The 72,089-nt window shown below is 41.8% G+C and overlaps 1 long non-coding RNA gene and 2 gene segments (V, D, J or C); all 3 read right to left on the bottom strand.

Moving 5' to 3' along the window:
• Positions 1-22,918: 22,918 nt before the first annotated feature.
• On the bottom strand, positions 22,919-24,176 carry LOC115204761 (uncharacterized). The gene is made up of 2 exons (XR_003880441.1): positions 23,405-24,176; positions 22,919-23,305 (listed from the first exon to the last, which is right to left on the bottom strand). It is a non-coding gene; the product is annotated as an uncharacterized LOC115204761 (long non-coding RNA).
• Positions 24,177-24,245: 69 nt separating this feature from the next.
• Positions 24,246-28,246, bottom strand: LOC115204658 (Ig heavy chain V region 186-1-like). The segment is given in 7 exon segments: positions 24,246-24,911; positions 25,041-25,192; positions 25,303-25,406; positions 26,204-26,348; positions 26,444-26,691; positions 26,893-27,640; positions 28,108-28,246. Coding segments are annotated over 5 exon segments (537 nt in total).
• Positions 28,247-52,133: 23,887 nt separating this feature from the next.
• On the bottom strand, positions 52,134-59,643 carry LOC115196614 (Ig mu chain C region membrane-bound form-like). The segment is given in 8 exon segments: positions 52,134-53,212; positions 53,543-53,697; positions 54,519-54,845; positions 55,184-55,501; positions 55,632-55,916; positions 56,116-56,415; positions 57,767-57,870; positions 59,636-59,643. Coding segments are annotated over 8 exon segments (1,509 nt in total).
• Positions 59,644-72,089: the final 12,446 nt, after the last annotated feature.

Raw genomic sequence — 72,089 nt, 5'->3', positions numbered from 1 at the left:
GCCAATGAACTGATGTCCTTCCCTAGGTCAACAACTTCCAACTTCCTTTGTTGGCTCTCTGTTCACCATAGAAGCCTCAAACAACTTTCTAAAGACTGTTGACATCTAGTGGAAGCCTTAGGAAGTGCAAAATTAACCCTAACTACAGGCACCAGATTTTCATTTCCTGGTTGTATTTTTCTCAGGTTTTTGCCTGCCATATGAGTTCTGTTATACTCACAGACACCATTCAAACCGTTTTAGAAACTTCAGAGTGTTTTCTATCCAAATCTACTAATAATATGCATATTCTAGTTTCTGAGCCAGAGTAGTAACCTGTTTAAATTGGGTACGTTTTTCATCCGGCCGTGAAAATACTGCCCCTAGCCCAGACTGGTTTAATGTAATGTTGAGCTCTCTATCTTTCTTGTGTTTTTGTGCATAGCCGTTAACAAGAGTTCTGTTTGTGGTGCAGAATTCATAGTGTACTTTTCCCTCCATGTAGTTCATTGCATGTTTAATAATGGAAATACCTACCAAAAGGAGAACATGGATGTGGTTAATTTCTGTGCATGTTAAAAAGTAAAATAAGTAGCATATCTGGACGTGATTTACAGTAGATATATCTGTCAACACAATCATACACATGATGTATAATCCAGTAATATGATTCTGGCCCGCGATGGCAAAAATATATTCTAATGTGGCCCTCCATGGAAAATAATTTGCCAGGCCTGAGTTACACCATGCTGCTAGAATGATCTCTGGTGACTTCTATCTGTCCTTCAACACTTTTTGCATATGCAGTTCCACTACTAGTCCATATAATTCATATCCATTCAAGTGATCTTCCTGCAGGTTGTTGTATCCAGCCCATATGGTAGCTACTAAATATAAAGCCAAATCCCTTACAGGAGAGGCTGAGAGGTTCTGCAGGCTTTTTCAGGACTGGACTGGAGGGAATGTCCTCCAGACTCTGACTATACACCCCTAATAGAGAAAAGAGAATGAAGACAATAGATCACTAATATGTTAACTCAATGAATATTAGAATGATCTCTATACGTAAAATACTTTGTTCCAATAAATTGCTAGATTATTGAGTACATACTACAGAGGCCCAGCAAGACCAGGAGGAAGTGTAGTTTGCCTCTCATGTTTTCAGGATGGAATCCAATTAACCCGTGGTAGGAAACATCATATAAGGTCACAGACTTGAGGGACAGAATTTGCATGACACCCATAGTTAGGTGGTAGCATGTCACATGCATATAAAATAGGTTTCAAGGCAATCAATTCCAAGACAAAGCCAGACATCAGTGATCACTGTCAATCAGCAAACATTTTCTGTATTGTTTAAACAGTAAAGTAAATGTTTTCGTTTGTCACGTCTCTCATTCAAACAGTGTTTCATGTATTAAGAAGAGTCATGAAATAGTTGATATTAAATCATATTACATTTTGATGTTTCTCACAACAATATCACAAACACATTCATACAAATGGGCCCTGTAAGAAATTGTGGAATGTTGTCTCATACGTTTTAGGCATAGTTTTGAATCTGGCCTTTTGCCCTTTGACACAACCTCCATCTTTCATTACAGTCATCCTCTCTCTCTATCTGTTCAATAAAGTCAGAAAATACCTTACAAATATAGATTTTTAAATCAACACATAAAACTTGATAACTAAAAAAGGAAAATGAATATTTCCATCCTGAAGTGCCCTGAAATGTGTTCCCATTGCTTCAGTGTCATATGGTCAGCAATTATCACCAAAGTACTTCACTTAGATGGCTGAACTTCATTCGATAACTTTTTCAATTCACAATTTGTCTTTTTAACCCAGATCTGCAATACATCACTGTTGTGTGTTGTTTTTAAACATGTTACTGCACTTTCACAATGAGATATTGGTCCTTTTTACGGTTAATCAAGGTACAATATCAGGGAAATGGCTTCATCAGAGTGCAGGTGAGTCCTGGGGTAGAAGTCATGCTTGGGTAGCTTTGAACTACTGCTCCCAACACAAATTTTGATAGACACACCTGATAAAAACACATTCTTAAACTCTCTCCCCTATAAACAATTATAATGAAGACATAGTAAAGTATTTAGGGGGAGTTTCCCAGAACAGCTATGAGAAACCACATAGAGCAATTTGTTATTTTAGTTAAGGACTCATTGTTCAATGCAATTCTTGAAAAGTGTGTTATATGTATTACCAACACAAACCATGAATATGGTCTGTCAATAACATTGTGTGTGATGAGTAGCAGTGAATGAACGAAAATATTAAATAATATAATTAATACAACTGTTGACATATCAATAATATAAATTAAATAAATGGTCTGGTTACTTTATCCATCTCACCATGTAATCAAATTCAAATTGTGTTCATGTGGTTGATGCAAAAAAGATTTTTATCCTCAGCTGAAACAAGGTAGTGAGAATTAGATCATGAAAGTGAGAATTAGATCATGAAAGTGTATAGGAACAGTCCCTGCAGTCCCCGGGCTACTTAACTGCTTTAACCGTCTATCTGAATCATGAGAGATGCTAAACTGGGACCCTGAAACACCCAGGTGACAGACTGGAGTTCACCAAGCGTGGTGCCACACTGTGAGGGTCACAGAGGGGAAGAGAGAGGGATGGTGTGTGTGAGAGAAACAGACACAACTGAGAAAAGCAGAGCAGGGCCGGTGTGCAATGGAATCGATTATCAAACATAAACCCTTAGACTATGGAATGGATGCATTAATAGTTACTTCTCATACAGTTTGACCAAATTTTGGCAAATATGCTGTTTCTGTGTGACCTGATATCTTTATTGAATAAAATTGTGGAAAGCTTTTCAATAGAGGGCAAATCCTTAAAGAAGGGATGATTAGTTAATCTGCACTCTCCATACATAAAGACAGAATACACCAAACAAATGAAGAGGGGAGCTTGATACTAATACTTTGAGCAGATTTGATGGATGGAGTATAAATGCTAAGAAATTGTAGTAATACAGTAATTGTGTATAAAGTATATGTGTTTTAATTGATTTACAAGTTTGTATTGTAGTGTCATGTTTTAGTGTTTGGATACCTTTATATTCATATGAGTGTGATGTAGTTTTTGTACAGGTCCTGTACTGGTTTGTATCACGGTGGGTAGCGAGCACAATAATACACAGCTGTCTCTTCAGTCAGCAGACTCTGTCCTGTTAAAGTTACTGTGCTGCTGGAAGTGTCTCTGGAGATACTGAACTTGTTTTTCAGTTTATCACTGTAGTATGTGCCACCATTGTAACAAATGTATCCAATCCACTCCAGTGCTTTTCCTGTAGGTTGGCGATTCACACCTGTACAGTAGCTGCTACTGGTTAAAGAATACCCAGAGACTTTACAGGAGAGGGTCAGAGGCTGTCCAGGCTGCAGGATCATAGAGCCTGGCTGTGTGAGTTCAGTCTGACAGAACACACCTGTAAAACAAAACAAACAAAACCAAACATTTTGTTAATTACATTTCCAAAAGTCTATTACTCTCTATTACACCAATGTTGATGTATCAGTCCCCCAAAACTCACAGGATACAGCTGCCAGCAGCAACAGCAGAGATGCAGGGAACATGGTTTGTGTTGAAGCTGAACTGATGGTAACTGCACTTCTGAACTGAGTGAAAGAGAGAGAGATATTCCTCTTTATACACAAGAGAGTAGAGTTGCTTTGCATAGAGTGAAAGAGTTATAAATGGAGGGAATAAACAACTTGAGTCATTGAGACATGTTAAACACAGAATGAGTATCAGAATGTAATGACTTGCTGATGATATTTTCAGTGAAGTAATGATGGTTAACTGTAGATAGCTAGTATGAACTCTGAATTTCTTTGAATTGGTACCTCTTATAGAGCAAATAAGATACAACACATCATGTAGAGTGAAATGTACAGAGGAATGATTTGAGAATTACTTTTGTGTATTTTCACAGTTTATTTACTATGTAGGCGTCTATGAATGGTACACTAGTATTTCTGGTCGGGGAAATACAATATGATTAAGTTTGTTTTCTACTCATGGCTGTTGGGATTTTTGTACAAGTTTTAGGCTTGTTTGTATCACTGTGGTAAAGCGAACAGTAATAGACAGCTGTGTCTTCAGTCTGCAGACTCTGTCCTATTAAAGCCACTGTGCCTCTCAAAGTGTCTCTGGTCAAGTTGAACTTGTGTTTCAGAGAATCTTTGTAAGCTGTGCCTGCATCGTGACACAGTAGATATTCCCAACCCACTCTGGTATAATGCCTTCAGGTTGCCAGATCCATGATACTCCAGAGGATGGTGCTATCAGTCAGAGAATACCCAGAGACCTTACAGGTGATTACCAAAGACTGTCCAGAATGTATAACCATTTAACTTGGCTGGGTGAGCTCCAGACCACAGTGCACACCTGTTAAGAAACATCATCATATCATATTGAACAATCTCAAATGTACAGCTATTTTAAAGCTATGTAAGCATTAATTACATAAAATATTCTTTAACGATGTTATAAGTCTGTTAAACAGCCAAATCCTGAGAGACAGGAGACCGCTGCCAACAGCAGCAGCAGAGAATCAGTGAACAAGGTTTGTGTTGAAGCTGAAATTGTATGAGTTGTCCTTCTTTACTCTCCAGGACTCAGAGTGAAAGAGATATGATTCACAAAGGGAGACTGTTTTGTATAAGGCATGGGGAGTGAGATGAAATAGTAATAAAGTTAGAAAGCTATGAGTAATTTACATAAGAAGGCAGATACAGTATGTCAGGGATGAGAATGTCAGAAAACCCTCTGTGAACAATATTTTACACTTATCAACAAAAAATGCTGTATTCATCAGTGTTAAATTAACTATGGGAGTGTTTAATTTATGACAATGGAGTGTGCCATATAGAGTCAAATAGTCAAATAGAAATCAACACTGCAGCTTTAAAACTGAAATAATCTACACCCAACTTCCTGTGTATTCGTTGAATATTGGATTTCACAGGCTGTGCTTTTGAACATTTAGCTCTTAAAGATGTCATCCTATCACACTCTGTTGTTCTTACAGTAGGCTGGATGTTAGCATGATGTTTTTGTACAGGTCTTCCATTGAGCTGTTGCACTGTGCCTCCAGTTTTTGCACAATAATACACAGCTGTGTCCTCAGACTGCAGACTGGTGATGTCTAAGTACAGTACATTACTACTGTCTCTGGAGATGGTGAATCTGCTCTTAAAAGAGGCTCCAGAGTTGATGGATCCACCAGCCCAGATGATCCCAATCCACTCCAGTGTTTTCCCTGGCTGCTGTCATATCCAAACTGTACCATAGTCTGTCAGGGCATAGCCAGAGATTTGGCAAGAGAGTTTCACTGAATCTCCAGGAGCTCTGAGTTGAGCAGGGGAGGAGGTCAAACTAATGCTGTATATATCTGAAGGAGATGGGAGTGTAGAGAAACAGTTGAGAGGAATTCACCAAAAAAGACAGTTTGTGACAATAGCGAAACAACTGACTAATACAATGGCAAAACAACTGACTAACACAGTGGTAAAACAACTGACTAACATAGTGGGAAAACAACTGACTAATACGATGGTAAAACAACTGACTAACACAGTGGTAAAACAACTGACTAACATAGTGGGAAAACAACTGACTAATACGATGGTAAAACAACTGACTAACACAGTGGGGAAACAACTGACTAGCACAGTGGTAAAACAACTGAGTAGCACAATGATAAATAACTGACTAACACAGTGGGAAAACAACTGACTAATACAGTGGGGAAACACCTGACTAACACAGTGGTAAAACAACTGACTAACACAGTGGGAAAACAACTGACTAGCACAGTGGGAAAACTGACATTGTTTGGTGTCCTGTATTCAAAGAGACTAAAATCCCCCCTACTTACATGGCAAGACTGCCAGGAGGAGTAGGGATGTAAGATACATGTTTCTCTGTTGGATCTTTGGCAGTGTCTGTCTGGGTACCAGCAGACAGGGTGGTTGCAGTGAGGAAGGTTGTGTCAGAACAGGTCATTTATATAGCATTGGAAGTGGGTAGATTTTGCATACTGTCTGTCCTACAAAGACAATTGTTTGATACATCACTGGATGCATTCTATATGCATAATGTACTCATAATATACACACGTACAATACAATACATTGCAATACATACATACATACATACATACATACATACATACATACATACATACATACATACATACATACATACATACATACATACATACATGCATTTTGTATCTGTAAATAATGACTTCCAGTCGTGGCAGTGATGAACTGTATTGCCATGGCACCATATTTTGGCCAGGGAAGATGAACGGCTGTGTCCTATAGTTTGTCATAATGTTGTATAAGTTCAGTAATTGTAGTATGTTACCCCATGTATTGTTACAGAACCTAGTGGTAAGGCTGATCAATATTTTGTATCATCATTTAACAAGTTGTCCTGTTATTTCATGTGCATTTGATATATTGACTGTAACTCCTCTGATTTATTAACAAAGGAGATGGGCTAGACATTCTTACTGAGTATTCTATGGATAAAACATTTATTTTTCAATACAATTAGTGGAAAAGAGGAGCATTACACCTGCTCTTCAGCTTCCATATTCTATACAGTGTCTCCCAAGAGGATGGTTTTTATACAGCTCTGGTGCTGGTTTATATCACTGTGAGGGTAGGCACAAGAATACACAGCTGTGTCTTCAGTCTGTAAGTTCCCTTTAAAAACACAGTATTACTGCTAGTCTACTGAGAGGCTGAACTTGTTCTTCAGTGAATCCTTGTATTCTGTGTTTCCAGAATATACATTTCTAATCCACTCCAGTGTTTTCCCTGCAGGATGTCAAATCCAAGTTGTATAAAAGCTAGTAACATAATATGAGACCTTACAGGAGATGGTCAGTGGTTGATCTGGCTGGACAGTCATAGAGGCTGGTTGAGTGAGTTCATAACACCTGTTGAAAGAAAATGATGAACAACATTAAATACACAAAATAGCAACATGTTAGTTACACTACATCAATTCTAGTAGTTGAATTGATGCTAGTTTTATACTACAGGCAATTTTCTTTGTTTTGTCTTTCCTCCAAACCCAGAGACTCACAGGAGGCAGCTGCCAGCAGCAGCAGAGATGCCTGGGACATGGTTTATGTTGAAGCTGAACTGGTGGGAGCTAGGACAGACAGATACGGTTTAGTAGGAAAATAACCACGTTTGCATTGACGTAAAGGGGGGGGGGAATATTTAAGAGATTAAGAGATAATGCAGGACCATTAACACTATTCCTGGACACAACATTTGCAATCTGAAAACTCAGAGACACTTGTTCTTTTTGAATGGGTGGGTGGGGTAAATATGAAACATTACATTTACAGTATTAGTTAATACTTGTGGTGGATGAAACATATTTAAGACACAACTTTCATTTTGACAAACTAAACCATTTTGAATCAACATCCAAATTATACTTTTTTCTTGTAATATATTTATATAGCAGAGCCTTCATTAGTACTGGTCTTTATTTTAATCATATCGAGAGTGCCCCCTGTTGGTGTATCAACAACACTAGCACCATGTATTTAACAGGTGTATCATTGTGTTATTATTTGATACATCATTAGAATTGTTCCTCATGTATCCCCTTGTCATGGTCTACTGGTAATATAGTAGAGAAATTAACTTTCAATTATCTCGCCACAGCTCTGGTAGATATTCCTGCAGTCAGCAAGGCCAATCGAATGCTCCCTCAAAATCGGTGGCATTGTGTTGTGTGATAAAACTGCACATTTTAGAGTGGCCTTTTACTGTCCCCAGCACAAGGTGCACCTGTGTAATGATCGTGCTTTTTAATCAGCTTCTTGATATGCCACATCTGTCAGGTGGATGGATTATCTTGGCAAAGGAGAAATGCTCACTAACAGGAATGTAACCATTTGTGCTCTAAATGTGTGAGAATTAAGCTTGTTGTGTTTATGGAACATTTTGGGGATCTTTTATTTCACCTCATGAAACATGGGACCAACACTTTACATGCTGTGTTTATATTTTTGTTCAATGTATTTGAGAACTGTGCATGCTATGAATAATCTGTGTTTTCCATGTCAAAGCAAGACTTATACTGGAAGACAATTTTATGCAGGACTGTGATACAATGACACTGTTACGTTCTGCCAATATTTTTTGTATCATAACCCAGGAGTGTTAACAGGAATGAACACAGCTATGTAGGCCTATATGTGATTCCTCTACTTTATATCCCTCTCCTCAGGGAAATACACCACATCAGATATTTCAGCACCACCCGTTGCTGACAGGTTGTAAGGCCCAACACAGGAGATGAGAAGCAGGTACAGGGAGTGAACCATTTAATATAGACGGACATGCAACGGAACAGGGACAGCGTCTGGACATTAACACGACATGACAAACAATGCTACTACAGGGAACAACACAGAGGAGCAGACATATATGCAGGGGAAATCAACAAAGTGAGGGAGTCCAGGTGAGTCCAATGAGCAGAGCTGCGTGTGACGACAAGCCGGCTGAAGCATGACGATGGATGGGAACTTGCCGAGCCAACCGGGACAAGGAAACCTCTCGAGTCAGCTAGGGCATGACAGCCTGATGAGCCAGCTTAGGCATCTCCTGTTCCATCGGCGGCGGCCCCCAGAACCGACGTCACCAAAAAAACGAAACCCTAAAAAAATCCCTGATGCTTCTTGAAATGGTAGTAGCATTCTGTAAGGCCCAATGCAGGAGATGAGAAGCAGGTACAGGGAGTGAACCATTTAATACAGACGGACATGCAACGGAACAGGGACAGCATCTGGACATAAACACGACACGACAAACAATGCTACTATAGGGAACAACACAGAGGAGCAGACTCCATAGACAAACATTGGCAGTAGAATGGCATTACTGAAGAGCTCAGTGACTTTCAACGTGGTACTGTCATAGGATGCCTCCTTTCCAACAAGTCAGTTCCTCAAATTTCTGCCATGCTAGAGCTGCCCACTGTCAACTGTAAGGGCTGTTATTGTACAGTTATGTGGAAACATCTAGGAGCAACAACGGCTCAGCCGTAAAGTGGTAGGACTCACAAGCTCAGAGAATGGGACCATCGATTGCTGAAACACTTAGCGCGTAAAAATCATCTTTCCTCGGTTACAACATTCACTACCTAGTTACAAACTACCTCTGGAAGCAATGTCAGTGCAATAACTGTTCGTCTGGAGCTTAAGATCAACATGCGCAATGCCAAGCGTCGTCTGGAGCGCCATTGAACTCTGGAGCAGTGGAGACATGTTCTCTGGATTGATGAATCACGCTTCACTATCTGGCAGTCCGAGGGCTGAATCTGGTCTTGGCGGAGACCAGGAGAATGCTACCTGCCCAAATGCATAGTGTCAACTGTAAAGTTTGGTGGAGGAAGAATAATGGTCTGGGGCTGTTTTTCATGGTTCGGGCTAGGCCCCTTAGTTCCATTGAAGGAAAATCTTAACTCTACAACATACAATGGCATTCTAGACAATTCTGTGCTGCTAACTTTGTGGCAAAAGTTTGTGGAAGGCCTTTTCCTGTTTCAGCATGACAATGCCCCCATACACAAAGCGAGATCGATACAGAAATGGTCTGTCGAGATCAGTGTGGAAGAAATTGACTGGCCTGCACAGAGCCCTGACCGCAGCCCCACCTTTGGGATGAATTGGAACGCCGACTGCGAGCCAGGCCTAAACAACCAACATCAGGGCCCAACAACACTAATGGTATTGTAGCTGAATGGAAGCATGTCTCTGCAGCAATGTTACAACATCAAGTGGAAAGACTTCCCAGAAGAGTATAGCAGCAAAGGGGGGACCGACTCCACATTAATGCCCATGATTTCGGAATGAGATGTTCGAAGAGCAGTTGTCCACATACTTTTGGTCATGTAGTGTATGTGCCTTGTGTTGATGTACAAGTCGTTCTGTTGTTTTAACTCTCAGGGGAATATTATACTTCAGTATAATTATACTTTGTACTGATGCTCTACTGCCCTCTGTTGACTCTGCTGCCAGTTAGATTCTCTGAGGGGTTTTTGTACAGATCCTCCACTCACACACACCACTGTGTCTGTCTTGCACAGTAATACACAGCAGCGTCCTCTGCTCTCAGACCAGACAGCTTCAGATAAACCATGCTGTTAGAATTATCTCTGGTGACTTCTATACGTCCTTCAATATTTTTTGAATAGATCGTTTTGCTGGCATCATAGTAGATTAATCCCATCCAGTCCAATGCTTTTCCTGCAGGTTGTCTTATCCAGTGCATGCCATGGCTACTAAATGTAAAGCCAGATCCCTTACAGGAGAGGCTGAGAGTATCTCCAGGCTTTTTCAGGACTGGACCAGAGGGAATGGACTCCATACTCTGACCATTTAAAGCTGATGGAAAGATAAAGATACAGTAGAAGAGGCGGGTAAAGAAATTTAGGTTATTACAAACTAACGTCAAAGTTCAGTCATTCCTCATTAAGAACAGATGATAAGGAGTATAACCAAGCAGAACTCACAGGGCAGACAGAGAGAGAGCAGCAGAAGGTAGGAGTTTTCCCATCATACTGAGGGTGGAGATATGAACTCCGCTGCTCCACACAAGACAACAAGACAACAAGTCAGCAGCAGAACATAAGTATATATGAACTCTGAGGGATCTGGATTTACATCATGATGTCATGGGGGAGGGACTGATGACTCTGAGGTCAGATGTCAATTTATGGCTCATAAGTAGGGCCAGGAGTTGTCCTTTATCACATGACCTGACCAGAAAAAAGTTGGTCAGTTCACTTTGTCAGAAAAACCTCCAGGCCCTACTCATCACACACATAACTGACTCAATGAATGGAGTAACTGTGGGGAACATGATGATTTTCAAAATGTTGATAAACGTCATGATTTAATTTAATTGTGGACTCGTATGGCATATACTGTATAGACATCCATTTGGCAAGGAAATAATTAATATGTATTGAAAAGTCTATATGTAAAGGGCATGGGTGACAAAAACAGTACAATATTAGGCCATTTTACATTTATACTTTCTGTCATGAATGAACACAGCTTAGTGAGATTCAACACCTCACATAGCCTGTACTTTGTTTTGTTTATGCATACATGTGTATAGATGATGTAATTAAGCAATAAGGCACAAGAGGGCGTGCTATGTGCTCAATACAGTGACAGGTATTTGGCGTTGTTTGAACCAAAGCGATAGCCCAGGCGTTGCTGATGCTTGTCAAATCTTACAACGCCTGGATAGGTATTTTACCTATCCGCTAACCACATTGTATTTTATAGAAATCTATATAGAATGAGGAATTAGTCATTTAATAGGATCTCTATGGAAATCTGTCAGTTGATGACACAGTCGGTGACGTGGCACGCAACCATTGGTTGACGCATGCAACTTCTGAGCAGGGGAATGTGAAAATTCTCTCTACAGGGGAATTTGCATTTTAAAAGTGAAACAAATCTTCTGAGGTCTGACAGGCAGACGGATAGGCTTATTTTAACCCCTGCTATACCAAACTAAATGCAAGGCTAAAAGCAAGGGGAAATATTGTGCGAGTTGAGATAAATACAAGAGATGATTCAGACAGCATGATATTCTTATGGAGGTGCAGTGATCATTTTCAGATGGAAATGTCAGCAGGCATTGGTATGTCTGTAACGGCCAATACAGCACGGCCTGGAACACTGCTTGTCCAATCAGCATCCAAGATCCAAACAACCCGTTTTATAATGTATTATAGCGTATACCAAATTACATAATGTACTGTTTACATATGATTGCCTACAATGTCTCAAAACTCTGAGTGGTCCACAATGGTGGTTCTGCATTTTGTATTGTCAATTAATGTACCAGTATGTATTGTGGAGTGACACTTTCATCAATGTTTCTAACTCTCTACTCTTGCCTATAGGACAATGCTCATGTTAACAGCAGTTCAATTTATGGTTTACTGGTTGATTTGGTTCTCAGTGGAATATGTGCAGTTTGTAGTCTGCTGTACTGATGCTCTAGTGCCCTCTGTTGACTCTGCTGTACTGATGCTCTACTGCCCTCTGTTGACTCTGTTGTACTGATGCTCTACTGCCCTCTGTTGACTCTGCTGTACTGATGCTCTACTGCCCTCTGTTGACTCTGCTGTACTGATGCTCTAGTGCCCTCTGTTGACTCTGCTGTACTGATGCTCTACTGCCCTCTGTTGACTCTGTTGTACTGATGCTCTACTGCCCTCTGTTGACTCTGCTGTACTGATGCTCTACTGCCCTCTGTTGACTCTGCTGTACTGATGCTCTACTGCCCTCTGTTGACTCTGCTGTACTGATGCTCTACTGCCCTCAGTTGACTCTGCTGTACTGATGCTCTACTGCCCTCTGTTGACTCTGTTGTACTGATGCTCTACTGCCCTCTGTTGACTCTGCTGTACTGATGCTCTACTGCCCTCTGTTGACTCTGCTGTACTGATGCTCTACTGCCCTCTGGTGACTCTGCTGTACTGATGCTCTACTGCCCTCTGTTGACTCTGCTGTACTGATGCTCTACTGCCCTCTGTTGACTCTGCTGTACTGATCCTCTACAGCCCTCTGTTGACTCTGCTGTACTGATGCTCTACTGCCCTCTGTTGACTCTGCTGTACTGATGCCCTACTGCCCTCTGTTGACTCTGCTGTACTGATGCTCTACTGCCCTCTGTTGACTCTGCTGTACTGACGCTCTACTGCCCTCTGTTGACTCTGCTGTACTGACGCTCTACTGCCCTCTGTTGACTCTGCTGTACTGATGCTCTACTGCCCTCTGTTGACTGCTGTACTGATGCTCTACTGCCCTCTGTTGACTCTACTGTACTGATGCTCTACTGCCCTCTGTTGACTCTGCTGTACTGATGCTCTACTGCCCTCTGTTGACTCTGCTGTACTGATGCTCTACTGCCCTCTGTTGACTCTGCTGTACTGATGCTCTACTGCTCTCTGTTGACTCTGCTGTACTGATGCTCTACTGCCCTCTGTTGACTCTGCTGCCAGTTAGATTCTCTGAGGGGTTTACAGATCCTCCACTCACACCACTGTGTCTCTCGCACAGTAATACACATCAGAGACCTCTGTTATCAGACCAGACAGCTTCAGATACACCATGCTGTTAGAATTATCTCTGGTGACTTCTATCCATCCTTCAACACCTTTTGCATATGCAGTTCCACTTGCATCACTCCATATAATGCCCATTCTTTCAAGTGCTTATCCTGCAGGTTGATGTATCCAGGCCATGTTGTAGCTACTAAAGGTAAAGGCAGACCCCTTACAGGAGAGGCTGAGAGGTTCTCCAGGCTTTTTCAGGACTGGACTGGAGGGAATGTCCTCCAGACTCTGACCATGCACCCCTAATAGAGAAACGAGAATGAAGACAATAAATCACAAATATATATAAATATTTTTTCTTCTTCTCACCTTTATTTAACCAGGTAGGCAAGTTGAGAACAAGTTCTCATTTACAATTGCGACCTTTCCAAGATAAAGCAAAGCAGTTCGAAACATATAACAACACAGAGTTACACATGGAGTAAAACAAACACAGTCAATAATACAGTAGAAAAATAAGTCTACATACAATGTGAGCAAATGAGGTGAGATAAGGGAGGTAAAGACAAAAAAGTCCATGGTGGCGAAGTAAATACTATATAGCAAGTAAAACACTGGAATGGTAGATTTGTAGTGGAAGAAAGTGCAAAGTAGAAATAGAAATAATGGGGTGCAAAGGAGCAAAATAAATACAGTAGGGGAAGAGGTAGTAGTTCGGGCTAAATTATAGATGGGTTATGTACAGGTGCAGTGATCTGTGAGCTGCTCTGACAGCTGGTGCTTAAAGCTAGTGTGGGAGATAAGTGTTTCCAGTTTCAGTGATTTTTGTAGATCGTTCGAGTCATTGGCAGCAGAGAACTGGAAGGAGAGACGGCCGAAGGAGGAATTGGCTCTGGGGGTGACCAGAGAGATATAACTCAATGGATATTATAATTATATCTATATGTAAAATACTTTGTTCCAGTAAATTGCTAGATTATTGAGTACACACTACAGAGGCCCAGCAAGACCAGGAGGAGGTGTAGTTTGCCTGTCATCTTTTCAGGATGGAAGACAATTCACCGATTGGAGGAAAAATCATATAAGTAAACAAACTTGGGAGACAGAATTTGCATGACAATCATGGTTGGGTGGCGGGGTTTCAAGGCAATAAATACATTCTAAGACAAAGCCAGACATCAGTGATCACTGTCAATCAGCAAACATTTTCTGTATTTTTTAATCAATAAATTAAATGTTTTTGTCTTCTTCACGTCTCAAATTCTAAAATTATGTTACATGTATTAAGAAGAGTCATGAAATAGTTGATATCAAATCATATTAGAACAACACATAAAACAATATCAAAAAACAATAATGAACAACAAGTAATGTACCCTAGAATGTATTCCAATTGTTTCAATCTCACATGGTCAACAACTTTCAACAAACTACTTCACTTAGATGGCTAAACTTCACTCAATGACTTTTTTAATTCATAATTTTTCATTTTCTCCCACATCTGCAATACATCACTGTTGTGTGTTGTTTTAAAACATGTTACTGCACTTTCACAATGATATATTGGTCCTTTTTAGGGTTAATCAAGATGCTATATCAGGGAAATGCCTTTACCAGAGTGCAGGTGCATACTGGGGCAGTCATGCTTGGGTATCTTTGAACCAGGGGCGGAAATCCCGGGGGGGACGGGGGGGACACGACCCCCCCATCCTGGGAAAAATATGATTTGTCCCCCCCAATATATCACTGAAACATAACTATGTAATTTAAATAATATTAATAATACGCAATGAAAGCAATTGTGCTGATTATAGACACTTAATAGCAGCCTTTTTAAGTTTCAAAAGATTGCGACCCCCCCCACCCTTTGCCTCACAATGGTTTGATCCAGTGCCAGTTCCTTAGTTGGCAAGGCAACAGAGGGGTCGTGTCTACTGTCTGAAAGGCACTCAATGAACGTAACTGACGTGAAGTTAATCCAGTCAATCGCGCACACACACTAGCTGAATATGCAGAGCTAGCGCGCAAATATTAACTATTAAGCTAGCTAGTAGCTATTCCATTTATGTGGTGTCGTCAAAGATGGAATCTTTGCTATCGTCAATTTATTTCAAGATCAGCATGCAGATGATGTAAGTTAGTGCTTCAAAGTCCCTGTGATAAGGTTAGCGATAAACTGAAGTCCAAACTGAACAGAACTACACTCTTCTACCATTGTCTTAAATATATTTAATGGTCTCGTTGCAAAAGCTAAATTGTCGCAAGGGAACTTTTATTTATTTATTTTATTTCACCTTTATTTAACCTCTCTAGGGTCGGCGGGACGAAATCGTCCCACCTACGTAACATCCAGTGGAATCCTGTGGCGTGTTATTCAAATACCTTAGAAATGCTGTTACTTCAATTTCTCAAACATATGACTATTTTACACCATTTTAAAGACACGACTCTCGTTAACCTGTTGGGGGTAGGGGGCAGTATTTAAACGGCCGGATAAAAAACGTACCCTATTTAATCTGGTTACTACTCCTGGCCTGTAACTAGAATATGCATATAATTATTGGCTTTGGATAGACAACACCCTAAAGTTTCTAAAACTGTTTGAATGGTGTCTGTGAGTATAACAGAACTCATATGGCAGGCAAAAACCTGAGAAGATTTCATGCAGGAACAGACACTACTGAGAAAAGGAGAGCAGGGCCTGTGTGGAACAGAATGGATTATCAAACATAAATCCTTAGACTATAGAATGGATGCCTTAATACTTGCTTCTTATACAGTTAGACCAAAATGATGGAAAATATGCTGTTTCTGTGTGACTTAAAGCATAATAATTGTGACACAAGTAACTATATGTTTATTCCATATGTGAGACCTTACAGGAGATGGTCAGTGGTTGACCTGGCTGGACGGTCATAGAGGATGGCTGAGTGAGTTCTTCATAGTAAATACATGTGGACAAAGCATTTAAAATCTAACTCACTACTAATAAAATCATATTAAAGTTTTAACAAAACCAAAGCCATTGTTTATTGTTCTATCTTTCCCCAAAATCCAGAGAGACTCACAGGAGAAAGCTGCAGCAGAGATGCAGGGAACATGGTTTGTGTTGAAGCTGAACTGGTGGGAGCTGTTCTTCTCTACTCTCCAGGACACAGAGGGACGCACTAGGACTCTCAGATACAAAGAGGTTTTATGGGGACGTATTATGACACACATATAGAGCCTGTTTATATGACGGAGAGGAGGGGAGAGAGTTGGATGACATTTGCATAACGAAGACAGTCAGGTATAAAAGGACTGGGAATATCAATGCAAAATGGGGGGGAAATTATGTGATAATGTGTCAGTTTTTAACACTAGATTTATAGGGGATGAAACTGATATTATATATAGTAACTCCTTAGAATGGTTAAACATTCTCAACGGGACTCAAATGACATGGGTGCTTACTAATGGTAATTCTGTCCGTGTCCCCACTCTCTAAGGGTCTCAGCGGGAGTGGAATGTGAAGACAAAAAACACATTTCCAATACATTAGGACAAATATAAGTGCCCACCTAATCATTATATTTATAAATGATATACTGTATGTATGTATGTATGTATGTATGTATGTATGTATGTATGTATGTATGTATGTATGTATGTATGTATGTATGTATGTATGTATGTATGTATGTATGTATGTATGTATGTATGTATGTATGTATGTATGTGTTTAAAGTATGGCTGAGCTTGTGCTATTAAACCATTCATCATAAATACATTTGGTTGTCTGTGCTGAATGGGGAAGTGGTTTTTGTACAGCCTCTCCCATTAGTTTTACCACTGTGACTCTCTAGCACAGTAATACACTGCTGTGTCCTCACTCTTCAGGCTGTTCATCTGTAGGTACAGCTTACTGCTGGAGTCATCTCTGGAGATGGTGAATCTACCCTGGACTGACTGGGAGTAAGAGATGGGAGTACTAGCTGTGCTAATAAAAGCAATCCACTCCAGTCCTTTCCCAGGAGCCTGTCTGATCCAAGCCATCTCATAGCTACTGAATGTGAACCCAGAGGCTGTACAGGTCAGTTTGTGGGATTCTCCAGGTTTTTTAACCACTGGTCCAGACTCAGTCAGTGTCTGACCCTGAACACCTGTTGAAATACATAGAATGTTGAAGAGGGTTTTGAAGCTAAAAGCTAATGTGTCGATATATTTCCGTGATAAGCTTATAATTAGGCTGCATATCCTCACCTGTTAGATATACTGTCAGTAAGAGGAGTCCTGTGGTAGGAAACATGGTGATCTGTGTAGTTCTCTAAAGGTAGTTGAGACAGTCCTCAGCAGAAACAACCTTCAACAGAGACATTAATAAAGATGGAGGACTAGAGTATTTGCATGAGCTCAACCTCACTGGGAGGACCAATCACACGAGGCTTTGATATACACCCACAGTTCACCTTTGATATATTGTATGTATATTTATCTTTATTTTACTGGGTAAGTTGGAAACACTCTCTCTTACAACAACAATATCTGGAAGGGATGCAATGTCAATTTGTTGATTAGTTAATTATGAAAGTGGATCAATGTTTCTGTACCATCTGTTGCTGAAATGTACCAGAGAGAAACCATGTTCTCTGAATCAACCCTTGAAGAATATCTTTATTGAATAACATTGTGGAAAGCTTTTCAATATAGGGGAAATCCACAAGTGCCTCCTAGAGTGTGGAATTGGAACTAAAGGTCACATCTTTGCTCTTCATGTTTCATGTGTCCCCAGATAATGGGTTTGTACAGATCTGGCCATGGTTTGTATCATTGTGGGAATTGCGAGCACAGTAATGCACAGCTGTGTCTTCAGTCTGAAAGTTCTTCCCTTGTAGAAACGCTGTGCTACTGGAAGTGTCAACTGTGTAGCCGATTTTGCTCTTAAGTGGGTCTATTATGCTGGTCGTCCACTGCCAGTTCCGCAAACCCCATAACCAATCCACTCCATGCCATTGCCCTCATGCTGTTGAAACCAGCTAGTACTATAGCTAGCAAGAGTATAACCATAGGTCTTACAGGAGATGATAAAGGTGTAATGAATACTCAGGGAGAAAAAGGTGTAGATTACAGAGCGCAGCAGGTGTTTATTTCACCTTCGCAGAAGACAGGAATCATGGTCACAGGCAGGCAATGGTCATACAAAGGAAGGCAAACAGGCAAGTGAATCAAAACTAGGACTGAAAGCTATAACTGGTTTTCACAAACGAGCTAGGAAAAGGCTTAGTAGAGTCAAAACTAACAATACCTCACAAAGGCACAAACAGAATGAACTGAAGTAAATAATGAGCTGATGAGACAAGGTGAATAACTAACACAGGTGAAATCAATGAACAAAAATGATAGACAGGGCTACGTTCAAGAGCACAAAGAAACAGGGCTACGTTCAAGAACACAAAGAAACAGGGCTACGTTCAAGAACACAAAGAAAAAGGGCTACGTTCAAGAACACCAAAAAACACGGGCTACGTTCAAGAACACCAAAAAACAGGGCTACATTCAAGAACACCAAAAAACAGGGCTACATTCAAGAACACCAAAAAACAGGGCTACGTTCAAGAACACCAAAAAACAGGGCTACATTCAAGAACACCAAAAAAACAGGGCTACATTCAAGAACACCAAAAAAACAGGGCTACGTTCAAGAACACCCAAAAAACAGGGCTACATTCAAGAACACCCAAAAAACAGGGCTACATTCAAGAACACCAAAAAAATAGGGCTATGTTCAAAAACACAAGGTTGACTAAGAAAATAAATACAGAACCTTACAAAAGGATTCTCCTGGCCTTACAACAATTGGACCAGGCTGTGTTAGTGTGATATCACAGTAAATACCTGTATAGATAAAATACACAAATATATTAACATTCTTCACAAACAACCTTAAAGATACATTAGAATTGTTTATATTTCTGCCAATCCAAATATGTGTCGAGTTCCCCCCAAATCCACAGAGAGTCACAGGATGCAGCAGCAGCAGACATGCAGGGAACACGGTTAATTTTGAAGCTGAACTGATGGGAGCTGCTCCTCTCTACTCTCGAGGACTCAGAGGGACACACACAGAGACTGTTTATATAAGGGAGAGGTGGGGAGAAAGAGAGGAAGAGAGGAGTGTGGTACAATCTGCATAGGGAGAAGAGGCAGGTGTGGGAGGAATGGGAATAGCAGTAAACCTTTCTTTTATAACTATATCAAAACTTTTCTTTGATAACTATGCCAGATTTTTATATTCAATTTCTATTGTACTAAGCTAGATTGTTACTAGTGAGTATTAGTTAACCACTGGGCACAGACATCAGTTTAATGATTCGTTTTGATTTACATTTGATTCAGTTGTCATCTAATGTGAATTCGAACACACACACACAAAAACTACGTTTTTGGATTTTGGTTAAAAGTTGAAAGAAATACACAAATTTCAGAAATTCCTTTACATTGATGGCTTCTTGCAAATCCAATCAGTTTTCCACCTTGTTTTAATGTCAACAGATGGAAAACATAACATTATTTTAAACAAAGTGACGTGGAAACAACGTTGATTCAGACAGTTTGTGTCCAGTGGGATGAATCTTGATACTATCAAAACCTATTGCCAATATTTTTGCACCACAAGACAGAAGTGATAGTGGTCTCCAGTTATTTAATTACATCAGAAGTCAGATCATTTCCATCATGGTCCTTAATAGATGATATTGTATGTCATCAGTGATAAGTACGGGTTTCATACAGTGGGTGCTTGTCAACATTTTGCTCATAATGCAGGGACACAGAAGATACATCTGTTTACACATTTCCCATGTATACATTCAGGAATATTCAATTGCAACTGAGAAGTAAACTACATCTCTGTGTTTATGAGTCCCTTCACATCATCTACCCAGAAGGTCGGTTTTTGTACAGGTCTGGTGCTGATTTGTATCACTGTGGAGGGGAGCACAATAATACACAGCTGTGTCTTCAGTCTGCAGACTCCTTATGAAAACAATGTGATGGTGTTTTTTAGTGAGTCTTTATAAGCTGTGTCTCCAGCATTATTGACATACCAAATCCACTACAATGTTTTCCCAGCAGGATGTCAAATCCAGACTGTAGTAACACTAGTAACTGAATATGAGACCTTACAGGAGATGGTCAGTGGTTGACCTGGCTGGACAGTCATAGAGGCTGGCTGAGTGAGTTAAAAATAACTCTGGGGAAAGAAAATAATGATCAACGTCAAATACACAAAATAGCAACATGTTACACTTACACTATATAAATTCTAGTAGTTGTGTTGAAGACAGTTTTATACTACAGGCAATTTCCTTTGTTTTGTCTTTCCTCCAAAAATCCCTAGAGACTCACAGGAGGCAGCTGCCAGCAGCAGCAGACGTGCAGGAACATTGTTTGTGTTGAAGCTGAACTGGTGGGAGCTGCTCTTCTCTACTTTCCAGGACTTAGTGGGATGTACTAGGACAGACAGATATGGTTTAAGTAGGGAGAGAACCAGGTTTGCATTGACGTAAAGGGGGAGGGGATGTATAAGAGGGTTAGAAACACTGCAGAACCATCACCACTATTACTGGACACAACCTTTACACTCTGAAAACTCAGAGACCCTCTCGGTTATCTTTTTGAATGGGGGGATAAATATGAAACCCTAGATTTACAGCATTAGTTAATACTTGTGTTGGATGAAACATATTTAAGACACTACTTTCGTTTTGACAAACTAAAGCATTTTGAATCAACATCCAAATTATACTTTTTTCTTGCAATTAAATGTATTATTAGCACCATCATCAGTACTGGTCTTTATTTTAATCATATGGAGAGAGAGTGCCCCCTGTTGGTGCATCAACAACACTAGCACCATGAATTTAACAGGTGTATCATTGTGTTATTATTTGATACATCATTAGAATTGTTCCTCATTTATCCCCTTGTCATGTGTTTGTGCAAGTCCTTCCTTTCTCTACAAGATGGTTTTTGTATGGCTATTCTCATTAGTTTAACTTCTCTAGGGTAGGGGGCAGTATTTTGACGTCCGGATGAAAGGCGGGCCCGTAATAAACTGCCTGCTACTCAGGCTCAGAAGGTAGGATATGCATATTATTAGTAGATTTGGATAGAAAACACTCTGAAGTTTCTAAAACTGTTTGAATGATGTCTGTGAGTATAACATAACTCATATGGCTGCAAAACCTGAGAAAAATCCATCCAGGAAGTGTGGAAATCTGAGGTTTGTAGTTTTTCAAGTGATTGCCTATACAGTATACAGTGACTTAGGGTTCATTTTGCACTTCCTAAGGCTTCCACTAGATGTCAACAGTCTTTAGAACGTTGTTTCATGCTTCTACTGTGACTGGGGAGAGATTAAAAGCTCCTGGAAGTAGACGACTGAGAAAATGACATGAGCTCAGAGGCGCGCGTACACATGAGAGTTAGCTGTGTTTCTTTTATTTTTTGAAGACCATGGAATTGTCTGGCTGGAATATTACTGAAGATTTACGATAAAAACATCCTAAAGATTGATGCTATACATCGTTTGACATGTTTCTATGAACGTAAATATAACTTTTTTTTACTTTTCGTCGTGACATTTTGCATGCGCTTCCTGCATTTGGAGTAGTGGACTAAACGCGTGAACAAAAAGGAGGTATTTGGACATAAATGATGGACTTCATCGAACAAAACAAACATTTAATGTGGAACTGGGATTCCTGGGAGTGCATTCTGATGAAGATCATCAAAGGTAAGTGAATATTTATAATGCTATTTCTGATTTTAGTTGACTCCAAAATGGCGGGTATCTGTATTGCTTGTTGTTGGTGTCTGAGCGCTGTCCTCAGATTATTGCAAAATTTGCTTTCGCCGTAAAGCTTTTTTGAAATCTGACACAGCGGTTGCATTAAGGAGAAGTGTATCTATAATTCTTTGAATAACTGTTGGATATTTTATCAACGTTTATGATGAGTATTTCTGTAAATTGATGTGCTCATTCACCGGAAGTTTTGGGAGGCAAAACATTTCTGAACATTACATGCCAATGTAAAATGGGGTTTTTGGATATAAATATGAACTTTATCGAACAAAACATACATGTATTGTGTAACATGAAGTCCTATGAGTGCCATCTGATGAAGATCATCAAAGGTTAGTGATTAATTTTAGCTGTATTTCTGGTTTTTGTGATGCCTCTCCTTGCTTGGAAAATGGCTGTGTGGTTTTTCTTGTCTCGGCGCTGTCCTAACATAATCTAATGTTATGCTTTCGCCGTGAAGCCTTTTTGAAATCGGACAATGTGGTTGGATTAACGAGAAGTGTATCTTTAAAATGGGATATAATAGTTGTATGTTTGAGAAATTTGAATTATGAGATTTTTGTTGTTTTGAATTAGCCTCCCTGCTATTTCACTGGCTGTTAAATAGCGTGTCCCGCTGGGTGCGTCCCGCATACCCCAGAGAGGTTAACCATAGTGAACCTCTAGCACAGTAATACACTGCAGAGTCCTCTGTCTTCAACTGGCTCATGTGCAGATAGAAATTAGAGCTGTCTTTTGATGCAGTGAATCAGCCCTGTACTACCTAGGCATTGCTCTTACTACTGTCAGAATAATAGTAAATTATCCATTCAAGTACTTTTCCAGGTGCCTGGCGGATCCAGTACATATTAGTGCTGCTTAGAGTGAATCCACCTGTCAAGTGTCAATGTGCAATGGGTAGGACGGAGTCAGGCGCAGGACACAGAACTGAGTAAAAAAACGTACTTTACTCGAATCAACCACAAAATAATTCCACGCAGGGACATTACTCCAGCTAACAGAAATAGCGAACACTTAACAACAAACAAATATGCACAAAAACATGTGGGAACCAGAGGGTTAAATAGAGAATAAATAATAATGTAATGGAAACCAGGTGTGTAAAATCAAGACAAAACAAAGGACAATGAAACGTAGATCGGTGGCGGCTAGAAAGCTGGTGACGTCGACCGCCGAACGCCGCCCGAACAAGGAGAGGCACCAACTTCGGCGGAAGTCATGACACCACCTCAGGCACATGTGAGTTTGAGGGATCCCCCAGGGGTCCCCTGGACTGACTGTTCAGCATGTGTGAGTACGACCTGACAGTGGACACCTGAGGAGGGAGAGGATTGACAGGTCAGATCAATCAAGGAGTTACATCAGTATCACAGCAACACAAGTTATACTGATCAGACTACAGTCAGGAACTCACACGAGGCAGCTGCCAGCATCAGCAGTAGAGATGCAGGGAACATGGTTTGTATTGAAGTTGAACAGGTGGGAGCTGCTCTTCTCTACTCTCCAGGACTCAGAAGGACGTACTAGGACTCTCAGATACAGAGGTTTTTATATAAGGAGGAGGGAGAAGGAAAGAAGGGAAGAGGGGCTAAGTGAAATTTGCATAAGGAGAGGATATATATATAATTCATGGAAATATCAGTAGGGAAACAATATGTAATAACTGTGCAATACTCTAGTGTGTTCTCCATGTAAAAAGACTTATACTGGAGGATAATGTTCGGCAGGACTGTGATACAATGAGCTTTACACTCTGCTAATATTTTTTGTATCACAACCCAATAGTGTGAATAGTCCCCAGTCTTTATATTGTTGCATATATCTGTATTTATATCATAATACTTAATTATGTGTCTTTTTGATACAAAAGAGCTTAGATCTTCTTGTTCGGTACTGGCCACCTTTATCATGTGAATGATTTAAACATTAAAGTAATGGATCATGATTGACTTCATTGAATGTTTGAAAGACATCAATTAGAATACCATCAATTCGTATCAGGAGTATAATTGGTAAACAACTCAGATATACATTTCCAGCACCACAAGTGATGGGCTTGTATTCATTTACAAATTTAATGTGGTGAAGCATCTCTGTTCTATTTAATTTTGTCACGACTTCCGCCGAGGTCGGCTCTTCTTGATCGGGCGGCGTTCAGCGGTCGACGTCACCGGCTTTCTAGCCATCGCCACCGTTTTCATTGATCCATTTGTTTTGTCCTGTTCCCTGCACACCTGGTTTTCATTCCCCAATCACACTGCATGTATTTATTCCTCTGTTCCCCCTCATGTCTTTGTGTGGAATTGTTTGTGTTACGTGTTAATTGTTTGACGCGCCAGACTGGTTTGCTTATACCGTGTTGTTCACATAGATGTTTATTGTTAAACATAAATTATTGTGACTGTTTTGCGCGTTTTGCACTTTTGCCTATGGGCTGGAGGTTTTGACGCAGCTGTGTCCGTCTGTTGGCTTCTCCTGCCTCAATAAAGTGTGCGCCTGTTCACAACTCTCTGCTCTCCTGCACCTGACTTCGCTCCCAGTACGCACACACCTGACAGAATTCCACACCCCCAATGCAGTCATTAGGAGCACGTACCCAGGTCAGACGAGGAGTCGAGGAGCGCGTCCGGGAACACTCGGCAATGCTGCAACATCTCGGTGCCACGATGGATCGCGTTGTCCAGACCAATGACCGCTAGGAGAGACTTCCAGCGCCTAGACCAGCACAACCGGGGTTACCTCTACCCGTCCCTCCTGGATCCAGTCCCAGTGGGATGCGTCTCTCCCTTCCCAGGGAGTATGATGGGACGGCAGCACGGTGCCAGGGGTTCCTATTACAGCTGGACCTATACACCGTTCATCCAGCTCCATCGGGAAGGAAAAGGGTGTCCGCCCTCGCCTCATGCCTCTCTGGGAGCGCTCTGGAGTGGGCAAATGCCGTGTGGGGCGTTTATTATACAATCAAACACTGTACTGCTAGAGCTGTCATGACTAGAAGTTATCTTCAGTGAGTCTACAGTGGAAGTACTACTAATACATATATAACCAACATGCTCCAGAGCTTTGCCTTCAGCTTGTCGTATCCAGTGAAGAAAGTAAGAATATATAGTAAACCCAGAACATTTGCAGGAGATGCTGAAAGACTCTCCTGGTTTTATAACCACTGGACCAGAATGGATGAGTTCAATATCCCAGTAGACACCTGTAATGAGGAACACATCAATACACAGCATTGTCAGTTTTCATCAGAAATGACAAATGATCAGTTCGGAGTTGTAATAAATATCAATTTGTATGAACAGAGAAACTCACAGGATACAGCTGCCAGCAGCAGCAGAGATGCAGGGAACATGGTTTGTTTTGAAGCTGAACTAGTGGGAGCTGCTTTTCTCTTCTCTCCAGTACACAGAGGGCATCTAAGGACAGACAGACACTGTTTAAGTAGGGACATAATCAGAGGGAGGGTTTGCATTGACATGGAGAGATGGTGGGAGATACAGTATATAAGAGGGTATATAAGAGACACTTCAGGACCACCACCACTATTACTGGACACAACCTTTACAATGTGAAAACTCACCGACCATCTTTAGATTATGTTTGTGATTGTACCACATACAACTAAATAATCGAGTTAATCCATGTGTTCATAAAACTATTCGGCATACATACATCGGCAACAAAAAGTAGATAAGGATGAATGACAAACGGTTAAAAAAAAATAAGCAGCAGCTACATTCATGTTTTTATTCTAAAATAAAACTTCTAGAAGAATGATCCTTATGAACTGAAACATTACATGATACTTCAAAACATTGCAGTTCCTCCATCAACTGAAGTATTGAGACATCAGTAAAATGAAGATAATGGGATATATTTTGGTGTTTCAACAACATATCTAACAGGTGTGTTATCGCTGTGTCACTGTGTGATGATACTGTATGTGAACATCTATCACGGCCAGCTAATGTTTGTGCATACACTTGTGCAAGTACATCCTTTCTATTCCAGATGGTTTTTGTATGGCTTCTAACATTAGTTTAACCACTATGACTCTCTAGCACAGTAATACACTGCTGTGTCCTCACTCTTCAGGCTGTTCATCTGTAGGTACAGCTTACTGCTGGAGTCATCTCTGGAAATGGTGAATCTACCCTGGACTGACTGGGCGTAAGACATTGGTCTACAAGCTGTGCTAATAAAAGCAAACTACTCCAGTCCTTTCCCAGGAGCCTGTCTGATCCAGCTCATCTCATAGCTACTGAATGTGAACCCAGAGGATGTACAGGTCAGTTGGTGGGATTCTCCAGGTTTTTTAACCACTGGTCCAGACTCAGTCAGTGTCTGGCCATGAACACCTGTGGAAATAGAGAGTACAGATATTGTTGAAGCTAAAAGCTAACGTGTCAATTTATTTCCTTCATAAACGTATAATTAGGCTGCATATCCTCACCTGTTAGATAGACTGTCAGTAAGAGTATTCCTGTGGTAGGAAACATGGTGAGCTGCTTAGTTCTCGAGAGGTAGTTGAGACAGTCCTCAGCAGAATCCTCCTTCAACAGAGACATTAATAAAGGTGGAGGATAAAGAGTTGTCAGGAAAGTATGAGAATAACTGTACTCATTTTAATTTATTTTATTTAACCTTTATTTTATCAGGAGGGAGTCATTCTGAGACCAAGGTGTCTTTTACAGATAAGCCCTGAATGACAGAAATTACAGAAAATGCACACATCAAAATATAAATACAACATGCAAGCAGAAAAAAAAGAAAACAAATTGATAAATATAAAGGTCCTCAATCAGCTTTCTGAATTGCCCTAGAGGCACCAGAACATCACATATAATAATATTTTGAAGATTGTTCAACAAATAAGGTGCAAAAAACTAAAAGCTGATTTACCTTAATCAGTAGAGACCAAAGGAATTTCCAGAGGTAGCCATTCCTGAGACTGGGTGAGGTAACTCCTATGTCTAAAGTTAAGTAATGATGTTAGGTACAGTGGGATTTTTTGTAAAAGGGTTTTATAAATGAAAACATAGCAAAGTTTCAATCTTCGTAAGACAAAAGGAATACTTCTGAAACAACCCCTGAATCAATCCCAATTAAAATGGTAATACATGTTTAATAGAGAGGGTATTGAGATATACCTATATCTGTTCTTATCCTACAGTAGTCCTTGTTTTGACTAGTGACTGATACTACATCTAGTTCATACAATCATCAGATCATAGTAGGATTTATTTCATGTAAAGGTTAAGATCGCCCACTCCTGGTGGGTGCGTATAACTCCAACCGTTTATTGGTTGGTGAGTTATTGTACAGGTCTGCTGCTGGTTTGTATCACCGTGACCACGAGCACAATAATACACAGCTGTGTCCTCAGCCTGCAGACTGGTGATGTCTAAGTACAGTACATTACTACTGTCTCTGGAGATGGTGAATCTGCTCTTAAAAGAGGCTCCAGAGTTGATGGATCCACCACCCCAGATGATCCCAATCCACTCCAGTGTTTTCCCTGGCTGCTGTAGTATCCAACCTGTACCTTGGCTTGTCAGGGCATAGCCAGAGACTTGGCAAGAGAGTTTCACTGAATCTCCAGGTGCTTTGAGTTGAGCAGGGGAGGAGGTCAAACTAATGCTGTGTATATCTGAAGGAGATGGGAATGGGAGTGTAGAGAAACAGAGATATGTCACAATAACTACAGTAAGTCACAATAGCAAAACAACTGACTAACACAGTGGTAAAACAACTGACTAACACAATGGTAAAACAAATTACTAACACAGTGGTAAAACAACTGACTAACACAGTGGTAAAACAACTGACTAACACAATGGTAAAACAAATTACTAACACAGTGGTAAAACAACTGACTAACACAGTGGTAAAACAACTGACTAGCACAATGGTAAAACAACTGACTAACACAGTGGTAAAACAACTGACTAACACAGTGGTAAAACAACTGACTAACACAGTGGTAAAACAACTGACTAACACAGTGGTAAAACAACTGACTAGCACAATGGTAAAACAACTGACTAACACAGTGGGAAAACAACTGACATTGTTTGGTGTCCTGTATTCAAAGAGACTAAAATCCCCCCCACTTACATGGCAGGACTGCCAGGAGGAGTAGGGATGTAAGAAACATGTTTCTCTGTTGGATCTCTGGCAGTGTCTGTCTGGGTACCAGCAGACAGGGTGGTTGCAGTGAGAAAGGTTGTGTCAGAACAGGTCATTTATATGGCATTGGAAGTGGGTTGATTTTGCATACTGTCTGTCCTACAAAGACAATTGTTTGATACATCACTGGATGCATTCTATATGCATAATGCACTCAATATATGCACGTTCAATACAATACAATACATTACAATACATACATACATACAGCATTTTGTATCTGTAAATAATGACTTCCAGTCGTGGCAGTGATGAACTGTGTTGCCATGGCACCATCTTTTGGCCAGGGAAGATGAACGGCTGTGTTCTATAGCTTGTCATAATGTTGTAATATTTCAGTAATTATGGTATGCTACCCCATGTATTGTTCCAGAACCAAGTGGCAAAGCTGGTCAATATTTTGTATCACAATTTAGCGTAAGTTGTCCCCTGTTATTTCAGGTGCATTTGATATATTGACTGTAACTCCTCTGATTTATTAACAAAGGAGATGGGCTAGACATTCTTACTGAGTATTTTATGGATAAAACATTTATTTTTCAATACAATTAGTGGAAAAGAGGAGCATTACATAGCTGCTCTTCAGCTTCCATATTCTATACAGTGTCTCCCAAGAGGATGGTTTTTGTACATCTCTGGTGGTGGGTTATATCACAGTGAGGGTAGGCACAATAATACACAGCTGTGTCTTCAGTCTGAAGGTTCTGCCCTTTTAAAAACACAGTATAACTGCTAGTCTACTGAGAGGCTGAACTTGTTCTTCAGTGAATCCTTGTATTCTGTGTCTCCAGAATATACATTTCCAATCCACTCCAGTGTTTTCCCTGCAGGATGTCAGATCCAAGCTGTATAAAAGCTAGTAACATAATATGAGACCTTTACAGGAGATGGTCAGTGGTTGACCAGGCTGGACAGTCATAGAGGCTGGCTGAGTGAGTTCATAACTCTGTACACCTGTTGAAAGAAAATAATGAACAACATTAAATACACAAAATTGCATTGATGTATTGTATCTGTAACTGGACACAACCTTTGCCATCTGAAAACTCAGAGACCCTCTATCGGTTATCTTGTTTAATGTAAAGGGGGATATGAAACACTACGTTAAAGTATTAGTTAATGGGCTTCCCGGGTGGCACAGTGGTCTAAGGCAGTGCTAGCTGTGCCACCAGAGATTCAGGGTTCGCGCACAATTAGCCCAGCGTCGTCTGGGTTAGGGAGGGTTTGGCCGGCAGGGATATCCTTGTCTCATCGCGCACTAGCGATTCCTGTTGGTGTGCTGGGCACAGTGCACACTGACCAGGTTGCCAGGTGTACGGTGTTTCCTCCGACACATTGGTGCGGCTGGCATCCGGGTTGGATGTGCATTGTGTCAAGAAGCAGTGCGGCTTGGTTGGTCTGTGTTTCAGAGGACGCATGGCTCTCGACCTTCACCTCTCCCGAGTCCGTATGGGAGTTGCAGCGATGAGACAAGACTGTAACTACTACCAATTGGATACCACGAAATTTGGGGAGAAAAAGGGGTAAAAAAATCAACAACAAAAATATATATAAAACAAAAAGTATTAGTTAATACTTGAGGTGGATGAAACATATTTAAGACACCTTACTTTCATTTTGACAAACTGTAAAGTATATTTAATCAACAACCACATTATAATTGTTTTCCTGTAATGAAATGAATTAGCAGAGCATTCATCAGTACTGGTCTTTATTTTAATCATATGGAGAGAGAGTGCCCCCTGTTGGTGCATCAACAACACTAGCACCATGTATTTAACAGGTGTATCATTGTGTTATTATTACTGGTGGATAATGTTAGGCAGGGCCATGATACAATGTGTTTAACTATTTGCCAATGTTTTGATAACATAACCCACAAGTGTTAATGGATGTTGACTATGTGGAATAAAGCTATAACCGGAAAATAATATTTAGTAGCAGGTTAGGAGAAATTAAGCAGCAGGTAAGGCGAACTTACATAGCAGGTTAGAAGAATTTACTCAGAAGGTTAAGATAATTAGGTTAAGGTTAGCAATAGGGTGAGTGTTAAGTGTTAGCTAAATAAGTGTTAGCTAAAATGTTCTCCTAACCTGCTGTGAAAAGTCACTTCTGGGCATAGCTGTACTCCATCTTGTCACAACCATGTTATTGGTCTCCAGTTCTTTTGTTGAATATATTTTATTTAAAACATATTTGTTCTTTGTGTCTTTTTCATAATACAAAAGACCTTATTGTTCCGTATTGTTCCGTATGACCTTTTTATGAATGATTAAAACGTATAATGGATCATGAGTTAATTGAATGTTTAATAGACATCAATTAGAATACCATGTCTGGAGTCATCAGTCTGGAAGGAGTATAATTGGCAAACATTTCAAATATTTAGTTACAGCACCGCCAGTGATAAATAGGGCTTAAATGATTTTACACATTTGATATTGAGAAACATCTGTTCTATTTCATTTAATGTTGTAAAGGTCTGGGCGTCGTGGGTGCGGAGTCAGGCGCAGGAAGCAGAAACGTTCAATGCAGTGCTCTTTATTACGCACAAAAAAGACTAATCACCCAAAATGCCGGGCGCACAAAAATACAACATCCCAAAGACACACATCCACCACACAGCATAACGTGGAAAGAACAATTAAGCCCGCACACAGAACCGGCGGGCATACGGGCTTAAATAGCCCAGCTAACAAGCCTAATCAAACACAGGTGCAACTAATTAGGCAACACCAATCGAAAAGGGATCGGTGGCAGCTAGTAGGCCGGTGACGACGACCGCCGAGCGCCACCCGAAGAAGGGAGAGGAGCCACCCTCGGTAGGAGTCGTGACAAATGAGTGCTATTATATACTGCTCAAAAAAATAAAGGGAACACTAAAATAACACATCCTAGATCGTGAATGAATAAAATAATCTTATTAAATACTTTTTTCTTTACATAGTTGAATGTGCTGACAACAAAATCACACAAAAATAATCAATGGAAATCCAATTTATCAACCCATGGAGGTCTGGATTTGGAGTCACACTGAAAATTAAAGTGGAAAACCACACTACAGGCTGATCCAACTTTGATGTAATGTCCTTAAAACAAGTAAAAATGAGGCTCAGTAGTGTGTGTGGCCTCCTGTGGTAGGAAACATGGTGATCTGTATCCTCCTGTGGTAGGAAACATGGTGATCTGTGTAGTTCTCTAAAGGTAGTTGAGACAGTCCTCAGCAGAAACAACCTTCAACAGAGACATTAATGAAGATGGAGGACAAGTGAGTTTTGCATTAGCTCCTCCTCACTGGGAGGACCAATTAAAGGAGGCTTTAGGCCATCTTCAGATGTTCTGTTATGATTTTTTAAAGTTCTATTTAACCTTTATTTAACTAAAAAAAAAAATCAAAATCAAATTTATTTATATAGCCCTTCGTACATCAGCTGATATCTCAAAGTGCTGTACAGAAACCCAGCCTAAAACCCCAAACAGCAAGCAATGCATGTGAAAGAAGCACGGTGGCTAGGCCAAAAACCTAGGAAGAAACCTAGAGAGGAACCAGGCTATGAGGGGTGGCCAGTCCTCTTCTGGCTGTGCCGGGTGGATATTATAACAGAACATGGTCAAGATGTTAAAATGTTCATAAATGACCAGCATGGTCAAATAATAATAATCATAGTAGTTGTCGAGGGTGCAACAAGCTCGTCCGGTGAACAGGGTTCCATAGCCGCAGGCAGAACAGTTGAAACTGGAGCAGCAGCACAGCCAGGTGGACTGGGGACAGCAAGGAGTCATCATGCCAGGTAGTCCTGAGGCATGGTCCTAAGCAAGTCAGTTAAGAACAAATTATTATTTACAATGAATCACCAACACCATTATTTATTGATGTCTTATTTGTTTGTTTTCCTATAATGGTAGATTGGTTGAGGAAACATCTTCCATTTGCAACACTAACTCTGATAAAGAGTTGCCAGGACAGTTTTAAAATGTTTTTAATTTAACCTTTATTTTATCAGGGAGTTATACTGAGACCAATGTGTATTTTGCAGATGAGCCCTGAATTACATAAATTACAGAAAATACACAATTCAAAATATACATACAAAATGCAAGCATAAAGAAAAACAAATGTATTCATCATTAAAAAGGTCCTCAATCAGCTTTCTGAATTGCCCTAGAGGAAACAGAACATCAAATTGAAGAACATTTTGAAGATTGTTCCACAAATAAGGTGCAAGAAACTAAAAGCTGATTTACTTAACTCAGTAGAGACCAAAGGAATTTCCAGAGTTAGCCATTCCTGAGACTGGGTGAGATAACTCCTATGTCTAAAGTTAAGTAATGATGTTAGGTACAGTGGGATTTTTTGTAAAAGGGCATTATAAATGAAAACATAGCAAAGTATCAACCTTAGTATGATGAAGGGAATACTTCTGAAACAACCACTGAGTCAATCCCAATTAAAATTGTAATACATTTTTAATAGTGAGGGTATTGCATTATACCTAAAGTATATCTGTTCTTATCCTACAGTAGACCTATGTTATGTCTATTGATTGACACTATAGTGCATCTATACTCAACATAAAAAGAAACGTCCTCTCAATGTCAACTGCGTTTATTTTCAGCAAACTTAACATGTGTAAATATTTGTATGAACATAACAAGATTCCACAACTGAGACATAAACTGAACAAGTTCCACAGACATGGGACTAACAGAAATTGAATAATGTGTCCCTGAACAAAGGGGGGGGGGTCAAAATAAAAAAACAGTCAGTATTTGGTGTGGCCACCAGCTGCATTAAGTACTGCAGTGCATCTCCTCCTCATGGACTGCACCAGATTTGCCAGTTCTTGCTGTGAGATGTTACCCCACTCTTCCACCAAGGCACCTGCAAGTTCCCAGACATTTCTGGGGGGAATGGCCCTAGCCCTCACCCTCCGATCCAACAGGTCCCAGACGTGCTCAATGGGATTGAGATTCTGGCCATGGCAGAACACTGACATTCCTGTCTTGCAGGGAATCACACACAGAACGAGCAGTATGGCTGGTAGAATTATCATGCTGGAGGGTCATGTCAGGATGAGCCTGCAGGAAGGGTACCACATGAGGGCGGAGGTTGTCTTCCCTGTAACTCACAGCATTGAGATTGTCTTCAATGACAACAAGCTCAGTCCGATGATGCTGTGACACACCGCCCCAGACCATGGCGAATCCTCCACCTCCAAATCGGTCCCGCTCCAGAGTATAGGCATCGGTGTAACGCTCATTCCTTCGACGATAAACGCGAATCCGACCATCACCTCTGGTGAGACAAAACTGCGACTCGTCAGTGAAGAGCACTTTTTGCCAGTCCTGTCTGGTCCAGCGACGATGGGTTTGTGTCCATAGGGCGATGTTGTTGCCGGTTATGTCTGGTGTGGACCTGCCTTACAACAGGCCTACAAGCCCTCAGTCCAGCCAATTGAGGACAGTCTGAGCACTAATGGAGGGATTGTGTGTTCTTGGTGTAACTTGGGCAGTTGTTGTTGCCATCCTCTACCTGTCCCGCAGGTGTGATGTTCGGATGTACCGATCCTGGGCAGGTGTTGTTACACATGGTCTGCCACTGTCAGGACGATAAGCCGTCCGTCCTGTCTCACTGTAGCTCTGTCTTAGACGTTAGACACAGTACGGACATTGCAATTTATTGCCCTGGCCACATCTGTAGTCCTCATGCCTCTTTGCAGCATGTCTAAGGCACGTTCACGCAGATGAGCAGGGACCCTGGGCATCTTTCTTTTGGTGTTTTTCAAAGTCAGCAGAAAGGCCTCTTCAGTGTCCTAAGTTTTCATAACTGTGACCTTAATTGCCTACTGTCTGTAAACTGTTTGTGTCTTAACAACCATTCCACAGGTGCATGTTCATTAATTGTTTATGGTTCATTGAAAAAGCATGGGAAACTGTGTTTAAACCCTTTACAATGAAGATCTGTGAAGTTATTTGGATTTTTACGAATTATCTTTGAAAGACAGGGTCCTGAAAAAGGGAAGTTTCTTTTTTTGCTGAGTTTATATATGAACTCTGAGTGATCAGGATTTTACATCATGATGTCATGGGGGAGGGGTTGATGACACTTAGGTAAGGGGTCAATCAATAATTCATCATAAAATGGGCAGGAGATGTACCTATCACATGACACTTAGTCTGAAACAATTCTTGATCCGTCTCATAAGACATAGAAATTGACCAAAGAACTGGAAGAACTTTGGGAAACCTTGGAGAATTTCTTCATAAATATTGATAGATATACCTTGTCTTAGTTGTTATGTTTAACATATCAAGGATAATCGTCAATCAAAGACAGTCACTGTCCTCGATAGATGAATGTCTAATATGACATTTACAGTATGTGATTCCACTATACTTTCTGACACTCCTCACCTCGGGGAAATATGCACCTGTACATGTAGTTCTGTTTATAAATTGCTTATTTTTGCTCTCAGGGGAATATAATACTTCAGTAGATGTTACACTGTTGTATTGATGCTCTACTGCCCTCTGTTGATTCTGCTGTCAGTTAGACTTTCTGAGGGGTTTTTGTACAGATCCTCCACTCACTCACACCGCTGTGTCTCTCCTGCACAGTAATACACAGCAGAGTCCTCTGCTCTCAGACCAGACAGCTTCAGATACACCATGCTGTTAGAATTCTCTCTGGTGACTTTTATCCGTCCTTCAATATCTTTTGAATAGATTGTTTTGCTGGCATCATAATAGATCAATCCCATCTAGTCCAGTGCTTTTCCTGCAGGTTGTCTTATCCAGTGCATGCCATGACTACTAAATGTAAAGCTAGATCCCTTACTGGAAAGGCTTTCTCAGGACTGGACCGGAGGGAATGACTCCAGACTCTGGACATTTAAACCTGATGGAAGGAAAGAGATATTAAAGTAATGGAAGTTATAACAAAATATTGTCAATTTTCAGTCATTCCTCATAGTAAAAGTAGTTGATAAAGGAGTAGGTGGCTGCAGGACTCATAGTGCAGACAGAGAGAGAGAGAGAGAGCAGCAGAAGGTAGAGTTTGCCCATCATACTGAGGTTGGAGACATGAACTCAGCTGTTCCACACAAGACAACCAAGTCAGCAGCAGAACATAAGTATATATGAACTCGGAGGGATCTAGATTTACATCATGATGTTATTGGGGAGGGACAGATGACTCTGAGATCAGAAGTCAATTTATGGCTCATCAGTAGGGCCAGGAGTTGTCCTTCATCACCTGACCTGACCTGGTGAAAACATATATATATATTTTTTTACTTAGTCAGAAAAACCTCCAGGGCCTACTCACCACACACATAACTGACTCAAGGACAGGAGGAATTGTGGGGAACATGATGATTATTTAAATATTTGTCATCTTCATTAACTCATTTAATTGTGGATTATTTGAAATGGCATATACTGTGTAGACATCCATTCGTCAAGGAGAGAATTGAAAATGTATTGAAAAGTACATACGTAAAAGGCATAGGTGAAAAAAACTGTACAGTAATATTCATAGGACCTGTTCCCAATGGGGGCAGTTTAGCAAAATCAGTAAAAAAAAAGTCTGTTTTACATTTATACTTTCTATCATGAATGAACACAGCTTAATGAGATTCAACACCTCACATAGCCTGTACTTTGTTTTATTTCTGCATACATTTGTATTGATGATGTAATTAAGCAATAAGGCACAAGAGGCCGTGTTATGTGCTGAATACAGTCACAGGTAACTTACTTTGTTCAGCCTGAAGCGATAGCCCAAGCGTTGCTGAAGCCTGTCAAATCTTACAGCGTCTAGATAGGTTTTTTATCTATCAGCTAACCACATTCTATGTTATAGCAGTTTACATTGAATGAGGAATTAGTAATTTAATAGGATCTCTATGGAAATCTGTCAGTTGATGACACAGTCGATGACGTGGCACGCAACCATTGTTTGATGCATGCAACTTCTGAGCAGGGGAACATGACCATTCTCTCTACAGGGGAGTTTTCATTTCAAAGTGAAACAAATCTTCTGAGGTCTGACAGGCAGACAGCTAGGCTTATTTTAACCCCGCTTGTCATAGGCGTCGTAAGGATTGGACCAAGGCACAGCGGGTAAAGTACTCATCTTCTTAATTTATTAGAAATAACACTTTAACAAAAGAAACAAACGACAAAACAGTCCCATAAGGTGCACAGACTATACAGGAAATAACCACCCACAAAACACAAGTGAAACAAACACAACTAAATATGGCCTCCAATTAGCGACAACGACAACCAGCTGGCTCTAATTGGAGGTCATTGCCAAAAACCCAACATAGAAATAGAAAACTAGATATAAACATAGAAATAGATAACATAGAACCTAAACACAAAAACACCGAAACATACAAAACAAACACCCCCTGCCAAGCCCTGACCAAACTACAATGACAAATAACCCCTTTTACTGGTCAGGACGTGACAGTACCCTCCCCCCCAAAGGTGCAGATCCCGAATGCACCTCAAAAACAAAAACCCCACAAAAACAACCCCAAACTTAAAGGAGGGAAGGGAGGGTGGCCACCATCAACGACGGTCCCTGTGCTACACCCCACCTTCCCAATCCTCCCACTACGGAGGTGGCTCTGGCTCTGGGCGTAGCTCCCATTCAGAAGACTCTGGGCTGCGCTGCATCGCTGGAGACTCCGGGCTGCAGACTGCCCATCCCGTCCGGACCCAGTCTCAGTGGGATGCGTCTCTCCCTTCCCAAGGAATATGATGGGACGGCAGCACAGTGCCAGGGATTCCTGCTACAACTGGACCTCTACCTGGCCACTGTGCACCCAGCTCCCTCGGAAAGGGAGAAAGTGTCTGCCCTCGTCTCATGCCTCTTGGGGAGAGCTCTGGAGTGGGCAAACCCCATGTGGGAGATGAAGAGGCGGCTTTGGACCTCTTCGGGGAGTTCAACCGTCGTTTCCGGGCCGTCTTCGACCATCCACCCGAAGGTAGAGTAGCGGGGGAACGGCTCTTTCATTTGAGTCAGGGGAGGAGGAGTGCCATGGAATTCGCCCTGGAATTCCGGACCTTGGCCGCCGGAACAGGCTGGAACGACAGGGCCCTCATCGACCACTATCGGTGCAGCCTACGCGAGGACGTCCGACGTGAGCTGGCCTGCAGGGATGCCACCATCTCCTTCGACCAACTGGTGGATTTGTCCATCCGGGTTGGATAACCTGCTGGTCACCCGCAGACGTCCAGAGGGGACTGTCGGTGCCATCTTCCAGCACCCCCACTCCGGTGCCCATGGAGTTGGGAGGGGCTGCGCGTAGGGAGACTGGAGGAGCAGCCATCACGTGCACCATCTGTGGCCGCAGAGGGCACACTGCTGGTCGGTGCCGTGTCGGTTCCTCTGGGAGTAGAGGCAACAGGCAGGGCACTCTGGCGTCACCCCAGGTGAGTCTGCACCACACTCATCCAGAGTCCTCTGTTGACCACCTGTTTGTACCTGTTTGTTTCCATGATTTTTCCCCGCATTCTAAGCTTAAGGCACTCGTCGATTCAGGCGCAGCTGCGAATTTTATCGACAGAGCATTAGCCCTTAGTTTAGGGATCCCCATTATTCCTGTAGTTAGACCTTTCCCGGTTCACGCTCTAGATATTCCACCGTTAGGGTCAGGGTTGATTAGGGAGGCCACCGCTCCTCTGGGTATGGTGACGCAGGAGGGGCACAAGAAGAGAATTAGTCTCTTCCTTATTGACTATCCTGCATTTCCAGTGGTGCTAGGCCTACCCTGGTTAGTTTGTCATGACCCCACTGTTTCTTGGCCACAGAGGGCTCTCACGGGGTGGTCGCGGGAGTGCTCGGGGAGGTGTTTAGGGGTGTCTGTTGGTGCTACTATGGTGGAAAGTCCAGACCAGGTCTCCACCGTGCGCATTCCCCTAGAATATGCCGATTTGTCTATCGCCTTCTGTATAAAGAAGGCGACTCAATTACCACCTCATCGGCTGGGGGATTGTGCGATAAATCTCCTGGTAGACGCTGCGCTTCCCAGGAGTCACGTGTATGCCCTGTCGCAAGCAGAGACAGTGGCTATGGAGACATATGTCTCTGAATCCCTGCGTCAGGGGTACATTCGGTCATCCACTTCACCTGCCTCCTTGAGTTTCTTTTTTGTTAAGAAGAAGGATGGAGGTCTACGCCCGTGCATTGATTATGGAGGTCTAAATCAAATCACAGTGAGGTACAGTTACCCGCTACCTCTTATTGCCACGGCGATTGAATCAATGCATGGGGCGAGCTTCTTCACGAAACTGGATCTAGGAGTGCGTATAACCTGGTGCGAATCCGGGAGGGGGACGAGTGGATGACAGCGTTTAGTACCACCTCAGGGCATTATGAGTACCTCGCCATGCCGTACGGGTTGATGAATGCTCCATCAGTTTTCCAATCCTTTGTAGACAAGATTTTCAGGGACCTGCTCGGGCAGGGTGTAGTGGTGTATATCGATGACATTCTGATATACTCCGCTACACGCGCCGAGCATGTGCCCTTGGTACGCAAGGTACTTGGACGACTGTTACATTTACATTACATTTACGTAATTTAGCAGACGCTCTTATCCAGAGCGACTTACAGTAGTGAATGCATACATTTCATTTCATACATTTTTGTTTCTGTGCTGGCCCCCCGTGGGAATCGAACCCACAACCCTGGCGTTGCAAACACCATGCGTTGCAAACACCATGCTCTACCAACTGAGCTACAGGGAAGGCAAACTGGGAAGGCTAACTGTTGGAGCATGACCTGTACGTCAAGGCCGAGAAATGCCTGTTCTTTCAGCAGGTTGTCTCCTTCCTAGGGTATCGCATTTCCACATCAGGGGTGGAGATGGAGAGTGACCGCATTGCAGCCGTGCGTAATTGGCCGACTCCCACCATGGTTAAGGAGGTGCAGCAATTTTTAGGGTTTGCCAATTACTACCGGAGATTTATCTGGGTTTTGGCCAGGTGACTGCTCCCATTACCTCACTGCTGAAGGGGGGTCCCGTACGGTTGCAGTGGTCGGCTGAGGCGGACAGGGATTTTGGGCAGCTAAGAGCTCGGTTTACTTCGGCTCCCGTGCTGGCCCATCCGGATCCCTCTTTGGCGTTCATAGTGGAGGTGGACACGTCCGAGGCTGGGATAGGAGCTGTGCTCTCACAGTGCTCGGGTACACCACCAAAACTCCGCCCCTGTGCTTTCTCGAAGAAGCTCAGCCCAGCAGAGCCTAACTATGAAGTGGGGGACTGGGAGCTGTTGGCTGTGGTTAAAGCATTGAAGGCGTGGAGACCTTGGCTTAAGGGGGCTAAACACCCTTTTCTCATCTGGACTGACCACCGCAACCTGGAGTACATCCGAGCAGCAAGGAGACAGAATCCTCGTCATGCAAGGTGGGCCATGTTCTTTACCGTTTTGTGTTTACCCTATCTTACAGACCAGGTTCCCAGAATACAAAGGCAGATGCACTCGGGTTTTCACCCCGAGAGTACCGGGCAGGTAGAGAGAGTTAACCAGGATGTGGGCAGGTTTCTGGGGTCCTATTGCCAGGACCGGCCGGGGGAGTGGGCGGCGTTCGTGCCCTGGGCCGAGATGGCACAGAACTCGCTTCGCCACTCCTCCACTAACCTCTCCCTCTTTCAGTGCGTATTGGGGTACCAGCCGGTTCTGGCGCAATGGCATCAGGGTCAGACCGAGGCTCCTGCGGTTGACGACTGGTTCAGGTGCGCGGAGGAGACATAGGAGGCCGCCCATGTTCACCTCCAGCGAGCTGTGCTTCGCCAGAAGAACAGCGCGGACCGTCACCGCAGTGAGACCCCGGTGTTCGCACCGGGGGACCGGGTCTGGCTCTCGACCCGAAACCTGCCCCTCCGCCTGCCGTGCCAGAAGCTGGGTCCGCGGTTTGTGGGGCCATTCAAAGTCCTGAGGAGGGTGAACGAGGTGTGTTAAAGTTTACAGCTTCCCTCTGATTACCGTATTAACCCCTCGTTCCATGTGTCTCTCCTCAGGCCGGTGGTGGCTGGTCCGCTCCAGGAATCTGAGGTGTGGGAGGTCCCTCCGGCCCCTCTGGACATCGACATCGAGCGTACTCCGTTTGTTCCATCCTGGATTCGAGGTGTCGGGCAGGGGGCCTTTAGTACCTCGTGGAGTGGGAGGGGTACAGTCAGAGGAGAGGTGTTGAGTTCCGGTTGCGGATGTATTGGACCCCGAACTGCTGCGGGAGTTTCACCGTCGCCGGCCGGATCGCCCTGCGCCTCGCCCTCCGGGTCATCCCGCGAGGCCGGTGTCGGCGTGCCGCTGGAGCCACGCGTCAAGGAGGGGGGGGGGGGGGGGCACTGTCACGACTTCCCCCAAAGTCGGCTCCTCTCCTTGTTCGGGCAGCGTTCGGCGATCGACGTCACCGGCTTTCTAGCCATCGCCGCTCCATTTCTCATATTCCATTGGTTTTGTCTTGTTCCATTACACACCTGGTTTCCATTCCATAATTACTGCATGTATTTAGTCCTCTGTTTCCCCTCCATGTCTTTTTGTGTACTTGTTTGTTTGTGATGTGGATTATTGTCGGGCGCATTACTTTTGCCATGTTCTGTGTTTTTGGCACATTACTGTTTTTATGTGCTGTATTTTGTGGAACGGAATTAAAGTGCGCCTGTTCACTACACTCTGCTCTCCGGCACCTGACTTCGCCTCCCGTACACACCCTTGACACAACAACTTTTTCTAATCATAATTTGTCATTTTCTCCAACATCTGCAGTACATCACTGTTGTGTGTTTAATAAAAAATATATGTCACTGCACTTTTACAATGATACTGTACATTGGTATTTTTTGGGGGTTAATCAAGATTATTATTTCCGAAAAATGGCTTTATCAGAGTGCAGGTGTATCCTGGGTGGAAGTCATGCTTTGAACTAATATACCCAACACTCATTTTGATAGACATGCCTTTTAAAACACATTCTTAAACACTCTCCCCTATACAGAATTATAATGAAGACATAGTAAAGTATTTCGGGGTAGGTACCCAGAACAGCCATGAGAAACCTCATAGAGCAATTTATTACTTTAGTTAAGGACTCATTGTTCAATGCAATTCTTGAAAAGTTTGTTATATTTATTACCAACACAAACACGAATATGGTCTGTCAATAACATTGTGTGTGATGAGTAGCAGTGAATGACTGAAAATATTAAATAATATAATTAAAACAACTGTTAACAAGGTCTATCATATAAATGAAACCGTGATTAAAATATTTGATTCTTTGATCCATCTCACCATTTATTCAAACCAAATGCAAATCGTGTTCATGTGGTTGAAACATTGCATGGTTACCAGCCATCAGCTGGCTTCTACAAAATACAGTTTCTCCTCAGCTGAAACAAGGTAGTGAGAGTAAGATCATGAAAGTGCAGTCCCTGAGATACTTAACTGTCTATCTGAATCATGAGAGATGCTAAACTGGGACCCTGAAACACCCAGGTGACAGACTGGAGTTCACCAAGCGTGGTGTCCCACAGCTGTGAGGGTCACAGAGGGGAAGAGAGAGGGGTGGGGTGTGTGAGAGAAACAAACAGAACTGAGAAAGGGAGAGCAGGGCCGGTTTGGAACTGAGTGCATTATCAAACATAAACCCTTAGATTATGGAATGGATGCATTAATATTTACTTCAGTTTGACCAAAATCATGGAAAATATGGTGTTTCTGTGCGACTTAAAGCATACAAACTATGACAAAAGTAACTACAAATATGTTTATTCCATACTCTAAGTATGTACGATTAAATAATCAGTTTATATTGATATGTTCAGTCAATTTGATCAGAATCTGTGACTAATTGGCTACTTGTAAATTTTACCTTTAAAAATGACGTTACAGTTTCAATATATCAGGCCTAGAAAGTCCAATTCTAATGAGATAAAGTTCTCCAGGTTAAATTTTCTCAGAGGGTCTACGTCATCGGAGAATGGTCCTTGGTGATGCTACAGACCACAACTGGAGCTGAAAACATCTGCATTTTCATCGTTTCTGTATTTTTGCATGTCTTAACTGTTTGAAACTGTTTGAAAAGTAACAGTCCACTTTAGATGGAGTGCTCTGTCCATAACAAGTCCTGAGACAGGATACACTGGGGCTTAAGTTTTGTTAACATGTCTCGACACGTTCAACATTCATTGGTTCTACTTAACAGAAACATAGAACACAATAGCAGAATAGCAACCAATGAAGAGAAAATGAAGAGAAAATGAAGATGAAAATATGACCATTCAAATTCATAGCAGTGAAATGCTCTCCCATATGGGTCCAGAGTGTAGTCAGGGTGCAGACAGTACAATTCTGTCAACCCTCATGTCCATGGAGGGGTTTTGTATTGATGTTTATCACTGTGGCCATTCCCATACACAGTGACTCACACCATGACAAAAACCCATGTCACATACAGCCACAGAATCCTCCGTTAAACTCACTGAAACCTACAATGTCTCCATGTGGACAATGATTTTTCCAATCCTGTCATTTACAACAACCATTGAAGTTCAATTCAAGCAAATGTTTTGATCACATGATTTACAGCGTACAGAAAATAGTTGTTCCCCAGTGTATGCCTGCTTTAAAGTATTTAATGTTGAGATTTCTTTGTCTGAAGTAGGCCTGAAGAGTATGGACATTTGTTTGAGTTGATAATGTGTATAAATTTGAGTTTGAGTTTATTTATTTTTACAGGGACAGTACACATTAATCAACATTTCAGTAAAAGTGCAGGTTTTAGCCAGCCGGCTGATTTTCAACCGCAGTCCCTGGGTAGGTTATTATAAACAATTACAATACATACAATCAATGAGCAGTGAGCACACGCAGAGCAACATAGGACAAGTAAGACGTAGCATACAGACAGAGTAACATAGGACAAAAAGCAAAAAGACAAAATCGATAAAAGCAACAAAGTGTTTCCACACCTCACAAGCTACATACAACAGACAACATGGAAAGCGGCAATACACAGCTAGAGATTATGTTCACAAATCTGATTGACCTTTAGCCATGTCTTCATGTTTTTTGTGAATGTGTGATAGGTGGTGCAGTTATGTGTGTCTGATGGCAGTGTATTCCAGACATGGGAAGCTCTCATAGAGAAAGCGGATTTACTAAAGGTGCTTTTCCTTAAGGGAATTATACAGTCACCTCTCATGGCAGACCTTGTGGATCTGCTGCCATATGTTTGGGTTTCCTGTTTAACAAAAATACTGAGTGGAGGGGGAGCCAGGCCATTTAGGATCTTGAATACAAGACATGCGTCGGTGTATTGCACAAGATTTTCCCAACAGAGGAGCTCATGCTTTCTGAGGATGTAACAGTGATGATGGCTATTGAGCTTCCTATCAAGCACTTTGAGAGCCTGTTTGTAGAGAGACTGAATGGGTTTTAATGTTGTACAGCAAGCTTGGGCCCAACTAGTCAAGCAGTATGTTAAGTGGGGGAGTATCATTGTCACAACGGATGGCTTGTGGATTCAGGAGAGGTGGAGTCAGGCGCAGGAGACAGAATGATTCCGTGAATAAATTGTAATAAAATATCCACACGGAAAATATGCAAAAGTATGGAGTGCAAGGTGTGCAAAAAGAAACGCACCACCCTTAAAAGAACGTAACCAGGGACGCAGCCCAAAACGAACAACGTAACTCCAAAAGGGAAAACACAGAACCTCATAACAAAAACAACCCTGACAAAGAATAATCCCGCACAAACAACAAACCTAACTAGCTAGCCTAAATACCCTTCCCCACTAACAACTAACACAAAACAGGTGCGCAACTAACCTAGGCCTAACTAACAGAACGTGAAACATAAATCGATGGCAGCTAGTAGGCCGGCGACGACGACCGCCGAGCGCCGCCCGGGCGAGGAGGGGCGCCACCTTCCGTAGGTGTCGTGACAATCATAGATTTGAAGTACAGTTTTGCTACCTCTGTAGTCAAACAATTTCGAATGAATCGGAAATTAGCTAGGTTGAATTTGGTTATTTGAATTACCTTTTTCACCTGCTTTTTAAAAGAGAGGTTGGAATTAAGTATGATGCCAAGGTACTTAAAATCAGATACCACCTGGAGCTTCTCCCCTGACACATAGACCTCTGGCTCAGTAGCATCTGTTGCCTTCTTTGTGAAGAACATGCAGACAGTTTTTTTCACATTGAGATGCAAACACGAGTCACTGAGCCACTTTTTTAACCTGGACCATTACAGTAGTGAGTTCTTGTGCAGCTTGTTGTTTGCTCTTTGCATGCACATATATTACTGTATCATCTGCATACATTGGAACTTCAGACCCAGTACAGACAGAAGGCAGATCATTAATGTACAGGCTGAACAGGAGGGGCCCCAGTATTGACCCTTGGGGCACGCCCACATCGTAGCTAAGAGTGGGCGACAGCTCATTGCTCACTCTGACACACTGAGTTCTGCCTTCAAGGTATGATTTCATCCACCAATTTTGGGATTAGAATCTCATGGTTAACAGTATAAAAAGCCTTCCTTAGGTCCAGAAGCACAGCCCCAACAAATGTACCAGCACATTTATGTTAGCTGCCTATAGACAATCAGAATGTGTATGTCTGTGTTCCTTAGCTGTCAGCACTCTCACACTCTGTGCTTGGTAGAGGTGGAATGTTTTTGTCATGGACTGTATCATTGTGACCCGCTATATGGCACAGTGTTTTAACCCTGTACAAAAACCTCCCCACCACTCTGTGCACAGCCAAAGATGGAATAAACATGTGCAACTTTTCACAACAACCATAACATGATATTTTGCTTTTGATCTGATGAACAGTATGTACAATGATGTTTTACTACTTATTATTTCAACTTTTGCTCTGTCAGGAATTTTGACCATTACAATGATTAAAGAACATTGCTGAGGGCAGTTTTATACACAGTAATTAAGTTCATTTTTTGTTCTTATTTAAAGTAAAAAATATTTTTTATTTAAAATAAATTCTTTCTGTTGTCAGAATCCAATAATTAACGTAGCTGTTTAAATGAGATGAAGTAGGTAGCCATTTTCCTCCACAGTGGTTTTTGTTATGACGTGTAACACTGTGCCCTTGTAGTTATCATGATGACACACACCCATGCAAAAACCTATCCACACACCAGACCAATACATCTATCAGGTACCTGTCATATTTACCTGTAGTCATCACAAATCTCTCTGATTCAATGAATTATCTTAGTTTGTCCTCAGCCAATAGAGATGATCTTATGAGATATTATAATCCAAATGTATATGAAGAAATGCCAGTTCGTTCTCACCGTCCATTGTGTCTGAAGGATAGTGTGCACAGATGAGCATGATTAATAATACAAATAAAATACAACTTAGAGCGAGTTATGCAGCATCTCTTTAGGTTGTAAAATAAATGTTCTTTGTACTACAGGAATATGAATGAGAATTTGTAAGAATGTGGAGTGTGTTACATATTATGGTACAGTATTGGGACATCATACTGTAGAACAGTGGTACTCTAAGAAGGGGCAGTGACCCCTAGGTGGGTGACAGAGGTATCGCGTGTCCATATGTGGCGTAGTTTTGACTGGGTGGTTTTGGTGCAACTGCCCCAGCAATTTCAGTCACATTGCCTCTCGAGCACAATAATAAACAGCAGAATGTTCTGATCTCAGACTCTTGGCCTCTATGAACTGGCTACTTGTAGAGACGTCCTCAGTCAGGATGAACTGGCCTTTCAGGGATTCTGAGTAGTCTGGAGCATCTGTTGAACCAGAGTTAACTCTCCCAATCCACTCCAGACTTTTGCCTGGTTTCTGGCTCATCCAGTTCATTTAACAGCTTGTCATATCAAACCCAGAGATTTTACTGGACAATTAAACAGTGTCTTCAGGTCTTTTCACCTGAGAAGGTGACTGATACATCTCATCACACCAAACTCCTGCAAACATTACGGAGGCCATTGTATATATTATTAATTCAACAGATGTAACTTTTCTGATTAAAATGTACTGGCTTCATTCTCACCCAATATGCATGCTAGTGTGAAAATAACAATCCCACAGCTGTTCAAAATCATTCTGGTTTCTGAAATGTCACATAACTCTAGTAACTATTGTATGAGTTGAATGATGAGTTGGCAACATGCTGCTTTATATACAGAGGGGGAAGGGAAGTAAGTTTGCATAGCTCGCCCTCTGGAGGTTGGCCACAGCTGGCACTGGGCTATTAACCTTATCTCCTGTCGGTTCTACACCTATCACTGAAATTGTTTTCAGTGATGTTTTATATATATTTTCAAAATTGTAGAATAATAGTGAAGACATCAAAACAATGAAATAACAAATTTGGAATAATGTATTAACCAAAAAAGTATTAAACAAATGAAAATATACTTTATATTTGAGATACTTCAAATAGACACCCTTTTTTCGTTCCCAAGATGGCGTAGAAGTGCAGCCGTGTTTTGTTTGTCCTCTCGTGTACTTTGTATTTTTCGTCATTTTTTGTATATATTTTTATTTTTATTTTCAATCTCTTTCCATTTTAACTCAATTATACCTTCCGGTAACCTGCCTCACCCAATGTGAAACAGAACAGCTATTATTTTTTATTTTTAGACCTTATAGCAAGAGCCATCTAGCCATCAGAAGCTAACCAGCTAATTTAGCTACAAGCTATTTAGTCATTGTTAGCCACTGCTAGCGGCCTTTACCTTCTGCACAGATACCAGCCCTATTTTTTTATCTTGAATAATACTCACCAGCCTACCAGTATCGGACTGTCTCTCCACTACAACGCCGGATCCTTACCGTAAGCTCTGGACCTTGGCACCGGATCACCGCTGCTACCGAGTGGCTATAGTGGCTAACGCCCCATGCCCTGAAGCTAGCACCAGGTAGCCGTGAGCCAGACGCATCCCCCATCTAGCAAACTAAATTACTACATCTACAATACCTTTTTCGCCATCTGGCTTGGATCCTTTGTCGACACAGCGCCCCGCCACACCACCACAACTGGTCTGCCGACGAATACTCCATCCACTGTGCCTCCAACCGGCCTCCGTCGGACGTTGGAGCAGACGCTTCTACTAGCCCCGGGCTACTAACTTTAAGCGCCGTGTCACCCGCGTGCTAGCGTAGTAGCGTCTACTCCGCGGCCTCCCTGTTCCATCTACCGCTGCCCCCTGGACCCTATGATCACTTGGCTACATAGCTGATGCCTGCTGAACTGTCCATTAATCATGGTACTCGATTCTGTTTTTTATTTATTTATCTGTCGGCCCCAGCCACGAACTCAGGCTGTGTGTGTAGTTAACCAACCCTCTCTGCCCAGTCATCGCCATTTTACCTGTTGTTGTTGTTTTAGCTGATCAGCTGTTGTCTCACCCGTTGTTGTCTAGCTAGCTCTCCCAATCAACACCTGTGATTACTTTATGCCACGCTGTATGTCTCTCTCAAATGTCAATATGCCTTGTATACTGTTGCTTAGGTTAGTTATTGTTTTAGTTTACAATGGAGCCCCTAGTTCCACTCATCATACCTCTGTTACCTCCTTTGTCCCACCTCCCACACATGCGATGACCTCACCCATTATAACCAGCATGTCCAGAGATAAAACCTCTCTTATCATCACTCAGTGCCTGGGCTTACCTCCGCTGTACCCGCACCCCACCATACCCGTCTGCCCATTATGCCCTGAATCTATTCTACCACGCCCAGAAATCCGCTCCTTTTATTCTTTGTCCCCAACGCTCTAGGCGACCAGTTTTGATACCCTTTAGCCGTACCCTCATCCTACTCCTCCTCTGTTCCTCGGGTGATGTGGAGGTAAACCCAGGCCCTGCATGTCCCCAGGCACCCTCATTTGTTGACTTCGGTGATCGAAAAAGCCTTGGTTTCAACATCAGAAGCCTCCTCCCTAAGTTTGTTTTACTCACTGCTTTAGCACACTCCGCCAACCCTGATGTCCTTGCCGTGTCTGAATCCTGGCTTAGGAAGGCCACCAAAAATTCTGAGATTTCCATACCCAACTACAACATTTTTCGTCAAGATAGAACTGCCAAAGGGGAGGAGTTGCAATCTACTGCAGAGATAGCCTGCAAAGTTCTGTCATACTTTCCAGGTCTATACCCAAACAGTTCGAACTTCTAATTTTAAAAATGAATCTCTCCAGAAATAAGTCTCTCACTGTTGCCGCCTGCTATCAACCCCCCTCCACTCCCAGCTGTGCCCTGGACACCATTTGTGAATTGATCGCCCCCCATCTAGCCTCAGAGTTCGTTCTGTTAGGTGACCTAAACTGTGATATGCTTAACACCCCGGCAGTCCTACAACTTAAGCTAGATGCCCTCAATCTCACACAAATCATCAAGGAACCCACCAGGTACAACCCCAAATCCGTAAACATGGGCACCCTCATAGACGTTATCCTGACCAACTTGCCCTCCAAATACACCTCCGCTGTTTTCAATCAGGATCTCAGCGATCACTGCCTCATTGCCTGTATCCGCTATGGGTCCGCGGTCAAACGACCACCCCTCATCACTGTCAAACGCTCCCTAAAACACTTCTGCGAGCAGGCCTTTCTAATTGACCTGGCCCGGGTATCCTGGAAGGATATTGACCTCATCCCGTCAGTCGAGGATGCCTGGTCATTCTTTAAAAGTAATTTCCTCACCATCTTAGATAAGCATGCCCCGTTCAAAAAATGCAGAACTAAGAACAGATATAGCCCTTGGTTCACTCCAGACCCGACTGCCCTTGACCAGCACAAAAACATCCTGTGGCGGACTGCAATAGCATCGAATAGTCCCCGTGATATGCAACTGTTCAGGGAAGTCAGGAACCAATACACGCTGTCAGTCAGGAAAGCAAAGGCTAGCTTTTTCAAGCAGAAATTTGCATCCTGTAACTCTAACTCCAAAAAGTTTTGGGAGACTGTAAAGTCCATGGAGAACAAGAGCACCTCCTCCCAGCTGCCCACTGCACTGAAGCTAGGTAACACGGTCACCACCGATAAATCCATGATAATCGAAAATTTCAATAAGCATTTCTCAACGGCTGGCCATACCTTCCTCCTGGCTACTCCAACCCCGGCCAACAGCTCCGCCCCCCCCCTGCAGCTACTCGCCCAAGCCTCCCCAGCTTCTCCTTCACCCAAATCCAGATAGCAGATGTTCTGAAAGAGCTGCAAAACCTGGACCCATACAAATCAGCTGGGTTAGACAGTCTGGACCCTCTCTTTCTAAAACTATCCACTGCCATTGTTGCAACTCTCTTTCGTATCGTCCGAGATCCCTAAAGATTGGAAAGCTGCCGCGGTCATCCCCCTCTTCAAAGGGGGTGACACCCTAGACCCAAACTGTTACAGACCTATTTCCATCCTGCCCTGCCTATCCAAAGTCTTCGAAAGCCAAGTTAATAAACAGATCACTGACCATTTCGAATCCCACCGTACCTTCTCCGCTGTGCAATCCGGTTTCTGAGCCGGTCACGGATGCACCTCAGCCACGCTCAAGGTACTAAATGATATCATAACCACCATCGATAAAAGACAGTACTGTGCAGCCGTCTTCATCGACCTGGCCAAGGCTTTCGACTCTGTCAATCACCGTATTCTTATCGGCAGACTCAATAGCCTTGGTTTTTCTAACGACTGCCTCACCTGGTTCACCAACTACTTCTCAGACAGAGTTCAGTGTGTCAAATCGGAGGGCATGTTGTCCGGACCTCTGGCAGTCTCTATGGGGGTACCACAGGGTTCAATTCTCGGGCCGACTCTTTTCTCTGTATATATCAATGATGTCGCTCTTGCTGCGGGCGATTCCCTGATCCACCTCTACGCAGACGACATCATTCTGTATACTTCTGGCCCTTCCTTGGACACTGTGCTAACTAACCTCCAAACGAGCTTCAATGCCATATAACACTCCTTCCGTGGCCTCCAACTGCTCTTAAACACTAGTAAAACCAAATGCATGCTTTTCAACCGTTCGCTGCCCGCACCCGGCCGCCCGTCTAGCATCACCACCCTGGATGGTTCCGACCTAGAATATGCGGACCACTACAAATACCTAGGTGTCTGGCTAGACTGTAAACTCTCCTTCCAGACTCATATTAAACATCTCCAATCCAAAATCAAATCTAGAATCGGCTTTCTATTTCGCAACAAAGCCTCCTTCACTCACGCCGCCAAACTCACCCTAGTAAAACTGACTATCCTAGCGATCCTCAACTTCGGCGATGTCATCTACAAAATAGCTTCCAATACTTTACTCAGCAAACTGGATGCAGTCTATCACAGTGCCATCTGTTTTGTTACCAAATCACCTTATACCACCCACCACTGCAACCTGTATGCTCTAGTCGGCTGGCCCTCGCTACATATTCGTCGCCAGACCCACTGGCTCCAGGTCATCTATAAGACTATGCTTGGTAAAGCTCCACCTTATCTCAGTTCACTGGTCACGATAACAACACTCACCCGTAGCACACGTTCCAGCAGGTATATCTCACTGATCATCCCCAAAGCCAACACCTCATTTGGCCGCCTTTCATTCCAGTTCTCTGCTGCCAGTGACTGGAACGAATTGCAAAAATCGCTGAAGTTGGAGACTTTGATTTCCCTCACCAACTTTAAACATCAGCTATCTGAGCAGCTAACCGATCGCTGCAGCTGTACATAGCCCATCTGTACATTGCCCACCCTATCTACCTACCTCATCCCCTTACTGTTTTTATTTTATTTACTTTTCTGCTATTTTTGCACACCAGTATCTCTACATGCACATCTACATATGCTCATTTATCACTCCAGTGTTAATCTGCTAAATTGTAATTATTTGCTCCTATGGCCTATTTATTGCCTACCTCCTCATGCCTTTTGCACACTGTATATAGACTTTCTTTTTTCTACTGTATCATTGACTTGTTTATTGTGTTATTGGCTTGTTTGTTTACTCCATGTGTAACTCTGTGTTGTTGTCTGTGTCACACTGCTTTGCTTTATCTTGGCCAGGTCGCAATTGTAAATGAGAACTTGTTCTCAACTTGCCTACCTGGTTAAAGAAAGGTGAAAAAAAAATTGCCTTGATGTCAACTTTGTCTATGCAATCTCCATAGACAAACATTGGCAGCAGAATGGCCTTAGTGAAGATCTCAGTGACTTTCACTGTGCACCGTCATAGGATGCCACCTTTCTGGAGAGTAACATTTCTGCCCAGCTAGAGCTGCCCCGGTCAACTGTAAGTGCTGTTATTGTGAAGTGGAAACATCTTGTAACAATGGCTCAGCCCCGAAGTGGTAGGCCACACAAGCTCACAGAACGGGCAGCCGAGTGCAAAAGCGCAGAGCGTGTGAAAAAAGGACCTGTCCTCGGTTGCAACACTCACTACTGAGTTCCAAACTGCCTCTGGAAGCAATGTTAGCACAAAAACTGTTAATCAGGATCTTCAAGAAATGGGTTTCCATGGCCGAGCAGCCACACACAAGCCTAAGATAACCATAGGCTTGTAAAGCTCACCGCCATTGGACTCTGGAGTAGTGGAAACGTGTTCTCTGGAGTGATGAATCATGCTTCACCATCTGACAGTCCGATGTTTGAATTGAATTCATGACTTTTATGACATAGAAGTTCCAACCTATTGGTAATTGTGGAAAAATACATTGTGTGTGTAGTAGCCCAAATATCCCCAAGACATGCAACGACATGCTAACCTCTCACCATTACAATAACAGGGGGGTTCTAATTATTTGGGGGGTACGGTATTTGTGTGTCTGCAACTTTCATTCATAATTTTTCACGATTCATTCAGGACTGTCCGTAATCATGATAGCATCCACATTAATGTAGACGTGTTTATAAATGTATTCTGTTCTTATTTTCAATAAAAGTGACTCCAAAATGACACAGTACATTATTTACCATTTATTTTATTGGGCACAAAAACTATCTGAAACACAACCAAAACAAACAGCAAATGCATTGAACAAATTTGTAGAGTCACAAGCTTAATGTAATTATTGTGTGCTCGGAATTTGGGACCAAATACTAAACTATAATAAGCAGATTTGACTACTTTAATATACTGTACTGTATAATAAGCAGATTTGTAAAATTGGGGGACAATGTACAGAAAGTGCTGTAATTTCTAAATGGGTCACCAGATATAGATGAAAATTCCCTTGTATTAAAGTTGATAGTGTGCATTTTAACCTCATTGTCATTGAATCATTTAAAATCTAAAATGCTGGAGTCCAGAGCCAAATCCACCAAAATTGTGTCTCTGTCCCAATACTTTTGTAGCTCACTATATATACAGTATATTTCTGTGTGCAAGCGTGCGTACATTGCTGTTGTACATTTTTCAAGGAAGTGTATTTGTGGCCCTGGCAGTTGCTGGACAGTCTCAGTGCCACAGGTGTGGTATCAAGGGGATAGAGAGAGAGGAAGCTGCTTTTGCATTATACTATTATTAGACAAGTTAGAGAACCAAGAAACCACCTCAGATCAACTGATAACAGAATGTTGAAGTCTTAGTTGTGTATTACAGATATCCTAACATTGTTTTAATCTGTCCTGGGAGGAACTACAACTGTAAATTGGCTCCATAGATAACTCTGCCAAGCAGAAACACTCCAATCAGTAATGTATTTGTATATAGGATGTGTCGTTGGCCCAGTGTTAGCATCCAGTGGATGTCTCAGTAAAAAGACAACAACTTAAAGTGAAAAAGGACACACAGACATCACAGTATACACTTATATTTTAAGATACTGTACAATATAAATCAATGAATTAAAAATAACATATCACCACAATGCTTGAATAATATTGAGAACAACAATACTAATCAATCATAATCAATAATGTATTGGATATATACATAACATTATTACTGAAGAACACTATGCTATAACCATCACAGACCATTATCTTTCTAATCTAGACACATCTATCTCTGCAGTCCATCATGTGTTCTTCACTGCTTCATCTGAAAGGAGGCAGACAGATGCAGGTTATTACAATAAACAGCAAAGTGGAACAAAGTATGTTACCTTTGGCCCACAAAGAGTTTCTCACCTCTCCTCCGTGTATATAATCATATTTGGAAGGGAAAGGAACAACTCTCGCTCACAATCAAATCAAATCAAATGTTATTGGTCACACACATATTTAGCAGATGTTAATGGGGGTGTAGTGAAATGCTCGTGTTCAATTAAACACTTGATACATAATTTGTTTTATTTAAAATCGTGACGTTTCAGCTGCCAATGGCCTTCATCAGAAGTATACAGTCACATGAAATAAGTGGTGTCAGTACCTTGACCAGGCTGAGTACTGTGCTGTAGGTGAGAGAGAGAAGAAAGAGGATGATGAAGGAGGAGGTGGTGGACCACAGGCTGCTGAACTCATCCTCATCGTTGTCTGTGCAGCTCAGAGCGAAGCCCGCCTCAGGCTCAGTCAGTAGGATGTTCGCTGAGAACAGGGAGACAGGTGGTGAGAAAGGGACATACACTTGCGTCTGCATGTATGTGTGTGTATTTGTGTGTGTGTTTGTGTGTGTGTGTTTATGTGTGTTCATTTGTGTCTGTGTGTTCATGTTTGTCTGTGCATTGTCAGCCTGTATTGTATTAGTCTTTATCATATTTTATCAAATACAGCTACTTGAGTTCAAATGATATGTGCACACACAGACACACACATCAACCCACAGAGAACACATAACACTGATCTGTGCAGACTCATGCACACCCACTGACATTATTTAAAACTACACCAATACACTAAGTAGTACATCCATGACCATCTTACTGTAAGCATAGTACTGCTATGTAGGCTATTCAGTACTGTTGTCTTTTCATGACAAAACAATTTTCTTCATTCTGTTTTTATATATACAATAGACCAGTATATTTTTCTAAGACTTGAAGTAATTGATATACGAACACCAAACCATGTGATCTCATATGCGGTATTGTTTATTAGCCAGCCTCCACATTAGGAAGACACATTGAACAAAGGACAACACTGGCAACACAAGACTGTGCATTAGGACTGACATTTTACAAAACAGTAGACTGGACAATATCACATTAGACAATATGTTTACAGTCAACAAAACAATGACAACACTAACATGTTAACTTTAACTCAACAAGGACAACAATAAATTACATATTTGAGGACAGCAGAGCACAAACCTGGTAATTGGCTATTCTGACCCACAGAGGAGTCAATAAGGAGACACAACGACACAAAACACACAGATTTATATCACTTGTCTTCACATGAGTTACCCAAGGACTTGGACACACTCCTCTCCTTAAGTGCGGTGTTGTTGTCCGAGCCGGCGTGCTTGACGGCGCATGTGAAAAGCACGTTTGTCTCCCACTCCTTCTTGGTGGTGGTGAAGACGCTGGTGACGGAATAGTTGCCTTTCTGGGTTTTCTGAGGAGGGCTGGTGACTCCCTCCTGGTAATCCTGGCGCTGGCTGCTGTTCACCTGCCACATGATGTAGACATCACAGAGAGACGGGCAGACCACCAGGCACACCAGAGTCACATCCCCCTCCTCCCTGGTGTCTTCCTCCGGGAGAAGGTGGACGGACACTGAAGGGGCTTCACCTGCAAGAGGATTGATTTTAAGGAGAAACGTTACACTCATGTACATGTAGGTACATGTGAACACCAGTATGTGAATATCAGTTTAAAATGAACCTAGTGGTCCTTAACCCTGGTTCTGGAGCAACACAGGGGTGTGCAGGTTTCTGTTCTAGTCCAGCCCTAACACACCTGATTCAACTAAGCAAAGGAGATGATTAGTTAATGATTAGTTGATTTGCTGACTCAGGTGTGTTAGCGCTGGGCTGGAGCAAAAGTCTGCACATCCTGTGCCTCCCCCTCTAGAACCTGGAGTATGTGACCATTTATCACAATCACATTGAGATGTCTCAGTGACCTACTTCCTTTGGTGAAGCTGAGTTCCTGAATGACCGGTGTGTCTTCACCTCTCTTCATGGCAGAACACTGGACTTTGTTCACCTTGGTCCACTCTGTCTGGTCTATGGTCAGAGTACTGACCCTGCTGTTCAGGTTGCCCTTTGATTCAATAGGTTTCAGATCGATGTGATCCGTCTGTTTCCGTCCGTTGACATGCCAGGTGATAGTGGTACCAGACACTGTGTCTTGGTCTGTACCACTGATGACACAGTCCAGCACTGCTTGGTTGACTATGAACACCTTTTTCACACTCGGTGGGTTCAGAGTCACCGTCAGTGGTTCTGAAAGGGGAGAGAAGCAGCGGGAAAGCAGGACATGTTAATGTTACTGATGAGGAACTACACAAAATAATATAGATCTTGTGTGTGAGCATGACATCAATTGTAGTACAGTCTACTCCTATGTACAGACCTGTTTTGGAGATCGTCTTGTTGATGGTTTCTCTCTGGTGCTGCACCAAACAGCTGTACTTGACCTTGTTGTTCCAGTCAGTGTTGGTGACCTTCAGCAGACTGCTGCCTGAGTAGAGGCCTGACAGCTGTAGGCCAACAGTAGGGGTCGGGCCCTCCACCTCCTTGTCATTCTTCTTCCAGGTGACAGTGACTTTGTTGGGGATGAAATCTTCAATTATACACATCAAGTACTGGGTGGTGCCAATGGGTGCCGACAGCAAAGACACTGTTGGAGGGTTTGAGACTGAGTAGCGGGAGGAAAATGTTAGTTTAATCGCTTATTGAAATTAATATTTTCAAAGACGTCCAGGGTAAACACCAGGTATCATTTTATAATCAGGTTTTCTAAACATAAATAGTTTACATCACAAACATTCAAATGCAGTCTTTAGAAAAATAGAACCAACTTCATAGAAAAATACAATATAATGACCACATCTTACTTGGTCTATTGATGACTGCTGTCTTTACAACTCCAGCATGATCCACAGAACAATTGAAAGACTTTGAGATTTCCCAGACATTCTTAGCCACGCGGAGCTGACTGACTCCTGTGTAGGTTCCCCCGCTCTGGACTGCTGGGTATTGGACGAAGTCCGTCAGCGCTTTCCCGCTGTCGTCTGTCCATTTGAAGGTGTGTGAGGAAGGCGAAAAGCCTTTAGCGACACAACCGAGGCTGTAGATGTCGTTAGAAGGGGTTCCACAGTTCATAAGAGGGAATAGGGAAGAGGGGGCTGTGGTTGCTGCAAGAAAGAAAGAAAGGTAACACTTTATTTGAATGTACAGAAATTACCAGGTAACTACTAGGAATTACCATGGTAAAATGGTCATTACCCAGTTATAACCTGAGACCTACTTGTTCATTTAATCTGGCACTATAAGGCACCATTTAATTCCATGTAGTTGCTTGTCTTGTTTTCTTTGATGTGTAACTACCACTACATTTCTAGTTTTATTAGTTCTATGTTCAGGATAGGATACAAATACATCATTTAAAAAACTTACTTGCAGGTTCCTTCTCAACAATGCAACAACAATAAGAAATAGTAAAAGATAAGAATATAAACATAAAGTAACTGGCTCAGTAGAATAAACATTTTAGAAAAGGTAAAATACAGGATGGCACAATTAAATACACATTAACACATTCAATTGCAGACAGATTTACCAGTGGAAACAGAACTGTAAAATAAAACAATGTTCCTCTAATAAAACATTTTAATGTAATTATTTATTTGGATTAAAGTGATGCAAATTAACACTCAATTCAATATAGGCTAAAATTGAGTCTTATTATTATACCCTATAATTGGTTTATGTGTTAGACTCCCATATGAATAGCCTACATTTTCATTTTCACATGGTAATTTTTGACCTAAAGCAAAGCCTACATAATCATCTAATTAAGTGAAAGACTTATGTGGAGAGATGAACAAACAATATACTGCTTTTTCTAGGTGTGCTACACCAACACATTATCCAAGTAATAATGTTTACTTTTCTTCATAAAACAATGATTTATCTACAAACTACAACAATTTGATTGCATTAAAAAAACACACAAAAACAACGGCTTACCTGATGAGACTGTGACCAGTGTCCCTTTCCCCCAATAGTCAAAGTAGCTATACACAGCGTGACAAGGACGTATGCCAATCAATACAAAAACGACCCTCTTTACAGCAATTGGTTTCTACTAATCTTGATAACTCCATCACTAAACCAAAGCAAATTGGTTTGTAAAAAAAATAGGAATAGATGCTGCATTCTAACATAGTCGCACTTCGTCAACAATATGTTTCCACAATATGGATCATTTTCTGTTATTTTTTTCTGAGGAATGAATGTGTTTCTATTTATAAGACTTGAGGAAACAAACTTTTGCGTTATTCTACAACAGCAGAACCTAGAAAATGAGGAACTATTTGACTTTCAAGGAAATAAGCAAATTGAGGTAAACCATTTCTTTAGTGGAACAGGTCTACTTAAGGACATTTTGCATCTGAAAAATGCAAAAGACATATGTTCTTTCTACACACAAAATAGAATGGGAAATTAAACATTTGATGGATATAATACATTAAGTTTGCTTACCTGTTGAGATGGTGACTTGTGTCCCTTTACCCCAGTAGTCAAAGCACCACAGTGCTGTGTCTCCATTCACTGCCTGTACAAAAACCCTGCACCTAAATAGGTCGCTTTAAAGTCATGATACTGAATCCAATAAACATTCAAATAAATGCAATATCGTAATACTATCATACACCTGATTCCATAAGGACAGATGTTGTGAATTCAGTTTTGAATACCTTTTAAAAACTCATGCTCAGGTAAATGTCATGACATGGGGTTATATCAACATCAGATGGTCATTTGAAGAATACTGTATAGTTTCTCCCCATTGTCCCAATCCTCATGCAGATATAATGCAGGTTTTTTCTCCGAGGTTTTTGTACAGCCTCATTTCACTGTGTCCCCCAGCCCATATCACAGTGATATACTTTATATACTATAAAAAAGATACAATGGCTAAAACTATGGAATGTAGCATTACTACAGATTCTTACAGTATTATATTCTCTGTGAGTTGGTGGATTACTCTTCAATGTTTGTGATTATTGTCTGTGACAAAAGGTGTATGCATAGTCAGTTTGTAACAGTTGTTTGCAAATGTATGGATTTATGTCACAGTATAAAACCCAATAACATGGCTCTGACCAAAATCATGTTTATGGGGAGGTTTCATTAGGTTTACATTGGTACCATTGTCCTGGGGTGTGATTATTTCACCTGTTCAGTGTTGATGTGTCCATACAGGAGCAACGGGGTTTTTGTACGGCGTAATATCACTGTGACCCCCATATAGTCACAGTGATACACACCATAACAAAAACCTCCCACCAGTACCACACACCTGCTCTATGAGGATAGCAACACATTCAGATGGTTGTAGATAGGTGATCATACAAATATCTATTATTTCTTTAAAATGTAAAAATATTTTAAACATCAGTTAACGGTTTTGTAAAGTAGTATACATTACATAATTTATTTATTCTTTAGAATTTGAACATTTTACCTAAATCCTGCAGGTACAATGCTTTATAAATGTTACAAACATGTATGAGCCTTTCTTATAATAAGGTTTTCATTTCATCTCACTCAAAATTGTTATTTAGTCAGCATTAGTATGAATGGTTTAACCTTTATAAATAGTTGTTATTTAGTCAACATCATTATGAATGGTTTAACCTTTAATAGATGTTATTTAGTCAGCATCATTATGCATGTCACGGTTGTCGTAGGGTAGAGACCAAGATGCAGCGGGAAAATATATACTCATCTTCTTTTTATTTGGTGAAGAAGGAAAACACAATAAATGTATACAAAACACAAAACTGGACAGTCTTGTCAGGCACACTGCTAAACAAGCACAATCTCCCACAAACTACTAACACAAACCTATTTATAGGACCCTCAATCAGAGGCAACGAGAAAACACCTGCCTCCATTTGAGAGTCCAACCCCCAATTAACTAAACATAGAAATACAAATGACTAGACTGAACATAGAAATACATTAACATAGAACAGTGCCCAAAACCCGGAATAATAAAGCAAACACCCTACTACTAACACAACCAGCCCGAACCACATAAAACAAATACCCCCCTGCCACGTCCTGACCAAACTACAATAACCCCTATACTGGTCAGGACGTGACAGTACCCCCCCCCCCCCCCCCCCCAAAAGGTGCAGACCCCGAATGCACCTCACACAAATAAACAAAAATCACCCCAAAACAAAAATAAATCCCCTAAACTAAAGGGAGGGAAGGGAGGGTGGCTGCCGTCACCGACCGCACTCGTGCATACATCCCCCCCTCCCCAAAACCTCCTACAGTGGAGGTGGCTTAGGCTCGGGCCTAAGACCACCCCCTGACCAGTCCACTCCTCCCAAATACCTCGACATGACACATTACATTTACATTTAAGTCATTTAGCAGACGCTCTCATCCAGAGTGACTTACAAATTGGTGGATTCACCTTATGATATCCAGTGGAACAACCACTTTACAATAGTGCATCTAAATCTTTTGGGGGGGGGGGGGGGTTAGAAGGATTACTTTATCCTATCCCAGGTATTCCTTAAAGAGGTGGGGTTTCAGGTGTCTCCGGAAGGTGGTGATTGACTCCGCTGTCCTGGCGTCGTGAGGGAGCTTGTTCCACCATTGGGGTCACTGTAGACCCTGTACTGTACTCTATGAGCTCTGGACTGTAGGACGTCTCACTCGTTTCCGGACTGTAGGCCGTCTCACTCGGTGCCACACTGTTGCCGGACACTCTGGATGAGGTACTGTTGCCGGACACTCTGGACGAGGTACTGTTGCCGGACACTCTGGACGAGGTACTGTTGCCGGACACTCTGGACGAGGTACTGTTGCCGGACACTCTGGACGAGGTACTGTTGCCGGACACTCTGGACGAGGTACTGTTGCCGGACACTCTGGACGAGGTACTGTTGCCGGACACTCTGGACTGGGACTGGGCTGACACACTAGAAGCCTAATGCGTGGGGCTGGTAGTGGAGATACCAGACTGGAGACACGCACTTTAAGGCTAGTGCGAGGAGCGGGAACAGGCTGAATTGGACTGGGCTGACGCACTGGAGGCCTGGTGCGTGGTGCTGGTATAGGATATACCGGGCCGTGGAGGCGCACTGGCGGTCTCGATCGCACCTCCTGCACAACCCGTCCTGGCTGGATGGAACTAGTAGCCCTGCACAAGCGGAGTGCTGGCACAGGGCGAACTGGGCTGTGCAGGGGCCTGATGGTTGCCGTGCGTAGAGCAGGCGTAGGGTAGCCTGGGCCTAGGAGGCGCACCGGTGGCCAGATGCGCTGCGCAGGCATCCTCCTTCCAGGCTGGATGCCCACTCTAGCACGGCACTTGCGAGAGGCTGGGATCACTCGCACCGGACTGTGCGTGCGCATGGGCGAAATCGTGCACACTTCCGCATACTCCGGCGCTCTCTTCTCCACCTGCTTCCCATAATAAGCACGGGGAGCTGGCTTAGGTCTACTGCCTGGCCTAGCCAAACGACCCGTGTGCCCCCCCCAAAAAATGATTGGGGGTGCCTCTCATGCTTTATCGGCACGTATATAGCTTCATACCGGGGCCGCTCAGCCTTGGCTGCTTCTAGCTCCTCCGGTGGGAGAACATAGTCCCCAGCCTGGTGCCATAGTCCAGCCCCGTCCAGAATCTCCTCCCATGTCCAATTCCCCTGATAGTCCATATAGTTCCTGCGTTGCTCCTTACCCCGCTGCTTGGTCCTTGCTGCTTGGTTGGTGGGAGATTCTGTCACGGTTGTCGTAGGGTTGAGAGCAAGACACAGCGGGAAAATGTACACTCATCTTTTTATTTGGTGAAGAAGGATAACACAATAAACGTATACAAACCACAAACCACAAACCACAAACCACAAATGAACTGGACAGTCTTGTCAGGCACACAGCTAAACAAGCACAATCTCCCACAAACTACTAACACAAACACATACCTATTTATAGGACCCTCAATCAGAGGCAACGAGAAAACACCTGCCTCCAATTGAGAGTCCAACCCCCAATTAACTAAACATAGAAATACATATGACTAGACTGAACATCGAAATACATTAACATAGAACAGTGCCCAAAACCCGGAATAATAAATCAAACACCCTACTACTAACACAACCAGCCCGAACCACATAAAACAAATACCCCCCTGCCACGTCCTGACCAAACTACAATAACAAATAACCCCTATACTGGTCAGGACGTGACAGCATGGTTTAACCTTTAATAGTTGTTATTTAGTCACCATCATTATGAATGATTTAACCTTTAATAGTTTTAATTCCGTCAGCATCATTGTGAATTGTTTAACCTTTAATAGATGTTATTTAGTTAGCATCATTATGAATGGTTTAACCTTTAATAGATGTTATTTAGTCAGCATCATTATGCATGGTTTAACCTTTAATAGTTGTTATTTAGTCAGCATCATTATGAATGATTTAACCTTTAATAGTTGTTATTTAGTCAGCATCATTATGAATGATTTAACCTTTAATAGTTGTTATTTAGTCAGCATCATTGTGAATGGTTTAACCTTTCTGTTTAATACCAGGTGCTCCAGCCCCTTTGGTGCATTTGGATGCTCATCATTTCTATCACTAAAATAACAAAGAACATTTTTATCTTTTAACTTAAAAATATGCTATTAAACTTATTATGAACATTAAACAACTGTGAATGTACATGTACATGTCTAATATTCATGCTTAAAAAATGATTGCAGAAACATTTATTAATTATATTAATTATGTATAAATCTTTTCAGACAGTTTATCTCAAATTCCCAGGATGTGTCCATTTTGACTGCGACAATATGACCTGGGTCATCCTTAGGGAACGATGGTTTCATGAGACAGACATCTTTGTTGTTTTTGTACAGGTCATGCTTTGCGTCACACCACTGTGTGTCATTATATCTGACACAGTCATACACTGCTGTGTCTTCAGTTAGAATTCTCTGCTCTTCTACAATGACTATGTTGTTGGAAGCATCTTTGGAGATGCTGAACCTGCTTTTTAAAGAATCCTTGCAGTTTCTATCGGAGTCACGAATCATTCCATAGCTTTATCTACAGGATGTCTAATCCAGTCTGTGGTATAGCTGTCATCACTGATAGAATACCCAGAGACCTTACAGGTGATGCTCAAAGACTCTCCAGGTTTTACAACCATTGAGATTGGCTGGGTGAGTTCTGGGTCAACAATGCTGCACACACCTCTGGAGGCAAATCAAAAATATACAGTTTGATTATGTTATTGTAAAATATATTCAAAACATAGAATATTATGTTTTGTTTTCAAACTCCTAATCCCTTGAAGGAACTCACAGGAGGCAGCTGCCAGTAGCAGCAGCAGAGATGCAGAGAACAAGGTTTGTGAGGAAGCTGAAATGATGGGAACAATACTTATTTACACCAACTGAGTGAAAGAGAGACAGACTCCTTTTTATATACAGAGAGGGAAATGTATTTGCATAGAAGTCAAAGATTTAGCATTAAATGAGAAGTACAGTGAATAAGTCACTAGTTTCACAGTGACATGTTGAGTAGAACAATAATTTATCATAATAAAAAAATGATCTGTAATAGGATGCAATGACCTGCATTTTGAATGGTTCTGTTCTGCTCGTTGTTTACAGTATATTACAGTATATACTTGGCCCATTACTCTTTTTGCTAACAGCGAAAGTCTGCTATCAGTCTCATCTACTGAACAAAAATACTAACACAACAATGCAACAATTTCAAAGATTTTACTGAGATACATTTCATATAAGTAAATCAGTCAAATTAAATAAATGAATTAGGAGGAGGCTGGAACTGGAACACGCAGTCGTACACGTCGATCCAGAACATCCAAAACATGTTCATTGGGTGACATGTCTGACGAGTATTCAGGCCATGGAAGAAATGGGACATTTTCTGCTTCCTCTAATAAAACATTTTAAAGTAATTATTTATTTGGATTAAAGTGATGCAAATTAACACTCAATTCAATATAGGCTAAAATTGAGTCTTATTATTATACCCTATAATTGGTTTATGTGTTAGACTCCCATATGAATAGCCTACATTTTCATTTTCACATGGTAATTTTTGACCTAAAGCAAAGCCTACATAATCATCTAATTAAGTGAAAGACTTATGTGGAGAGATGAACAAACAATATACTGCTTTTTCTAGGTGTGCTACACCAACACATTATCCAAGTAATAATGTTTACTTTTCTTCATAAAACAATGATTTATCTACAAACTACAACAATTTGATTGCATTAAAAAAACACACAAAAACAACGGCTTACCTGATGAGACTGTGACCAGTGTCCCTTTCCCCCAATAGTCAAAGTAGCTATACACAGCGTGACAAGGACGTATGCCAATCAATACAAAAACGACCCTCTTTACAGCAATTGGTTTCTACTAATCTTGATAACTCCATCACTAAACCAAAGCAAATTGGTTTGTAAAAAAAATAGGAATAGATGCTGCATTCTAACATAGTCGCACTTCGTCAACAATATGTTTCCACAATATGGATCATTTTCTGTTATTTTTTTCTGAGGAATGAATGTGTTTCTATTTATAAGACTTGAGGAAACAAACTTTTGCGTTATTCTACAACAGCAGAACCTAGAAAATGAGGAACTATTTGACTTTCAAGGAAATAAGCAAATTGAGGTAAACCATTTCTTTAGTGGAACAGGTCTACTTAAGGACATTTTGCATCTGAAAAATGCAAAAGACATATGTTCTTTCTACACACAAAATAGAATGGGAAATTAAACATTTGATGGATATAATACATTAAGTTTGCTTACCTGTTGAGATGGTGACTTGTGTCCCTTTACCCCAGTAGTCAAAGCACCACAGTGCTGTGTCTCCATTCACTGCCTGTACAAAAACCCTGCACCTAAATAGGTCGCTTTAAAGTCATGATACTGAATCCAATAAACATTCAAATAAATGCAATATCGTAATACTATCATACACCTGATTCCATAAGGACAGATGTTGTGAATTCAGTTTTGAATACCTTTTAAAAACTCATGCTCAGGTAAATGTCATGACATGGGGTTATATCAACATCAGATGGTCATTTGAAGAATACTGTATAGTTTCTCCCCATTGTCCCAATCCTCATGCAGATATAATGCAGGTTTTTTCTCCGAGGTTTTTGTACAGCCTCATTTCACTGTGTCCCCCAGCCCATATCACAGTGATATACTTTATATACTATAAAAAAGATACAATGGCTAAAACTATGGAATGTAGCATTACTACAGATTCTTACAGTATTATATTCTCTGTGAGTTGGTGGATTACTCTTCAATGTTTGTGATTATTGTCTGTGACAAAAGGTGTATGCATAGTCAGTTTGTAACAGTTGTTTGCAAATGTATGGATTTATGTCACAGTATAAAACCCAATAACATGGCTCTGACCAAAATCATGTTTATGGGGAGGTTTCATTAGGTTTACATTGGTACCATTGTCCTGGGGTGTGATTATTTCACCTGTTCAGTGTTGATGTGTCCATACAGGAGCAACGGGGTTTTTGTACGGCGTAATATCACTGTGACCCCCATATAGTCACAGTGATACACACCATAACAAAAACCTCCCACCAGTACCACACACCTGCTCTATGAGGATAGCAACACATTCAGATGGTTGTAGATAGGTGATCATACAAATATCTATTATTTCTTTAAAATGTAAAAATATTTTAAACATCAGTTAACGGTTTTGTAAAGTAGTATACATTACATAATTTATTTATTCTTTAGAATTTGAACATTTTACCTAAATCCTGCAGGTACAATGCTTTATAAATGTTACAAACATGTATGAGCCTTTCTTATAATAAGGTTTTCATTTCATCTCACTCAAAATTGTTATTTAGTCAGCATTAGTATGAATGGTTTAACCTTTATAAATAGTTGTTATTTAGTCAACATCATTATGAATGGTTTAACCTTTAATAGATGTTATTTAGTCAGCATCATTATGCATGTCACGGTTGTCGTAGGGTAGAGACCAAGATGCAGCGGGAAAATATATACTCATCTTCTTTTTATTTGGTGAAGAAGGAAAACACAATAAATGTATACAAAACACAAAACTGGACAGTCTTGTCAGGCACACTGCTAAACAAGCACAATCTCCCACAAACTACTAACACAAACCTATTTATAGGACCCTCAATCAGAGGCAACGAGAAAACACCTGCCTCCATTTGAGAGTCCAACCCCCAATTAACTAAACATAGAAATACAAATGACTAGACTGAACATAGAAATACATTAACATAGAACAGTGCCCAAAACCCGGAATAATAAAGCAAACACCCTACTACTAACACAACCAGCCCGAACCACATAAAACAAATACCCCCCTGCCACGTCCTGACCAAACTACAATAACCCCTATACTGGTCAGGACGTGACAGTACCCCCCCCCCCCCCCCCCCAAAAGGTGCAGACCCCGAATGCACCTCACACAAATAAACAAAAATCACCCCAAAACAAAAATAAATCCCCTAAACTAAAGGGAGGGAAGGGAGGGTGGCTGCCGTCACCGACCGCACTCGTGCATACATCCCCCCCTCCCCAAAACCTCCTACAGTGGAGGTGGCTTAGGCTCGGGCCTAAGACCACCCCCTGACCAGTCCACTCCTCCCAAATACCTCGACATGACACATTACATTTACATTTAAGTCATTTAGCAGACGCTCTCATCCAGAGTGACTTACAAATTGGTGGATTCACCTTATGATATCCAGTGGAACAACCACTTTACAATAGTGCATCTAAATCTTTTGGGGGGGGGGGGGGTTAGAAGGATTACTTTATCCTATCCCAGGTATTCCTTAAAGAGGTGGGGTTTCAGGTGTCTCCGGAAGGTGGTGATTGACTCCGCTGTCCTGGCGTCGTGAGGGAGCTTGTTCCACCATTGGGGTCACTGTAGACCCTGTACTGTACTCTATGAGCTCTGGACTGTAGGACGTCTCACTCGTTTCCGGACTGTAGGCCGTCTCACTCGGTGCCACACTGTTGCCGGACACTCTGGATGAGGTACTGTTGCCGGACACTCTGGACGAGGTACTGTTGCCGGACACTCTGGACGAGGTACTGTTGCCGGACACTCTGGACGAGGTACTGTTGCCGGACACTCTGGACGAGGTACTGTTGCCGGACACTCTGGACGAGGTACTGTTGCCGGACACTCTGGACGAGGTACTGTTGCCGGACACTCTGGACTGGGACTGGGCTGACACACTAGAAGCCTAATGCGTGGGGCTGGTAGTGGAGATACCAGACTGGAGACACGCACTTTAAGGCTAGTGCGAGGAGCGGGAACAGGCTGAATTGGACTGGGCTGACGCACTGGAGGCCTGGTGCGTGGTGCTGGTATAGGATATACCGGGCCGTGGAGGCGCACTGGCGGTCTCGATCGCACCTCCTGCACAACCCGTCCTGGCTGGATGGAACTAGTAGCCCTGCACAAGCGGAGTGCTGGCACAGGGCGAACTGGGCTGTGCAGGGGCCTGATGGTTGCCGTGCGTAGAGCAGGCGTAGGGTAGCCTGGGCCTAGGAGGCGCACCGGTGGCCAGATGCGCTGCGCAGGCATCCTCCTTCCAGGCTGGATGCCCACTCTAGCACGGCACTTGCGAGAGGCTGGGATCACTCGCACCGGACTGTGCGTGTGCATGGGCGAAATCGTGCACACTTCCGCATACTCCGGCGCTCTCTTCTCCACCTGCTTCCCATAATAAGCACGGGGAGCTGGCTTAGGTCTACTGCCTGGCCTAGCCAAACGACCCGTGTGCCCCCCCCAAAAAATGATTGGGGGTGCCTCTCATGCTTTATCGGCACGTATATAGCTTCATACCGGGGCCGCTCAGCCTTGGCTGCTTCTAGCTCCTCCGGTGGGAGAACATAGTCCCCAGCCTGGTGCCATAGTCCAGCCCCGTCCAGAATCTCCTCCCATGTCCAATTCCCCTGATAGTCCATATAGTTCCTGCGTTGCTCCTTACCCCGCTGCTTGGTCCTTGCTGCTTGGTTGGTGGGAGATTCTGTCACGGTTGTCGTAGGGTTGAGAGCAAGACACAGCGGGAAAATGTACACTCATCTTTTTATTTGGTGAAGAAGGATAACACAATAAACGTATACAAACCACAAACCACAAACCACAAACCACAAATGAACTGGACAGTCTTGTCAGGCACACAGCTAAACAAGCACAATCTCCCACAAACTACTAACACAAACACATACCTATTTATAGGACCCTCAATCAGAGGCAACGAGAAAACACCTGCCTCCAATTGAGAGTCCAACCCCCAATTAACTAAACATAGAAATACATATGACTAGACTGAACATCGAAATACATTAACATAGAACAGTGCCCAAAACCCGGAATAATAAATCAAACACCCTACTACTAACACAACCAGCCCGAACCACATAAAACAAATACCCCCCTGCCACGTCCTGACCAAACTACAATAACAAATAACCCCTATACTGGTCAGGACGTGACAGCATGGTTTAACCTTTAATAGTTGTTATTTAGTCACCATCATTATGAATGATTTAACCTTTAATAGTTTTAATTCCGTCAGCATCATTGTGAATTGTTTAACCTTTAATAGTTGTTATTTAGTCAGCATCATTATGAATGGTTTAACCTTTAATAGATGTTATTTAGTCAGCATCATTATGCATGGTTTAACCTTTAATAGTTGTTATTTAGTCAGCATCATTATGAATGATTTAACCTTTAATAGTTGTTATTTAGTCAGCATCATTATGAATGATTTAACCTTTAATAGTTGTTATTTAGTCAGCATCATTGTGAATGATTTAACCTTTCTGTTTAATACCAGGTGCTCCAGCCCCTTTGGTGCATTTGGATGCTCATCATTTCTATCACTAAAATAACAAAGAACATTTTTATCTTTTAACTTAAAAATATGCTATTAAACTTATTATGAACATTAAACAACTGTGAATTTACATGTACATGTCTAATATTCATGCTTAAAAAATGATTGCAGAAACATTTATTAATTATATTAATTATGTATAAATCTTTTCAGACAGTTTATCTCAAATTCCCAGGATGTGTCCATTTTGACTGCGACAATATGACCTGGGTCATCCTTAGGGAACGATGGTTTCATGAGACAGACATCTTTGTTGTTTTTGTACAGGTCATGCTTTGCGTCACACCACTGTGTGTCATTATATCTGACACAGTCATACACTGCTGTGTCTTCAGTTAGAATTCTCTGCTCTTCTACAATGACTATGTTGTTGGAAGCATCTTTGGAGATGCTGAACCTGCTTTTTAAAGAATCCTTGCAGTTTCTATCGGAGTCACGAATCATTCCATAGCTTTATCTACAGGATGTCTAATCCAGTCTGTGGTATAGCTGTCATCACTGATAGAATACCCAGAGACCTTACAGGTGATGCTCAAAGACTCTCCAGGTTTTACAACCATTGAGATTGGCTGGGTGAGTTCTGGGTCAACAATGCTGCACACACCTCTGGAGGCAAATCAAAAATATACAGTTTGATTATGTTATTGTAAAATATATTCAAAACATAGAATATTATGTTTTGTTTTCAAACTCCTAATCCCTTGAAGGAACTCACAGGAGGCAGCTGCCAGTAGCAGCAGCAGAGATGCAGAGAACAAGGTTTGTGAGGAAGCTGAAATGATGGGAACAATACTTATTTACACCAACTGAGTGAAAGAGAGACAGACTCCTTTTTATATACAGAGAGGGAAATGTATTTGCATAGAAGTCAAAGATTTAGCATTAAATGAGAAGTACAGTGAATAAGTCACTAGTTTCACAGTGACATGTTGAGTAGAACAATAATTTATCATAATAAAAAAATGATCTGTAATAGGATGCAATGACCTGCATTTTGAATGGTTCTGTTCTGCTCGTTGTTTACAGTATATTACAGTATATACTTGGCCCATTACTCTTTTTGCTAACAGCGAAAGTCTGCTATCAGTCTCATCTACTGAACAAAAATACTAACACAACAATGCAACAATTTCAAAGATTTTACTGAGATACATTTCATATAAGTAAATCAGTCAAATTAAATAAATGAATTAGGAGGAGGCTGGAACTGGAACACGCAGTCGTACACGTCGATCCAGAACATCCAAAACATGTTCATTGGGTGACATGTCTGACGAGTATTCAGGCCATGGAAGAAATGGGACATTTTCTGCTTCCAGGACTTGTGTACAGATCCTTGAGACATGGGGCTGTGCATTATCATGCTGAAACTTCCGGCGGATGAATGGCACGACAATGGGCCTTAGGATCTCGTCAAGGTATCTCTGTGCATTAACATTTTCATCGATAAAATGCAATTGTGTTCGTTGTCCGTAGATTATGCCTGCCCATATCATAACCCCACCGCTACCATGGGGCACTCTGTTCACAACGTTGACATCAACAAACAGCTCACCCACACGACGCCATACACATGGTCTGCGGTTGTGAGGCCGGTTGGACGTACTGCCAAGTTCTCTAAATTGACATGGGATGCGGGATTATGGTAGAGATATTAACATTAAATTATCTTGCATCAGCTCTGGTGGACATTCCTGCAGTCAGCATGCCAATTGCACACTCCCTCAAACTTGAGACATCTGTCATTGTGTTGTGTGACAAAACTGCACATTTTAGAGTGGCCTTTCATTGTCTCCAGCACAAGGTGCACAAGTGTAATAATCATACTGTTTAATGAGCTTCTTGATATGCCGAACCTGTCAGGTAGATGGATTATCTTGGCAAAGGAGAAATGCTCACTAATAGGGATGTAAACAAATTTGGGTACAACATTTGAGATAAATAAGCTGTTTGCGCATATGGAGAATTTCTGGGATCCTTTATTTCAGCTCATTAAACATTGGACTAATACTTTACATGTTGCGGTTTTTATTTTTCTTCATTGTATATTTCAGTATACTCAATGAGGACATTCATTTACACCTACCAGTAATTAAAACTCTGAATTGGATTAGGCTCATATACAGGCAAATGTAAATAAGCTGTCTTGAAAAAGATATAAAGCAGAGCCATTTCAGAAGGGAAACCAGAGTGTGGTGGCATCAGCTGTTTGCTTCAGCAGATATTGTACCGATTGGATTCACACTCTAATTACATGAGGTCTATTTAAGTTGACCAATTCTACACATGCTTCCTATATGTCAGATGTCAACACTCCCATGCGCTGGTATCTCTTGCTGCCGTCCTGCTGTAACTAGCTGTTACTCGCTATGCTTGCTGTTTCTGATATCCCACCACCACCCCAGCACAGGATGACAATCTATTGGGATTTATACAATAAACCTGTTCCATTATTGTTCCATTACTCTTTAACATGAATGATCATCACAGTTCTATATGAGAGCATCTTGATTGGCTGCATCACTTCTTGGTATGGCAACAGCACCGCCCTAGATCGCATGGTGCTGCATGGGGTGGTGCGGACAGCCCAGTACATCACTGGGGCCGAACCCCATGCCGTCCAGAACCTCTGTGAAAATAAGGCCCAGAAAATAAATTGTTGAAAGCTCCAGCCACCGAAGCCGTATATTGTTCTCTCTGCTTTCGCTTGGCTGGCAGTAACGATGCATCAAGTCTGACACTAACAGGCTCCTGAACAGCTTCTATCCCCAAGCCATAAGATTGCTAAATAGCTGGAGCTAACAGAATGGCTAGAGCATCCCTGCACATTGTAAATATGGTCTTTGAACTGACTGTATATACGGTAGCTTCTCTTCTTTCCCGTGTTCTTCATATTTCTTATTTTTATTTCTTGTGTGTTTTTGTTCTAACTTATGTTGTGTTTTGTGCTACATTGATAAATGATTACTTCATTGTTAGGTTTGGAGCTTGCAAGAAAGGCATTACACTGTACTTGTGCGCTTAACTTAATTCTGTTTGCTGAAATTTGAAATCTGGTTTCACGCAAATAAGTTCCCCAAATTGAAAGACAAATTAATGGTTTTAGCTGCCTGATTATTAATTTGACAGATTGACTGCATATATTATTAAAACTGTTTTGGGCTTATTTGCCATTGTCAAATGACAATGAATGGCTATAAAGTCTTCATGAGGATATTCATACAGTTATCTTGACAGGTTGTCAGGTTTATTTTATGCTTTTCAAGTGATTTTATAAAAATATTTGGGTTATAATTTACAGTATGATGTGTCTACTCCATCCTATAGTGTTGGTGGGGCCATGGGATTGATGTTAACAGAGACTGGAGATGAGGGTTTTGTACAGCTGCTTCACCAGCTCCAGTCACTGTGTCCAGCACAATAATAAACATCAGTCCTCTGCTTTCAGAATCTTAGCCTCTAAGAACTGTGTGTTTATGGAGACGATCTCACTCAGGATTAACCAGCTTTTCAGGGAGTCTGAGTAGGTAGCAGAGTTTGAACCAGAGTTAATTATACCAATCCAGTCCAGTCTTTTTCCTGGTTGCTGCCTCATCCAGTGCATATAATAGTCTGTAATTGTAAAATCAGATGCTTTACATAATAATTTAACAGTGTCTCCAGGTCTTTTCACCTGAGAAGACTGATCCAACCTGATATCACAACATTTGTTTTTATTTATTTGTATTTAACCTTTAACTGAAACTGAAAAAAGTGCAGATTCACAAAATCAGCCTTGGTGCATTGGATTGAAAATGTTTAAATTAACAAAACTTGGTTACTGTGCTAATCTTGAGATTTGAACAACA

The sequence above is a fragment of the Salmo trutta genome, chromosome 1, assembly GCF_901001165.1.
Source record: "Salmo trutta chromosome 1, fSalTru1.1, whole genome shotgun sequence".
Lineage (NCBI taxonomy): Eukaryota > Metazoa > Chordata > Actinopteri > Salmoniformes > Salmonidae > Salmo > Salmo trutta.
Note: the sequence above shows the minus strand (reverse complement) of the source record. Positions and strands in the feature narration are given on the sequence as shown.